This window comes from Brachypodium distachyon, chromosome 1 (genome assembly GCF_000005505.3).
Source record: "Brachypodium distachyon strain Bd21 chromosome 1, Brachypodium_distachyon_v3.0, whole genome shotgun sequence".
NCBI lineage: Eukaryota > Viridiplantae > Streptophyta > Magnoliopsida > Poales > Poaceae > Brachypodium > Brachypodium distachyon.
The window spans coordinates 42,594,855-42,665,774 of NC_016131.3; the positions used below are offsets into that span (position 1 = coordinate 42,594,855).

At 45.3% G+C, this 70,920-nt stretch overlaps 6 protein-coding genes across 6 annotated transcripts; 5 read left to right on the forward strand and 1 right to left on the reverse strand.

Moving 5' to 3' along the window:
- The first annotated feature begins 3,178 nt into the window (after nt 1-3,178).
- LOC100846468 (potassium channel KOR1) lies at nt 3,179-10,214 on the forward strand. The gene is made up of 13 exons (XM_003560804.4): nt 3,179-3,731; nt 6,146-6,370; nt 6,698-6,761; nt 6,873-7,212; nt 7,303-7,598; nt 7,738-7,818; nt 7,920-8,018; nt 8,296-8,517; nt 8,648-8,836; nt 8,927-9,002; nt 9,111-9,405; nt 9,515-9,636; nt 9,725-10,214. The coding sequence occupies exons 1-13, from the start codon at nt 3,499-3,501 to the stop codon at nt 9,982-9,984; spliced, it is 2,502 nt and encodes an 833-aa protein (XP_003560852.1). The 5' UTR covers nt 3,179-3,498; the 3' UTR covers nt 9,985-10,214.
- A 16,354-nt stretch (nt 10,215-26,568) lies between these two features.
- On the forward strand, nt 26,569-41,935 carry LOC100821262 (potassium channel KOR1). The gene is made up of 15 exons (XM_003560806.4): nt 26,569-27,019; nt 33,260-33,594; nt 33,791-34,451; nt 36,647-36,871; nt 37,522-37,585; nt 37,700-38,039; nt 38,149-38,444; nt 38,608-38,688; nt 38,787-38,885; nt 39,827-40,048; nt 40,299-40,487; nt 40,588-40,663; nt 40,776-41,070; nt 41,213-41,334; nt 41,413-41,935. The coding sequence occupies exons 3-15, from the start codon at nt 34,270-34,272 to the stop codon at nt 41,670-41,672; spliced, it is 2,451 nt and encodes an 816-aa protein (XP_003560854.1). The 5' UTR covers nt 26,569-27,019; nt 33,260-33,594; nt 33,791-34,269; the 3' UTR covers nt 41,673-41,935.
- Nucleotides 27,018-33,694, forward strand: LOC100820965 (pentatricopeptide repeat-containing protein At3g61520, mitochondrial). Its single transcript, XM_024457969.1, has one exon. The coding sequence runs from the start codon at nt 30,735-30,737 to the stop codon at nt 32,526-32,528; it is 1,794 nt and encodes a 597-aa protein (XP_024313737.1). The 5' UTR covers nt 27,018-30,734; the 3' UTR covers nt 32,529-33,694.
- On the reverse strand, nt 28,434-29,091 carry LOC104582208. The gene is made up of 2 exons (XM_014896255.1): nt 28,610-29,091; nt 28,434-28,446 (listed from the first exon to the last, which is right to left on the reverse strand). The coding sequence occupies exons 1-2, from the start codon at nt 29,089-29,091 to the stop codon at nt 28,434-28,436; spliced, it is 495 nt and encodes a 164-aa protein (XP_014751741.1).
- A 4,411-nt stretch (nt 41,936-46,346) lies between the features above and the next one.
- Nucleotides 46,347-49,285, forward strand: LOC100821562. Its single transcript, XM_010231582.1, has 3 exons — nt 46,347-47,008; nt 47,162-47,238; nt 47,340-49,285. The coding sequence occupies exons 1-3, from the start codon at nt 46,347-46,349 to the stop codon at nt 49,283-49,285; spliced, it is 2,685 nt and encodes an 894-aa protein (XP_010229884.1).
- Nucleotides 49,286-52,381: 3,096 nt separating this feature from the next.
- Nucleotides 52,382-53,221, forward strand: LOC100845166. The gene has a single exon (XM_010229486.3). The coding sequence runs from the start codon at nt 52,503-52,505 to the stop codon at nt 52,755-52,757; it is 255 nt and encodes an 84-aa protein (XP_010227788.1). The 5' UTR covers nt 52,382-52,502; the 3' UTR covers nt 52,758-53,221.
- Nucleotides 53,222-70,920: the final 17,699 nt, after the last annotated feature.

Below are 70,920 nucleotides of genomic sequence, written 5' to 3' on the forward strand. Positions count from 1 at the left end.
TGTTGCCGTTAGCTTTATTTTTCATAAAATTTGTCAAACTTTAAGTCAGTTAGGATAAGTTTGACTGGAGGTATTAGTAGGCACATTAACATTCCTAATCCAGAGTTATTTTTGGATGGTTTTTTTATCGCGTCAATCGTCTCATGTCACTGCATGGCTACATAAAGAAGTGTCCCGCCAACGCTAGATTGCATCTCGACTCCCAAGCCCTAGCCGTCACTACTCCAATTTGCGATGATTTCGACTTCTCCATCTTGACGACCGTACACATGGTTGGTCAGGAGAGTGGACCTTCGGAACCGCGTCCTTCGATATCTTGCACTAGAAGAGTGGCCCAATAAAATTTGTATGGTGTGTCCTTGCACACCTGCTCTTCTGGTCGATTGCTTACCTGTCGACATCTTCATCATGAGGGGCTCAACATCGAGGACATACGGTTCGGTTCGAGTTCCAATTTATGTTCTTGCAAACGATATAGATGTCTTAGCCTACTACTTACTCCCTCCGTCTGCAAATAAGTGTACGCTTGGGTTTAAAATTGTCCACAAAAGAGTGTACTTCGCTATAACTTTGTACTAAGTGTCTCGAAAGGAGTAGTAAGTAGTAATACCATGTAACATGTCTAGTTTGCTTATACCGATCCAAGTTGGTGTCTATTTTTAGGAACCTTCTAGCAGGGCAGTGCGTTCCTTGCAATTCATATATAGAAGAAAAGAGTTGACGGCGTTTATGAGAAAAACCAGGCCAAAAAACCGTACAAAGCAATGGCTTATGGATCAGAGGAAGATACCTGACCAAACTACTAGGTTAAAAGCAAACCTCCACCCACTCAAACGATGCCGGAGAGAAAAACAGCTTCATAGGCCATAGGTTTACATCCAATTAATTTAGCATGAAAATTTACCGTGGTTCTCAAAATGCCAATGAATTTAGCTGCGTAGGAAGACTGGCCGAGGCTTTGCATGCTCCAGTGTTGGGATTTCCAATGCCCTCGCAATATTTTCTTGAATAATCTAAAACACGTAAACTGTTTATATTCTGAAAAGGTCATCTATTTCCTCTTTGAAACAAAAAAGGTCATCTACTCCCAAGTTGCGTAGCGTAGGCAGAGACTAGTCCTGGATTTTCCAATGCCCACTTGTGTTAACCAACGGCGTATATGTTAAGGTTACAACTCCCAAGTTACGTAAATGGAGTGCGACGCGTGCGCAACTTGGCCCCGCTGGGCGTTGTCGCCTGGGTCAGCGTGGACATGTTGGTGCCTCGGTGTAAACTAAACCTCCGCTCGTCACGACGTCACCGCGCGTCCAAAGAAAGGAAGTCCTGGTCGCTAGTACTCCTAGGATGACTCCAGCGTGTCCAAAGAAAGAAATTCCTGGCAGGGGAGACCAGACTCTCGGTCCCCTGTTGCTTGGACCAATCAATCAGGACCGGCACAGCCGCACAGCGATGCAGCGTGTAGTAGGTGGACCAAGCCCGACGGAGCGAAAGACTCTCTCAGTGTCCAAACTAGGCAGATCGGTCCGGGAATCTCGATGCAGCGAGCTCTGCTTCATAGATTTCGTACTTGAAACGGCAGCGACAGTAGATTGACGTGGGGGGCCGAAGGCATGTGTGACGATCACAAGCAAAGGAGACCGAAAAAGCGAAAAGCGAAATGAACGGTCTCTGCTTGGCCGGGTCCAGAGATGACGCCGTCTCGTACATCCAGTGGATCTGAGCATTTTGTGATCATCAAAAGCCATTGGCACGTTTGTTGTAGCATTGGCAGATCTTTTTTCTCGAAGAAAGCAGCCGTTGGTAACTGGCCATCCCGAAGGCTCAAGCAAACCAAGAGGCCACCGGAATCTCGTGGGCTCGCGCCGTTGTATGTCTGACGTGGATCGAGACCGAATCCCCGACACATCGTACAGGAGCAGGAGCGTATCAACATGCAGACGCACCCGCACTGGCCACTGGCAAGATTGATCGATCGATGATCCATTAATTCTCTGAAAAGAGAGATCGCAATCACATGACCCCTGCGGAGCAAAACAAAGCTTTTGACAGGTCGAAATGTAAATCAGGACCATTTACTCTTGAAACGAATGTTACTCCATTTATTGCCGGAAAGAGGCGGATAAACAAAATCAGCACTCACTCCGTCCACAAATTAATAAGCCTGCTTTTAGGTTTGTCATAAGTCAAATTTTTTTATGTTTGACAAACATTGTCGAAAAGAGTATCAACATATGTATCAAATCGGTATATTATGAAACTGCATTTTAAAATGGATCTAATGACACTAATTTAGGGTCATAAATGTTGATACATTTTCAAAAAATTCAAAGTTTAATATATTTAATTTATGACAAATCTAAACGTGCACTTATTTGCGGACGGTGAATGTACGCAGGAACACTGCCATGTATTTTCGGTGCTTGCTTCCGGCATCTAGTATTTTGCTTCCTTGTTATTTAATCCCTCTCAGGCTGCCATTTGGTGTGTAGGAGTATCTCACTTGTCTAGCTACAAACCACCGATGGCACCTATGGGTATTGTCCTGTCCACCTCTAGTGACACGTCCCGCACCTCCTCATATCTCTTACTGCCATAATGGTCAGGGAAACGGTGCATCTGTCACCCGTCACATATCTGCAGAGGGAAAAGAACTGGGTAGTGGCGGTGGCGAACTGATTTCACCGTTGCTTTGGTGGTGGCGCTTGATCGCATCCCTAGAGATGGATTATCGCTGGACGTATGTCCTAATGTGAATAATCTCCCTAGATTCACTAAGAATGGGCCCGAGATGTAACATGTAGGATCTCACAATTTCAACAGCAAAAATTCTTGGTCCTGGAGTGTCAAAACCTTTTTCAGATTAAAACGGACTTAACATTTAAGATTTATACAAATACATATCAATAAAAAATAGTACTCACTCCGACCGGTATTACTTGTCTCAAATTGTCTCAGATTTAACTTGTCTCAAATTTGCCTAAAAAAATGTATTTCTAAAACAATCTAGAAACATGTAATATTTCGACAAAAATTATAATAGGAGGGAGCAGTAATGCTGTTTGTTCGAGATATTTGAGAAGCTGGTTCACAAACTACCGCAACGAACTTCTCAACGTCACAACAACGAACAATTAACCCACTCCCAAAAAAAGAAGAAGAAGAAGAGAATTTTGGTCTTTTGCCCCATCCAGGAGGTCTTCTCCCTCCTGTCCCGGCCTCCAGGAATGGCAGTCACCGGGCCGCGGCCGTCGGCCGTGGTAACCAGTGTCCAGTGAGACCCCACCCCTTCCCGCGCGGTCATAATGATTTGACCCCTCCACCTCCCGCTGCTCCCACTGTTCACTCACTCTCTATATAACCCCGTCGCCTTCCTTCCCGTCGTCTCGCATCGATCGCACACCACCCAAGTTCAGCTCCAGCTTGAGCAAACCCAAGCAGCTCCACCACCTTCCCAGCTAGCTGCCACAGCCCCGTTTTGCTTCCAGCTCGATCGTGGGGATGGGGAGAGGGCTGGGGTCGAAGAGCAGGGTGGAATCGGAGGTGGAGGAGGAGGAGTACGAGGTGGAGGTGGTGCCGGACCGGCTCAAGTCGTCCCGGAACAGCCGCCTCGCGCTCTTCGGCTCCGAGCTCCGCCTCGACCGCTTCCGGCCGCGCCGCCGGCGAAGAAGACGAGCCGCCGCCGATGGCGAGGACGGCTTCTTCCACGACCTCATCATCCACCCCGAGAACAAGTACGTAATCCACTGAAACCTCTGCTCCTGATGCTTCCGCGGCTCCGCGCGCACGCAGCTGGCTGCCTTCGTGTTCTGGAAGCTTGATCGCTTCCGATACAATGCCTTGCTGTTGCTGCAATCAAACAAGCCGCCCCCGAAATATTACATCATTTCTCTCATTTTTCTGCTTTTAGTTTTCTTCGATTTATCCAGTGGGTTGGTGTTCTACAGTGTGTGCGCATTCAGCGCATTCCGTGACCGCAAATTACTGAAACTAGTCGTTTGGTTGATCAGCTCGCCAGTTGTGCGAGCTTTTGCGTCGGCAGACAACAACACGCTGTGTTTCACGGGATTATGTACGAGGGCCGTAGAAACAGAGCTACTGTAATTAATAGCTTTGCTTTCGCTTTACTAACTCTTGCCGCATGAGGCATATCCCTTTTCTGCAACCAGATTTTTAGTCCGGTTAATTTCCCAAGTCTGCCGCACGGGGGAATTAGATACATAAGTGGTGCTTTCTGACCGGATAAAAACAAGATGACATACTATAATGGCTTCCAACATGTTCTTATACTGAACTTGGACACGTTTCATACAGCCTCGTCGAAGATCAGAAAATTTCGATAAATATGACCTGTAAGTAGCAAGGCAGATCAACAACAGTGACAGAATATTTGAAAATCCGACATGCATATGTACTCCTATTACTACCAACCATGTAGCAAGTGATAGAGTATAATGGACAGGGTCTCTGCTTATATGATATGACAAATAAGCTACAGATGAGCAAACCTCTCTTTCACGCCAACCAGGTGTACGGCTACTTGAGAGGTTTTTGGAACCGTCGTGGACTCCAAATCTGATTTTGTTACCTCCTGTTAATTGACTTAAATTGATGGTTTGAACGGCCTAAAGTATTAATTAGATGATGGCTGAAGTGGTTTTGGACTATTACGGGAGAGCCGCTAATCCTGGGGTGAAGTAGCTGGAGTCATTATCCTGACGAATATTTAAGTGGATCCATGCGTAGGCTCAATCTCTTCGGTCATGTCGGTATCTCTTGACAGCTATCCTATGTGTTTGATGTGGACCGTGGCTAAGTCCTGATTAGCAGTAATCGTCGCATGATCACATAGGGTTGGTGATGGTATGAATATTATTTGCAAATTTAGGTCCAGTTTGCAAGAAGATGAAACAAAGTGCCTATTTTTTTTAATCAGTTTTTGCTATTGAGTAGTCGTCTGTTTTTAGTTACAGATCAATGTTTGGCCACCGGATCTTAATCCACCGATTGCAAGTGAGAAATGAGAGAATGGTGATGACTCTCAGATCCAACGGTTCTGATACATAAACTGAGATTTAAGACTTTTTACCTAAAAATCAGGCGATTGAGAAATAGCGCACCTTTTATTGAAGGGTGTAACATCTTAGGAAAACAAAACAGATCAAATCGCATCCAGCCATTACTTCAAATTCAGCGGGTTATATATTATTACAAGTGTGTACTTCTATAAGATTGTGAAGAGGTATTAATCAGCATAGTGCTATATCTAAGTTGGATAAATGCAAATTAGTTAAAATTAAGGGGTAAAACTGTAAAGTAGATGAAAAAGTGAGATCTTCTGAGTACTTTGGTTGTTAGTTTAGCTCTTTGTTGGTGATTGCGACAGATCTTGTTGGAGATGAGGTGGCTCTGCGACATTCATATCATCATTTTTTATTTCATTCCATGTGGCTGCATCTCTATTACACAATACTATTGGATCGGTACACAAGAGGAACCCACTCATGGCCTCATCATCCCTGACATGTTCATGTGCATGATGGGTTATGCGCAGTCAGTGGTTATGCGTATGATCTCACCTGCACTCTGCAGTGTGCAGCAATTCCTAAACAGAGGGCCCATTTGACCTAACTAGTACCTTTTTTACCTAATTAGCAGAGTCCGCTTGTGGTTCTAGCTTGTCTCAAACAACTTTACTTTCCAAGGAACCAAAACTGTGTGACTGTACTGTCAATCAACAATTGTGGTAAGTAAACATTGAATATTTGCACCATGTACAAAAAAATATTTACTCTTAAAATAAACCCAATCTATGGCGGCGTTCGTCACCTCCTCATACTATAATTTTTTCCACCTTCTTCTAATACAAATAATAATTCTATTGCCAAAGATTGAGATGGCAATGATGTTTGTCATCGAAGTTGGAAGAAATTGTTAGCAGATAACACTAATATATAATAGTAGTTTTTAGTATAATTTATTTGTAATGAATATTTAATTTGTTTTATCCGAAGCAACGTACGGACATTTAGCTAGTACCAGAAAGAATGAAGAATTTCCACTGTTTTGATGTAACTATGTACGCTATGTTAATGGGACTGTTCTAATTATGGATTCTGATTATTTTTTCTTGATTGTGCCCCTGCAGGTGGTATCGGATATGGTCCAGGTTCATATTGGTATGGGCAGTGTATAGTTCCTTCTTTACGCCTTTTGAATTCGGGTTCTTCAGGGGACTACCCAAGAGACTATTCTTCTTGGACATAGCTGGGCAGATTGCATTCCTTATTGATATTGTTCTGAAGTTTTTTGTGGCCTACCGTGACCCTGACACGTACCGGATGGTGTACAATCCAACCTCTATTGCCCTCCGGTAATATTTCCTGATCATATACTTCAATAGTGCAACTAGAATAAATGAAATTTGCACTGCCTTGTTGATATTTGCCTCCTTCTCAGTTTGCCTATATTTCCGTTTCATTCTTTGCAAACAATCAGAATCATTAAAATGGCGGAACTTGAAAAGGATGCTCAAATCAAAATCCTTTTACTGTTTTACAGAAGGATATTTGGAAGTTGTACATTTCAACACTATCCTTGCAATGACATAGGGTCATAGACATTTGTACTTTATGAAATATATTCTGCGATAGCTCGAATGTGACGTTTAACCACTGATATACTTGCTCCTTGAATTCAGGTATTGCAAATCAAGCTTCATTTTCGATCTCCTTGGTTGCTTCCCATGGGATGTCATCTATAAGGTTACTCTTTTGCTAATGATTTCAGTTTCACCGGTTAACATACCATGCGGAGTGTTTCCTGTGGTTAACATTTCGATTGCCCGTTCTTGTTTTTGTCTGATGCCCTATCAGGCTTGTGGCAGTAGAGAGGAAGTAAGATCCCTATTGTGGATTCGCTTAACACGAGCTCTGAAGGTCACGGAATTTTTTAAGGATTTGGAAAAGGACATCCGTGTGAATTATCTGTTTACAAGGATAGTAAAACTCATTGTTGTGGAGCTCTACTGTACACACACAGCAGCCTGTATCTTCTATTACCTGGCCACAACACTACCTGAATCAATGGAAGGATATACGTGGATAGGGAGTTTGAAGTTAGGAGACTACAGCTATTCCAATTTTAGAGAGATTGATCTTGCTAAGCGTTATATGACATCGTTGTACTTCGCCATTGTCACCATGGCAACTGTTGGTAAGTCTGCTTGTCATGTTTCTATATCTTTTTTCCTCGGAAACTTGACTATGTATTTTGATGTGCTAAGATATTCTCTCTCCTCTACAGGTTATGGTGACATTCATGCTGTAAATGTCAGGGAAATGATATTTATCATGATCTATGTTTCCTTTGATATGATTCTTGGAGCCTACCTCATCGGTAACATGACTGCACTGATCGTGAAAGGCTCGAGAACAGAGCGATTTCGTGACAAAATGAAAGAAGTTATCAGGTATATGAACAGAAATAAACTTGGGAAGGAGATAAGAGAACAGATCAAGGGACATTTGAGATTGCAGTATGAGAGCAGCTACACTGAAGCTTCGGTACTTCAGGATATCCCAATTTCTATTCGGGCAAAGGTGTTGAGTTGTACCTTGCCATTCGTATATATGCTGTTCTGAGAATAGTATTTTCTGTAATTTCCTGACGTCTTTGCGTATTGACAGCTTCTTTTTTGTTGTCAATTATGACTGAGATGCATTGTATGTATTTTTACAGATTTCTCAAACACTGTACAAGCCATACATTGAAAGCACTCCACTGTTCAAAGGATGTTCAGCAGAGTTCATTCAACAGATTGTAAGTTCCATTTTATCTTGACCAAATTTTACATGTTCATCTATGAAATTACCAGTGTGAAAACCCCAGGATTTCTCTAACATGTTCCTTGTGCTTGGAAGGTTATCAGGCTGCAAGAAGAGTTCTTCCTACCAGGAGAGGTTATTTTGGAGCAAGGAAGTGCAGTTGATCAGATATACTTTGTCTGTCATGGTGAACTGGTGAGTACAAGCCTAGGAATGATTTCTTAGTTCTTTCATATCTTCGGTACTAGGATGAGTTTGGTAACTTGTTATATCTTTACTCCTATAAAAGAGCCAATCAATGGCGGCGGTCCGTCAGTTGCTTACCTTCTTGTAAAAAGAAATTCATCACCCCCTAATACAATGGTGATGTTGTTTGCCACCAGAGTTGAGATAGAATTACTAGCAAAGGACACGAGATAGCAGGTTTTTAATGTTAGTTACCTAAATTGTGATATGTTCCTACGCTGTTCAGGAAGGTGTCGGCATTGGTGAAGATGGTCAAGAGGAGACTCTTTTGATGTTGGAGCCTGAGAGTTCTTTCGGAGAAATTGCTATTCTTTGCAACATTCCACAGCCCTACAGTGTTCGTGTTTGTGAGCTTTGCAGGCTCTTACGGCTAGATAAACAGTCCTTCACAAACATATTGGAGATCTATTTCGTTGACGGAAGAAAAATTTTGAGCAACCTTACTGAGGTAAGCAGCAGGAGCAATCATCATGGCAGCTGTTCTTCAAATTTTTTCTCAATTTTAGCATCTCAAAAAAAAAATTCTCAATTTAAGGATACTCATTTTTTTTTCTTGATGTATTGCTTTGTGACTGTAGAACAATGAATACGGCGGGCGGGTCAAACAGCTAGAATCAGACATCACATTCCATATAGGGAAGCAAGAGGCTGAGCTGACCTTACGAGTAAATAGTGCCGCCTTTTACGGCGACCTTCATCAGCTGAAGGGTTTGATCCGAGCAGGAGCTGACCCGAAGAACACTGATTATGATGGGCGATCTCCTTTGGTACGAACTGCTAACAATTGGTTTTACAACTCGTACTACCTTTCATGATAAACAATTAATGCATGTCTGATGAAACCATCTTGTTCACAGCATCTTGCGGCTTCGAAAGGGTATGAAGATGTTGCGCAGTTCCTTATCCATGAAGGGGCTGATATCAACCTTATCGGTATGCTCCCTCAGTTTAACGCCATCTCTGCTGCCGCTTTCTTTTTTTTCCTTTCTTTCTTTCTGACCGATCACGCATTTTATGTGATTGGTTTTTGTTGCAAACCAGATAAATTTGGGAACACACCATTACTGGAAGCAGTGAAGCAGGGGCATGACCGGGTGGCCACATTGCTCTTCAAGAAAGGAGCCATCCTGAACCTTCAGAATGCCGGTAGCCATCTCTGCTCAGCAGTTTCAAAGGGGGACTCTGATTTCATTCGGAGGGCTCTAGCTTGCGGCGCCGATCCAGACTCGAAAGACTACGACCACCGCAGTCCTCTCCACATAGCAGCAGCAGAGGGCTTGTATATGATGGCCAAGTTGCTTGTAGAAGCAGGCGCAAGCGTGTTCGCAACAGACAGGTAGCATAAGGATCTCCCCTAATGTGTTTGTAACTTCTTTTTTTCTTGAAGTAGGATCAAGTTTGTAATTTTGTAGGCATGCTTGAGCTTGACATTGTCATTTATGCAGATGGGGCACGACGCCGCTGGACGAAGGGCGAAAGTCCGGCAGCAAGCCGCTTATGATGTTGCTGGAACAAGCGAAAGCCGAGGAGCTATCCAAGTTCCCCGCGCGCAGTGAAGAAGTGAGAGGCAAGTTGCAGAAGCTCAACGAACACCTCTTTGTCAAACTTACCTTGAGAAAGTCCATTTCTGACCCCAAAATGCTTCCGTTTGGCAGATAAAATGCACCCGCGACGATGCTCCGTGTTCCCGAACCATCCCTGGGACACTGACGGCAAGCGAAAAGAGGGGGTGACCCTGTGGATTCCTCACACGATAGATTGGCTCATCAGGTCGGCCCAGGAGAAGCTGGGCTTGTCCGGGTCATGCCTGCGCTTGCTCGGCGAGGATGGCGCCAGGGTCCAGGACGTCGACATGGTCAATGATGGCCAGAAGCTCTATCTGGTCGGAGACGAGGACGTGGGAAGGAGCGAGTAGAAGAAGGTGCTTCTTTTCGGGCGGCGAAAGAAGATCAGAATCGTATTGTCCTTGCAGTAATTTTTCTTTTTTTTTGGTACGAGTTCCCTAGCATTGCGTGCTTTTCGATCTCCCTGGCCTTTTTTGGCTGTATGCGAGGTGTTGTGCCGATGTGTAGATATAAAGCAACGAAGGCAATTTCCGATGATGTACAGATTGTAGTTGCAAAAGAAATAAGATGTTGTATGATCGAAACGAATCGTGAATGCCTGAATGAAGATGTCCTGAAATTGATTCCACTCTGAAGTTGAGCTAGTATTTTGTACCATGACAAAGTGTGAAAGCCATTTTCTTTCTAACTTGGACGTACTAAAAGGGAAGTGGGATGAATCTTAAGCTTCGTTTTGTACACAAGGACTATTTGACTTGAAGATTTGCAGGTTTGCTTATCCTCCTGCTTAATTGATTTGGTAGTTTAAATTTTTTTCTCGAAATTTTTACTTCAAGATTGACCTAAAAGTGGGACATATGTGGTATCGTGTTTTCATATCCCTGCCAAAGAGGGTGGAAGAACCGTATTACATCTGGGGTGAAAGATAAGCAACTGTAAGTTTTCTTGTATTTCCACTAAACGGGGAAATATCTTTGAAAACATGAAAACTCTGGCCGAGAGCCGTTGGATTGAAATTTCACGCCCCACATCGAAAGTGGGATTACACCAACAACTTCAACCTGATTTTACACAAACCCCCCGTTATTTCTTTAGATGCTTGGTAACGATTGAGCAACTGGAAGAGCCCCCCTAAGAAATTTCATTTTACTCTATAATTACTATTTAATTCATTAAAAATCACTCCAGAATAGATAAAGTCTCTAATTTTGCCCCATAATCCCAACTCGTCCCTCTCATGTCGAATTCCTGGCTCCCTCCTTGTTCCTGACCGATCGGGAGATGCGGCTTCATCAACCTCCAATCCCCGCCGCCGCACATCTTCCCTTCTTCTCCGACGGCCCACACGACGTTGTGTCAGGACGTGTCCTCCCCAGGCCATGTTGGGGCGCATTGGTGGGCCTACACCGTCCGGCCGTGATCCCGCGTCTTCCGCCAGCCTCGTACGTGACTCCCGTGTTGTCTTCCGCCAGCCTCGTCAACCTTTCCAAGAGCTATGTGTTGCATAATTTTTAGATGGTCTATGTGCCTACACTTTGTTGTCTAGCTGTTTGTTTTCTGAAACCATGGAAGTACTAGCTTTTCTCATGTTTTGATGTGTTGCATGAAACCGCTGAAGGGGAAACAGTTTCAGTTAAGGAACTTGTTTTATGCGGGATATGGGCATGGAATTTTTCTTTGAGAAGACGAGCATGGATTTATTTGACCTGCCCATTTATGTTAGTTGGTAGTTATAAAGTTAGTGGTTTTGGATTATCATGTACACTCTTAACCATGCACTGAACCTTCTGAAAAAAAGGACAGAGCTAAAAGAACCTATTTGTGTCTTCTCAAAGTTCTTATACAGCAAGTTAGTTTAGCAGCCTTTGAGGATTTTGGTGCAGCACTCATGTTCCAGGTCACTCTGCTTGTTACCATAGGTCTTGGAATGGGCAATATAAAGGTGAGATATCCGGTGAAAACCACCTCTATGGTGCAAACTGCGAAAATTCCATCGAAAAAAGTTTAAAAAATTCTCAAAAAAATCGCATGTGTTAGAAAAGTGATGTTTTTTATATGTGTAAAATTTCGAATCCAAACTCAATTTCGTTTGGTAGCAGAGAAAAAAACAAATTCTGCATGAATAGTGGTCTTTCAGTGTTTGACACTATTCATTGTAAATTTCTCTTTTTAATTCCTTCCAAGTGTTTTTGATTTTGAACTTGAAATTTTGCAGACTTGTAGAACATCACAGTCCCAACATATGGTATTTTTGTAGAATTTTTTTGAAACTTCTAAACATGGTTTTATGCAGTTTGCACCGAACGAGGATTTTCACCGGATACTTTGCCCAATATAAATATGGACAACAATAGAAAATCAACAAATATTTCCCGCATCATTCATTCTGTGTACAATCACATTGATTCCTGTACATGCACATTGGTTTAGCCGAATCAATGCGCAATTACAAATCTGTACATCCAGCAAATCATCTAACCATTGATTCAGCTACTAAGAATTGATCCAGATAACACAGCTTCAGCCAAACTTTCCTGTACAGCAAAACAACAGGTCTATCTTCAGAAAACACAGCTTCAGCCACGAAACAGCAGAGATTCGTTGTCATGGTGGTGTCACGGTAAATTCCATAGGATGGTTTATGTTGAGCCCGATGGACGAAGGAGGAACCAAAAGAGGAAGGGCGTGAAGAAAAACACGCACAAACACACAAGCACACACATGTTCGGAGCCCTCTTGTAGAGGTAAGACTCCTACTTCTGCTTTGTTGTATAAGCCAAGATAACAAGATCTACAATGGTGCTCCTTGAGCAGCTTTCTTGAGGAAGAAGAAGAAGAAGGGGAAACCCTAGATGTCTAAGTGTGGGGATCCCTCTTCAGAAAGGGGTAGTGCTCTATTTATGAACCTCCCATGTCACACTGGCATGTGGACCAAGGGCGAACGTTATCTTCTATGGGCCCCGTTGGGCACGCGACTTGGTTCCCTCCGGGTGGTACCGCAGGAGACAAGACAATTTTACTTTTCCTGGCGTCCTGCAACAAGTACAACAGCCTCTTGCCGGCTTCCGTCACGGATTCTCTTTCGGTGCTTCTCTGCGCAGTCGCCTGGCACCGCAACGTAAGCAACGACTGCTTTCCCGTGATAAAGAGAACGCTGCTTTACTTTGCGCCATGAGATAAGGATAAGACCGTTGAGCCGTCTCGGCGGTGGCTGAGATCAAAGTACTCGTCCTTATCCTGCAATCACATAAGACAAGATAGCCATGCCGGCATACACTTGGTATGCCGGCTTAGTATTAGCTTGGCTTAAGGATGCTGACGCACATGCCCGTGCCGGCTTTGCCTTCGTCATCTCGGCTAAAGTGTGTCGTCATGACCCTACTCAGGGTCATCCCCCCGACACTAGTCCCCAAAGCTGTTGCGGTCCGACAGGGAAGAATGTCGGGCCACGAGAACTTCCCACACACAAACCACTGAAGCTCACCAGGGCTTAGCTGAAAAGGATGCCGAGACAGCCTCGAGTTCTTCTTAGCCAAGATCAAGTTATTCCGACATACCGAGTTGGCGTGCTTATTCAGCGTCGAGCCGAGATTCTTTTGTCCTTCATGGCCGATAGTAGAAAACTCGTTTCTGCCGACATTAGTGCCACCTGTCGCTTGTACTCTGCACTCTGCTTAAATAACAGGAAGATAAGACCGGAAGTACTGCCGGCGCGCCTTTTGAGGAGAGCGCGTCATCCCATCGGACAGTAAAGTCGATAGGCCATTAAGAGAGGAATATCGGTTCCCACGCGGATCCTTATCCTCCCGGATTCGACGGGATTAACTTCGCCACGCCACGCGGTAACTGAGCGCGTGCGCGTTAATGGGTTTGATTGCCCCCATGATCGTGCGCGACCCTTCCATTGGCCACAAGGATCGTGGGCGCGGAAGATCCGCGCCCTACTAGTTGCGCTGCGGGTATAAATAGAGGGAGCGGGCGAGGGTGAAAACCCTTCGCATTCTCCTAGCACTCTTGCTCTCCTCTGCCCTTCTTTGCTCCTCGCGCGCTCCGCCATTGCCGCTAGCTCCGAGCTCTTCCGCCGCCGTGCTTTCTAGCTCTCAGCGACCGAGCTCGCCACCGCATCTTCGCGCTCGCTCGCTTGGCTCTCTGCCGCCATTCTTCTTAGCCGTTCAAGCCTTGCGCCACCACCTCTCCGCCGTAAAGCCTAACCCTAGATCTAGTTTCCAACAATGGCCTCTTCGTCCCGCGCCACCGCCGCTGTTGACCCCGCTGCTCTGCACACCGAGGAGGAGACGGGCTCGGAGCGAGCCGGCTGGGAAGGTTCTGACATCTCACCGGCAGACATCCAGTGGCTCCTCCGCTCCAGGCGGATCCCGAAGGAGGTGGAGTGCCGGATCCCCGGCGATGAAATCGTGCCGACACCTGAACCCGGTGAGCATGTCGTCTTCCTCGCTCATTTTGAACGCGGCTTTGCTCTGCCGGCTAGTGATTTCACTAGGAAATTTTTAGACTTCTTCGGCCTTCTGCCGCACCACCTTCCGGCAAACGCCATTCTTACACTCTCGGCGTTTGTCACTTGCTGTGAGGCCTATCTTGGCCTCTGGCCTTCCATCGACTTGTGGGCCAAATATTTCATGTTCCAGCCCCAAGTTCTTCCCGATAAAGATAATCCCGGCGCCGCTAAGCCGATGACCCAGTGCGACGCCACCATCGTCATACCCCGCCGAGGCTCAGCCTTCCCTCGGATCCAGGGTCTTGAGTCCTGCAAGAAATTGCTCAAGACCTTCTTCTATGTCAAAAACTCCTCCGACACCGACAAGGTCAACTTGCCGGGATTCGTAGTCAGCCCTCGTGAGGAGAAGAAGAACTGGAAGTATGATTCGAAGTACAACCTTCCCGAGATCAACGAGATCCACGCCGGCATCCTCGAACTCAATGCCGAAGGGATGACAGCTGATGATTTGCTGGCAACCTTCGTGTACCGGCGGTTGTGCCCGCTCCTAAGCCAGACACACAAGATGTGTTTTTACAGCGGGCAATTCGACTCGAACCGGGTGTCAACCGTCCGACTCGAGAAGGCTGAAGTCTGGCGCCGGGTTAAGGCAATCGCGAAGACGAGTTTGCTCGAGCGCTGGGAATGGGGTATGTCGGCATACAGCCGGAAGCACCGTCCGCCCCCGCTGAGTTTTTATTTATATATGTTTTCTGTTCTTATCCGACATATGGTTATGTCAGCTTTCATCTGACAAAGAGTTATCTCGGCACTACTTGATTTCTTTGTGCAAAGGTTCACCCTTCAGCGCAATGAAGACGGGAAATCCCCGGACAAGCACTTTGGGAGCCAACGCATGACCAACGATCATGAAGATCCGGACTCGGAGGATCACATGTCGATCGCTCATGCCGGCCCCCGTCGCACCAAAGGTAATAACTCCCGGCATCCTCTCATAGTTATTATAACACTTATCAATAAAATGCTTACGCCTTCATTAATCCGGAAACAACAGACTCGGATGATCCCGCCGCTGCTGAGGCGTCGGGTCCAGCTGCCGCTGCGGCGCCGGCCCGTGAAAAACGCACTGCCGAGAGGGATCTTCCATGAACGGTGAAGAGGAAGAAAGTCGCCTCTCATGGGCCAAAGCCGAAGCCCATGACCGTTGGGTAAGGCTTACAACATCTCAATCCTTGATGTCGGTTTTCTTCTTAATTATCATGAAAATAACCAAATCTCATTCCTGCAGGGCGACTCTGACGGCTACTCAGTCTCAGACGTGCATTGCGTCTGAGATCCCGGCAGCTCCATCTCCTCGTGCTGAGCCTGCAACCCAGGCCATGGGAGAGACCAAGACTGCTGCGGATCCGACATCCCCCGTATGGGATGTCGGCCCGAGCATCGATGCTTCGAGCGTCGCTCAAGCCGGGACGTCCGCAGCCGGGACTTCGGCTGCCGGGCTGCTCCTTCATCGGCGGCAACCGAGAAGCAAACGGAACCGCTGATCACGGAGACTCCTCAGCAGCCGGTTACAGAGCCCAAGAACCCCAAGGACCGCAGAGGACATCAGCACCGCCATCGCCGCCGCCGCAGCCTCAAGCCGCGCAACTGGCGGCGGGGCAAGCTAGGAGGACCAGAAGCTTTGCTATCCCGGCGGGACAAGTGCCTCTGAGCTCCTCCAACTCACAGTCTGCCCAGGGAGTTCCCCTCAGGACGACCAGCGGGCATAGCTGGGGATCGCTTGACCAGTTCGTGATGGACTTGAACAGCGCCGACAGTTACGAGGTGAACTCCAGCACCCTCTAGACAGCGTGGCAGAGCCCTCTGGTGGGGCCCACACCCGTGGCGACTCCGAGTTCGTGTTGGCTCGAATGTTTCAGGCCAGGATCACCTTGTTTGAATCCAGCTGCGCTGCCGAGGTATGAAAAATTCCCTTGAAGTTTTTACTCTATTTCTAGTATCTATACTCCTAGTCCCCGAGGTTTAGGGCGAGTAAGAATTAGTCGGCCTGAAGTTTATGTTAGAAAACTTCAAACATTTTGCAACATTTAGTAACTTCAAACGCCATTCCCCAAGATTCAGGCCGGGTTTAGAATAGTCGGCCTGAAGCTTAAAAACTTCAAACACTTATTCCCCGAGATTCAGGTCGGGTTTAGAATAGTCGGCCTGAAGCTTAAAAACTTCAAACACTTCGGGTTCAGAATAGTCGGCCTGAAGCTTAAAAACTTCAAACACTTATTCCCTGAGATTCAGGTCGGGTTCAGAATAGTCGGCCTGAAGCTTAAAAACTTCAAACACTTATTCCCCGAGATTCAGGTCGGGTTCAGAATAGTCGGCCTGAAGCTTAAAAACTTCAAACACTTATTCCCCGAGATTTTGGTCGGGTTTAGAATAGTCGGCCTGAAGCTTAAAAACTTCAAACACTTGTTCCCCGAGATTCAGGCCGGGTTTAGAATAATCGGCCTGAAGCTAATAACTATTGACTTCCCACTGCAATAGAATTAACTGTTGATTATTGTCTTGCAGACCTGCATGAACAAGCGCACCGCCACCTTTAAGGTCCTGCTGGCGAAGCACAAGAAGCTGGCGGCAGAGCACAAGGCCTTGGTAGCCGAGCGCCAGAGCCAGAGTAAGTACATTTTTCCCGACATAAAGACTTTGCCCGAGTATTAATGCACTGCAAAAACTGATACATGCTCTTGTTCACAGCCGGGGACAACGCTCAAGTGTCGGAGCTCTTGAAGCGCGTCGCTGAAGTTCAAGGTATAAGCTTGTCCTTATCCCGGGTTTCATCCATCTTAAACTCAAGCTTCGGTAACACACGTCTGCTAAACAGATGAGAAGACTCGGATAGAAGAGCAGCATCGGGACGAAGTGGCCCGGCTAAAGGCGCAGCTCGAAGCTCAGGCGGAGGCGCACAAGACCGAGGTAGGTCAACTTACCTCGGCTCTCTCCGCCCAAGCTGACGAGAAGATCCGCCTGGAAGGCGAGGTGCAAAAATGCAGGGATCTTGTCGCCGAGGTCAAGATCCGCGCCATTGCTGCCGAGAAGGATAAGGCCGAGAACGCCTGCCTGCTCAGCGTGTGCCGGCGTGACCTCATCAAAATCGACGCAATGTTGACTAGTAAGTTGCCCTTGTCCAAATCTCTTCCTCTGATCATTTGTCCGAAAGCAGCAATAGGGTGCCGAGACTCATTACTATCCTTTTGCCTTTGTCAGAATTTTTCCCACAATCCATTGAGACTGCCCAAGCTGCCGTGATCAAGGCCCGTAAAAGGAGCGATCCAGCCGGGGCAGTACCCTTTGAATATGACTTGGAGGATTTCCTGGTTAGCATTGCGAGCCGGGTTAAGCCTCTGAAGTCGTTCGGGGTAAATATGCTCAATGCCGGCATCCGGGCCTTCCGAGCGTTGTGGCTGGGAGAAGAAGCTCCGACCGGCATCCCGGAATTGGCGAAGCGCCTTCTGGAGGTGGAGGACCGGCTGAACGAGTGGCGGGAATCGGCCACTCGTGACGGCGCCGACGAGGCTTTGTCGTTCGTACTCTCTTGGTACGACGGCATCAACCTCGACGTGCTGCAGTCTATGCGAGTCGGCTCCCCCTTTCTCTCACACCCGGCACTCATCGCGAAGCGGCAGGAGTGGGCCTACTCCTTTATCCAATATGCCGATGTGCATAAATTTGTGGAGGGCCCGGTATCAGAGGCAGATGCGGAGATGGCCGAGGAAGATGAAGAAGAAGTCGACGAAGAGATTGTCATCGAGTCGGCTTCTACTGCAACGGACGCTCCGAGTTCCGACGCCGCCAATCCTTCTATTTCTTCTTAGTCATGTTGGAAAAAATACTTTAAGATTATCAGATCCCCGGGATGTTGGGTGCATATGTAACCGGGTTAAAACACTTTTGTTTGTGAAGCATGATATCTTTAATTTGCTCAAGTCTTTTAAATATTGAGTTCCCAACCGAGTCCCCGAGTCTATTTTTCTGTCGTTGAAATTTTATGACTTCGGTTCTTTTGTCTGCCTTGTCGACGTTCGACGTATGAATCATGAAGTCATAGAACAACCCTTTCAAAAAGTTAAACTCGACAAATTCGCTTGGCAATACTCGAGACAAGAATGAAATGCCGGGTTAAGTAAAACAACGCGCATCTCGGCTCGCTTCTTTGCTTGTTTCCACAATCGTTTTTCATGTGTCCAGTTATCTCATACCCAATCTCTAGATTGCCATGAAGCCGGGTAGCGGACAACAGCTTAGTCATAGAGGGGATTTTCAATACCGACACACTACTAAACCGACATAAGATTACACAACCAAGCCATGCCGACATACAAATAGATAATTGCAATTCAATACTTAAACAGCATGGGAGTCCCCAAGTCCCTTTTAAGAACCCGGCGGATAATTTCATTGTCTCAAAACATTCAACATAAGGGAAAAAACGATACAAATACTCACCTTTCAAGTATAGAACGGACGAAACAAAGCTACATTCCATGGCCTCTTGGTCTCCTTGCCTGACCTGTCTATCCTGTTTGCTTTGGGATCCTGCGCATCTATAAGATAGTAGGAATCGTTGTGTGCCGCTTTGCTCACAATGAAGGGTCCTTCCCATGGGGGTGACAGTTTATGCATGACGGCTGTGCGCTGCACAAGTCAGAGCACGAGGTCTCCTTCCCGGAATACTCGCGGGTTTACCCTCTGGCTGTGATAACGCCTTAGGTGTTGTTGATAGATGGCCGACCAAGACAGAGCCAATTCCCGTGTTTCTTCGAGCAGGTCGACATCATTTTCTCGGGCCTCTTTTACCTCGGCCTCCGTATACATGGTCACTCGTGGAGAGTCATGTTCAATGTCGGCCGGTAAGACAGCTTTCGCCCCGTATACGAGGAAAAATGGCGTGTAGCCTGTAGAGCGATTTGGAGTTGTCCTGAGACTCCATAGCACAGCTGGGAGTTCATCTAACCAGCATCCTAGAGTGCGTTCCAGTAGCTCAATCAACCGAGGTTTTATGCCGGCTAGAATCATGCCGTTTGCTCTCTCAACTTGTCCGTTGGACCGAGGATTTGCCATGGAGGCGACGTCTAGCCGGATTTTCTTTTCCGCATAAAATCGCGCAAAAGGTCCTTCCGCGAAGTTTGTTCCGTTATCCGTTATGACACTGTGGGGGTAACCATACCTCAAGATGATGTTCTTCAAGAATGATACCGCTGTCTTGCCGTCACACTTTCGTATTGGCTTCACTTTGATCCATTTGGTGAACTTGTCAACCAGGACCAAAATATGCGTCATGCCTCCTCCCGCCCGCTCGAAAGGTCCCACCATATCCAAACACTAAACAACAAATGGCCAAGTGATTGGAATAGTCTTGAGCTCAGATGCCGGCATGTGAATCTTGCTGGCATATCTCTGGCAACTGTTGCATTTCCGGACTATGTCTTCTGCTTCCTGTAGTGCACTCGGCCAGTAGAAACCGTGCCGGAATGCCTTGCCCACCAATGTTCTTCAAGATGCATGGTGACCGCACTCTCCCTAATGAATATCTCGGAGTATCTCTTGCCCTTCTGCCGGCTCGACGCATCGCTGCAAGACGTTTGTAACACTCCTCTTGTATAGTTCGCCATTGATGATAGTGTAGGCCTTTGCCCTTCTCTGAATTTTCCTTGCCGACACTTCCTCTTCCGGGAGACTCCCATCTTTGAGATAAGACAATATCGGTTGTGCCCAAGCCGACACGGGACGAGTAGCAAAAACCAGCTTATCAAGTACGTCTACCTCCATTGGCTCAACCGCCATTGCTTACGTTGAGTTAGGGCGCTCAGTCCCCGGGTTACCAGAACCGCTGCCACCGTCAATGTCCATTGGGGTGGCGTCAACTTCTGAGCTTGCCAGGATAAAAATTGATTTCGATTCTGGTGAGGGCTTGATGGATGGTTTGTGTAAATGTTCCAATGCCACTCCAGCTGGGATAGCCTGTCGCATTGAGCCGAGCTTCGACAGCGTGTCGGCTGCCTCATTCTCCGCCCGCAGTATATGATGGAATTCGCATCCTTCGAAGTGACCACTGATCTTCTGAACATGAAAGCGGTATAGCGCCATATTGGCATCCAATGCATCCCAATTGCCGGAAGCTTGCTGGACTACCAAGACAGAATCGCCAAAGCAGTGAATCCGGCGAACGCCAATCTCTCTTGCCATCTTCAGTCCGTGCACAAGTGCCTCATACTCGGCGACATTGTTGGATGCCGCAAAATGAATTTGCAGCACATATTTAAGTTGGTTGCACTTAGGCGAAGTTAAGACTGTGCCGGCACCAAGCCCACTTTTCATTTTAGAGCCATCAAAATGCATCTTCCAGTAGCTAGTTTCAGGCGGCGGTGGTTCATATTCTATCTCGGCCCAGTCTAACAGGAAATCCGCGAGAGCCTGAGATTTTATGGCATCCCGTCTGTCGTAGTGCAACGTGTAGGGTGCTAACTCAATAGCCCATTTTGCGATCCGGCCGCTTGCGTCTTTATTACTCATGATTTTCGAGATGGGCGCCTCGCATATAACCCGGATCTGATGCGCATCAAAATAATGCTTCAGCTTCTTTGCCGCCATATAAACGCCGTATGCCATCTTCTGGTAATGGGGATAATTCTTCTTAGATGACGATAACCTCGCTCAGGTAATATACCGGCCTCTGCATCGATTTGCCGTTTTCATCTCTTTCCACCACTATGACTGCACTAACGACTCGGTTTGTTGCTGCTACGTACAACAACATTGGCTCTTTTTCCAGCGGCGAGGCTAATATCGGGGCCGTAGCAATCATCTTCTTCAGCTCTTGAAAGGCTACTTCTGCCTGTTGCGTCCACACAAATTTGTCAGTTTTCTTCATCAGCTGGTATAAGGGCATTGCCTTTTCACCCAGCTGACTAACGAAACGACTTAGCGATGCTAGGCATCCAGTGAATTTCTACACATCTTTGAGACATTTCAACAATTTCATTCTCTCTGTGGCGGCGATTTTCACATGGTTCGTTTCTATACCTCGGCTTGATACCAGGAACCCAAGCAGCTTCCCTGCCGGCACACCGAATGTGCATTTGGCCGGGTTTAGCTTCATTCGGAATCTCCTCAGATTTGCGAATGTTTCCCGGATATCATCTAGCAGCGTGGGGCTTTCTTTGGTTTTTATGACGACATCATCGACATACACCTGCACATTTTTGCCGAGTTGATCGTGTAAGCATTTCTGCATGCATCTTTGGTAAGTAACCCCTGCATTTTTCAAACCAAATGGCATAGTGCGATAGCAATAAGCCCTGAACGGGGTGATAAATGATGTCTTTATTTGATCATTAGGGTTCAGCAGTATCTGGTGAAAACCAGAGTACGCGTCTACGAAAGACAGCAACTCACACCCGGCAGTGGAGTCGATCACTTGATCGATCCGAGGTAATGGAAAAGGATCTTTGGGACCTGCCTTGTTCAGGCCGGTGTAGTCGATACACATGCGCCATGCCTTGGCAGCAGTTGGGTCGTCTTTGTTCTTCTCGACCATGACCGGGTTTGCCAGCCAGTTGGGATGCAATACTTCCGTGATAAAGCCGGCAGCTAGAAGCCAGGATATCTCTTCCGATATGATTTTCCTTCCGTCGTCAGCGAAGCGTCGAAGGGGCTGCTTCACCGGTCTTGCGTCTGGTCTGACATGTAACGAGTGCTCAGCCAGCTCCCTCGGCACACCCGGCAGGTTCTGATTTGACCATGCGAAGATGTCCCGATGCTCATGGAGGAAGCTGGTGAGCTCGCCTTCCTATTTCGCACCCAGGCCGGCACCAGTGATGACGGTGCGGTCCGGGAACTCACTGTCGACCTGTATCTTCTTCGTCTCCTTGGCTGCCTGAAAAGCCACACTTCCATGGGGATTGGTCATAGCCGGCAGGCCAATTTGTGCCGTTTGGGCCAACGCAACAGATTCTTGTAACTTCTTCTTCTCGCCAGCGATGACTAATGACTCGGCCAAAGCAGACCCTGCCGCCGCACACTCCATCGAACGCTTGTAGTTGCCAGTAATGGTTATGGTACCATTTGGCCCTGGCATCTTCATCTTCAGATAGCCAATGTGGGTAGTCGCCATGAATTTGGCCAGTGCCGGTCTGCCCAGCAGCGCATGGTGCAGACTGCTAAGGTCCACCACTTCGAACACTAGGTTCTCGGTCCGACAGTTCTCCCTGGTGCCGAATAAGACGTCAACTCGGATCTTGCTTACTGGGGCACAAGACACTCTCGGCACGATACCGTGAAAGGTAGTCTGACTAGGCGCAAGCATGTTATCAGTAATACCGAGCTTGAGCATTGTGTCCCGGTACATGATGTTTATGATGCTCCCATTTTCAATGTGAACCCGAGTGAATTTGACGTTAATGTCGGGCCCGATGAGTGTCGGGTCAACCACCAGAGCATATCCACCTGGATTTGGCATGACCTTAGGATGATCTGTCCTGTTCCAGTTGAGCTCCTGTTCCGACCAGTACATAAACTTCAGAACTGCCGGCATCACATCATTGACTTCCATCTCTCGCCTGCGCTGACTCTGCTTGTCAGTCGGCTCCGTGATGAAAATCATGTAGCTCTGGTGATGCTCCTTATATTCATTTCTTCCGACGTATTGCGGGATACCCTGGTCTTCCACCTGATTGACAGCATTGTTACCGGAGGAGGTCCTAGATCTGGGCATTAGCGCCTGTGAGCGGTGGAGGAGGGGGCAGCCGACTTGCCTCACCCTTCTCGGCTCGCTGCATCCAGCTGCATTGCCGGGTTGTGTGATTTGCCGGTTTGCTGGGATTAGTCGTGTGAAAACGACAAGGCTGATCCAGCATCACCTCGAACGTATACTTCTGCTTATCTTGCCAGGGCTTCTTTTGCTCTCCCTTCTTGACCCACTACTGATTTCCAGTCTTCTGACGCTGGCTAGAGCCCGCATCAGGTTGATCCTGAATAGCGGCGACATGGGTTGGCCCATACCGGTAATCTGGCGTGTCGTCCCTTCTCTTGTTGCGGTGGTCTTGATGATCGTTCCTCCGGAATGCCCCGGCAGGATTGTATGTTGGCTGCTCCCTTTGCGGCTCTGCCGGCATCAGCGATGGCTGAGTCGGATCACCGAGCGCATACATGTCGGCGATCTTGATCATCTCAGACAGAGTGACCGGCATCTCTCTTTGCAGCTTTTGCCACAACATGCTCCCATGCCGGCATCCTTGATCAAACCATGCGATGGCCTGCAACTCCACTATCCCTTCATAAGAATTGCGGAGATTGTTCCATCTTGTTAGGTAATCTCGGTCAGTCTCGTTGTCTCTTTGCTTGCACATGGACAATTGCTGAGGGCGATTCGGCCTCTTGTAACTGCTAGTGAAATTGCTGACAAAAGCTTCTTCAAAGTCTATCCTGCAATTGATGCTGCCTTCCGGCAGATTGTTCAGCCATATCCTTGCCAGCCCTACCAGCATCTGAGGTACATAACGTACCGCCCATCTCCAGCCAATCTTCTGGCTTAGTACTGCCGTCATATGTTCTCGTACCCCTTGGCAGCTGGAAACCCTGGGCTGGTGTCTCCCTCATGATCCGGTGCGCGAAACAACGCGGTCCCGGAGGACCTTGTTCTTCCAGAAGCTCCGACAGATAGATCCTGTCAAGCCGATGTCGGGCATCCAGCGGCGACACTTGCCTGTTCCCAACTCAGGCTCCGAGCGGGCCGAGATTATCACGTTCTTGCCTGAGATAACCTTCATCACCCATGGCCGAGTACCCGTCGTCGTAACGGTCTTGCCGACGATCTTCACCTCAATACAGGGGGTTGCGCCCGACATGCTGTTGACCTGCAGCAGTATCGGGTGCCGGACCCCGAGGTTGGTGTCCATGACCAGCTGAGTGACGTTCTTGTTGATCTCGGCGATTGTTGCCGAGATGCAGACCACTCTGACTGTCATCAACTCTCCTGACCATTTGCTTCTCAGCCAGAGCCGGGTCATAATGCTCCAGGCGTTTATCTCGGCCTGAGTTGACACTCTTGTCCCGTTTGCCACCAGGCGAGGATGCTTGTTTGTCAACCCGGCCATCAGCGCCCGCTGCCGAGTGAATGACTTGAAACGCACCGGCTTGCCGTGCAATCTCATGTATGCCTCATTCTGCTCGTTAGCTGTGCGGAGCAACTCCTTCATGCGCAGCTGCTGCAGCCGGAGTGCCTCTCCCGTGAGATTCGGCAACTCTTTGGCCGCAGCCTCGGCAGCTCTGAGATTCTTGACAGGGGTATTGTATTTCGGCTTCAGTGCCGAGGCAAAACTTGCGGACACTGCAGGTACCCCCCTGCCATCTCTAGCTATCTCAGCGTTCAAGTTCCTGCCACGGTTACACACTTCCCCAACTCGGTTAGGGTTAGTCAATGCGGTAGAATTGAGACCATGGGCTTTATTATACTCACGGAGCGAAATATCAAGTTCTTGCTGAGCGCGAGCCACATCGACGGCCTCCTTCAGCAGCTTTTGGCGCTCCAACTCTAACTCCGCCTGCAACTGGGCCTAGTTAGCGTTTGACGCCACCGGCATGGTTAGCCGTTCGATGGCGGCTTGGAGCTGAGTCGGCTTTGGCGGCAAAGCCGACGTGCCGGCTTGAGCAGCGACATTATCCGGCTTCTCCAAGGGGAACTTTGCTATTCTGCCGGATTTTCTTGGGACCGCACCACTCTCTCCGGTACCCTTGCTAGCATCAACGTCGTGAGCCATCACCATGATCTCCACACGGTCAGCGGGGCAGTCGACATGCCGGCCGCGAATCGTGCAGACGGCGGGGGGATCTTCGGCCACTACCACCTGCTCTGGGTACTTGCAGTGACTGTCAGTAGCGACATAAACCTCATGCATGCCAAAGTTGATGAAGCGGCCCGCGCAAGGAAACGGTGCGTCGATGAAGCCCAGAGAGCCAAATCTCTGGACCAAACCGGAGACCACGCGCTCTCCGGTGATGAGGAAGCTTCCTGTCCGGATGAAAACTCCAGCCAGCGCCGCTGCTGGCCCCACGGTGGGCGCCAACTGTCATGGTGGTGTCACGGCAGATGCCATAAGATGGCTTATGTTGTGGCCGATGGACGAAGGAGGAACCGGAGAAGGGAGGACGTGAAGAGAAATACGCACAAACACACAAGTACACACAGATTTACCCAGGTTCGGAGCCCTCTTGTAGAGGGAAGACTCCTACTCCTACTTTGTTGTATAAGCCGAGATAACCAGATCTACAATGGTGCTCCTTGAGCAGCTTTCTTGAGGAAGAAGAAGGAGAAGGGGAAACCCTAAATGTCTAAGTGTGGGGATCTCTCTTCAGGAAGGGGTAGTGCTCTATTTATGGACCGCTCATGTCACACTGACATGTGGGTCAAGGGCTAACGTTATCTTCTATGGGCCCCGCCAGGCACGCGCCTTGGTTCCCTCCGGGTGGCACCGCAGGAGACAAGACAACTTTACTTTTTCTGGCGTCCTGCAACAAGTACAACAACCTCCTGCCGGCTTCCGTCACTGATTCTCTTTTGGTGCTTCTCTGCGCACTCTCCTGGCACCGCAACGTAAGCAACGTCTGCTTTCCCGTGAAAAAGAGAACGTTGTTTTAATTTGCGCCATGAGATAAGGATAAGACCGTTGAGCCATCTCGGCGGTGGCTGAGATTAAAGTACTCGTCCTTATCCTGCAACCATATAAGACAAGATAGTCATGCCGGTATACACTTGGTATGCCGACTTAGTATTAGATTGGCTTAAGGATGCCGACGCACATGCCCGTGCTGGCTTTGCCTTCATCATCTCGGTTAAAGTGTGTCGTCATGACCCTACTCGAGGTCATCCCCCCGACATTCGTCGTTGCCTGGGGTCAGCACCGCGCGGGGGGACATCGCCGTGGCCTGCCGGTCTCCTGGGGCCAGCGCCACCGCAGGGAAAGCAAGCCACCGTAGGTAGCCTCTGCCGCCGCCGCCGCCAGCATGTGGATTTAGGGCCGCCGCCGCCAGCCGTGCAGTCGCTTCGTGGTGCCCCAGTTGGTTGGTGTTGCGTGCTGAGGGAGCGGCCCGCCGGCGACGGTAACCCCCTCGTCGATAGGGATGGAATCAGGCAGGGCATTGGGGATTGGGTTGGGGCTTTTTTTTTTCTTGAGGCCGATTGGGTTGGGGATTTGGGGAGTCCTCTTTCACCCAGTTGCCCAATCGTTACCTGCCATCTGAGGAAATACATGGGGTTTTGTGTAAAATCAAGTTTAAGTCGTTGGTGTAATCCCATTTTCAAACTGGTGGCTCGCGAGGCAGGCAGGCAGCCCACTCAAGCAGGTAGACGGGCTCTTGGGGTCCGTTTGGTTCTATACCAATGCCGGCCTTACCAAATAATTGGCGTGCCCTCAACTTTTGGCCTCCGTTTGGATTGACACCAACAATTTGGCCAGCCCAGCTCAGCCCGAGCCTGTCCATTGTTTTTTCGCCAACTCGAGGGCGAGACGAGGGCGCTGAAATCCTCCGCCAACAATTTGGCAACCAAATTCTCTCCCGTGATTTCTCCTCTCTCGACCTTCTCTGTCTTCTGTCCTTCGCGTTTCCTTCTCGAAGTACGGCAGCGGCGCACTGGACTGGCGATGCAGATGCCGAAACTCAAAATAGATTGAGGGGGAACACAGATCAGGTGTCTATGAGTGTACAGTTCGAAGCAATTGGTCCATAGTTCACCGGAGATACATGAATCGACGAGGCGGACGTTGGTCAGAGTTGAAGAAGAAACTGAAAATTCCGGCGGTACAGTCAACAGAACTCTGTGTTTATTTAGGCATATTGCTCCCGATCGCGTGGAGATGGTCCCGTGCAAGGGAATCCTACAGGTTTGCCTCCGTTTACTCTAATTGGGTTGAGTTGTTCACAAGGTCAGCGGAGCAGTTTAATGCCGTTCTTCAAATTTGCTGGATCGAAACTTTTTTTTCTTGATTAGAAAACTTACACCATATATTCCTTGCTGCTATCACTTTCATCTATTTTGCAGAATCACCGATTACTACCTACAACATACTAAAACCCTAAACAACAGGTATTGCTAGAGCTTGCAGAATCACCGCCGTATCAGAATCGGCTTGATTCAATTAGATCAAACCAAAACAACTTGTTGAATGTTTGTCAAGCTAAATGGCTGCAAAACAAACACAGGCCTGAGCATTTTGCCAAATATTTGGTAGCAAAATTTGCTGCAAACCAAACAACTAGAGCTCACCAAAATTTTGGTCATGCCCATGCTTTGGTAGTGCCAAAATTTTGGCAGGGCTGGCTGGGGCTTAAACCAAATTTCGATGCATTAATTTTCAAGTTTCTGGGATCAAATTTATATGTCAAGTGAACTCTTTGTTTTGGTAAGAGTTTCAATAAACTGCTCAGTCAAGTTATATTGAAATGCTAAACATGGTAATCATTATGGAATGTATTGCTTGAACCACTGGTAGGAATAAATCTCTGAAGCGCCTCAGTGGATCTACAACCTAAACCATCATACACTTCTCACTTTGCACCGGCTTTTAGAAAGGAAATTTGAAACGAGCAATGTTGTCCATAGTGACACATGGGTTCGACGGAACCTGGTGGAAAGAGCTTGTAGGTATTGTGGCAGCATGCTTGCTAGGCCTAGAACTATTTTCCATCTCCTCGTCGAGCTCTACGTCATGGATGCTATAGCGTTGCATCCCTGATCTTTTGCTCTGTAGCCTCTTGAAGTACTTCTGTGCGTGGCTCGAAATCTGAACCGGAGTCCTGGATGTGACGAAGTACTTGGAAATGTCCTTCCACTTTCCACTGCCATAGCCCCTCAACCCTCGAAGAAAGAGCCTACAATAACGAGGTCAGGCTCTAATTTTTGATTAAAATAGTGACTGATAGTTGTTTCATTAGTTGAAGCAAATAGTACCACGGAGATATGGTTTTCTAGATATATGGATGCTAACCACACATATCCTTTCAAAGAAGTTGTGTGTAATTTACTAAATGAAATAATTCAAAAACAATATTTTAAGCATTTACATCTAGAAACATTTGTATACATATCTAATCATTCGCAACAAATGTTTATTTTTTATTCCCATTAATTTAGATATGATATCAAATGATTGGTGAGCAAACATTTCATAATTACTGTGGTCATATTAATAACCATGACATGACCATACTTGCACTAGCTAGCAATCTTAAATTTATTATAAACAAACGAGTAATGCTACCATGTTATCATTTTACTCCCATAATACAAAATGTACTCTATCCATATATTCTGCAGAAGAGTGAAAAAAAACTAAATTGCTCGTCCTATAACAATCAATACATATATCATACTTAATTAATATACTTGTGTTTAAAATGGACATGACATCAGCGAAACAATAATGAAGAGAAAAAACAATATCTTGACTAACAAAGGATGGCAAAGAAATAACCTGTGTTCCTCCGTGGTCCAAAACCTTTTGGTACAATGCTCAACTGGCTGATGGATGGACATCTTGTTCTCCAACACCTCTCCCTTGTTCTCCTTCGGCACCGGCACCTCCTTCATAGTCTCCACGACTCCCGCATGTTTCAATGGGAAACCATGCGAAAACTCCTTGTCGTCCATGGAGACCTCCTCCTCCAGTACCCCATAGTTCTTATTCACATGCCCATCAATGGTGCAGATGACACCATGCATTCTATCGGCACCACCGTACTCCTTTTCTTGACACTGCGTCATACTCATCTCCACGAAGATATCAACGTACAAGTCTCTTACCTGATGCATGGGCTTTGAAGGGAACTTTTCTTGAAGCTCACTGATGATGTTGAGCTTCTTGTTCTCTTCATGATATCCGCCAGTGATGATCGACCTTGCTTCCTCTACCTCGGAGGAGGTCCAATCCTGATCTATATTGGCTCCTAGATTCATAGTGAACTAGAGGGAGTTGGATACTACTGAACACAATGAACAATATGAACTCTGAAGAGAAAAGGTGTGGAGAGGGTGAGTACTGGGACATTGTATTTATAGATGGTCATGCAGCAACAATATTTTTTCCCATATCTTTTATTAGTTAAACAATAATGGATGCAATCCATGTTCGATATACAATATTAAATTTAGATATACCAGAACTAAAATATATATAAATTAACAACATACTACGTTTGTGTGCCACAGTTTACCGCACCAATGAATAAAAATATAGATGTTTGTCTACCTAGTCTTAATCGCGTGCAGGTGTGGTGAATTTGATGTCATCATTTATGTATCGATTAACCACTATATTCATGGTATGTCTGCACTATGTGGCTTAAAATTAAGCTAGTGCTTGCATAATAACACTTCTACAATATATACCTAGGGTCTTTTGAAAACATGTAAAAAAACTTAGGTTGCCTAAATAACTGTTCTAGAGTGGAACCCTTATACTGTGGTCGCCGCCATCCTGCCTAGAGCACACCGAATTCTATCATGAGTTAGCGGGTTTCGCTGGCACTTTGTAGTGACCAATTAATGAAACTTTGGTCAGCAATAAATGTACGCTTAATTGTATGATTACTATCTCTCTCTCTCTCTCAAATATATACATACGGACAATAAATGATTCATGAACTGTCATCAGATCGAAGCATATCTCAATTTTGTCACGCGATCATTCACAGTATTCTGACTTAATAGATGAGCATAGGAAATTTAATCCCTTGACGCCGTGTCCTGATTTTTTAATTTCTCTCTTCTCAACCCTTTAAGTAATCTACAAATGACAACATGCACATTGATTTTTTCACTCAACTTTTCCTTGATATGAACATAGTTACTTGGTGTGTTGGACCAATATTAGCATATACAAGCATATGCAGTTTATAGACGCATGGTTGCATGAGTGAATGATGCAAGATCAATATCCATGGTCTAGAAAGGATCAAGTGTTGCTTTTGAAATCAAATATGGGATATCTGAGTTAACATTGAAAGCACTGAGATGTTGTCTTGTCAGACCAAGATTTGGAAAATCCAAACACTCTCTGCGTGTGTATTGTGCATAGTCTAGGATCACTTTAGTGTATGAAAATAAATAAAATGAAGTTTACATCCTTGTATATGGTTGTACTAAACATATAACATATTTCACCAAAAAATTCAAATGATGCTGAAAAAATGAACATGAACATTATATGCTTCTAATAACATTGAACATTTGGAATGTTACAAGCCTTTAGTAAATCCTTGAAAAATCCAAATTGGAAATTTGGAATGTTACCAGCCTTTAGTAAATCCTTGAAACGAAAAATAGAATTTATTAAGTCCCTAAAATTTCAAATAACAACATAAAATTCCAATGGGTCCAAACAAAATGATTTGAACGTGCAAAATTCTCTCAACCATGTATAATTTGGATAGTCATTTTAAAGTACAGAGGACGAGGACGTGATACGAGTTGTTTCCCCCAAACAGCGAACCCATTTCGAACTCTGCCGCACGGCGCCGGGTCTCCGGCTCTCCGCCGGTTGACACCTTCTTTCCAGTTTCCGTTCGGTCCCTCCCGCATCGGCGCTTCCGCCTCCAACAATGTCCGCAGCCCGGCGTCTCGCGGCGGCGCTCCCTAAACTGCGAGCAAAGCGCCCCGTCTCCTCCTCCTCCGCCGCCTCCCCACCAACCCAAACGCCGACCGCCGCCTCCCTCCTCGCCGACCTTCTCTCCGCGCCCACTCCTTCCGCCTCCGCCCTCACCCTCCTCCGCGACGCGCCATCACTCGCAGCCGAGTTATACTCCCTCCTCGCCGCGCCCTACCACGGCTTCGACCCCGCGTCCCTTGCGCTCCTCTTCTCCCTCCCCTCATGCCACCGCCTCCCGCCCCCTTCCCCGCGCATCCTCTCCGCTCTCCTCTACAAGATCCTTTCGCGCTCTCCGTCCTCCTCCGCCGACGCCGCTCGTTTCCTCCGCGACTCGCTCGCCGCTGGCGCCCCGCCGCCGGACACCTCTGCGTTCAACACCCTCCTCGACGCGCTCGCTCAAGCAGGGGACCTTCCCGGAATGACCCAACTCTTCGCCTCCATGCGGGATGCTTCCGTCCGGCCCAACGTTGTCACCTACGGCATACTCGTGAAAGGCCTCTGCAAAGCTGGCCGCGTGGGGGATGCGCTCAGCGTGCTTGATGGAATGTCCGGCCCAGAGTCGGACGTTTGCCCGGATGTTGTCATGCTGAACAACATCGTGGATGGGTTGTGCAAGACTGGGAGGCTGCAGCAGGCCGTGAAATTTGTGGAAGAGAGGATGAGGAGTGTGCATGGGTGTGCGCCCAACACGGTTACTTATAACTGTTTGGCCCATGCATTTTGCCGTGCGGGGAATGTTGGCATGGCGTGTGAGTTGGTCGCGAAGATGGAGAAGGAGCGTGTGACACCGAATGCTGTTACTCTGAACACGATTGTTGGTGGCTTATGCTGGGTAGGGAGGGTTGGGGCTGCGCTGGAGTTCTTCAGGGAGAAAAGAACAGTTTGGCCTGAAGCCAGGGGCAATGCGGTGACCTACAGCACTCTGGTCGGGGCTTTCCTCCACACCAACAACGTGGGTGTGGCCATGGAGTTGTTCCATGAGATGGTGGATGAAGGAAACTCACCAGATGCAATCATGTATTTCACCATGATATCAGGATTGACACAAGCAGGGAGGTTGGATGATGCTTGGTCAATGGCGACGTCAATGAAGAAGGCAGGCTTTCAGCTGGATGCAAAAGCATACAATATTTTGATTGGTGGATTTTGTAGGAGGAAGAGGCTGAATGAGGCTTATGAGTTGCTTGGGGAGATGAAGGAAGCCGGTCTCCAACCAGATGTATACACCTACAATACCTTGTTGTCTGGCCTGTGCAAAGCAGGAGATTTCTTGGCTGTGGATGAATTATTGGGGAAGATGATTGATGGTGGTTGCCGGCCTTCTGTGGTCACCTTTGGTACACTTATACATGGATATTGCAAAGTTGGTCAAATTGATGAGGCGTTGAGGATTTTCCGGTCTATGGATGAATCTGGCATTCAGCCCAACACCGTGATATACAATACTTTGATTGACTTCCTCTGCAAGAGCAGAGATACTAGTTTAGCAATTGAACTGTTTGATGAGATGAGGGAGAAGCATGTGCCTGCAAATGTAACAACCTTCAATGCATTGTTGAAGGGTCTTCGTGATAAGAACATGCCAGAAAAGGCATTTGAACTGATGGACCTCATGAGGGAAGGGAGGTGTACTCCTGATTACGTGACCATTGATATTCTCATGGAATGGCTGCCTGTCATTGGTGAAACAGACAGATTAAAGCATTTTATGCAGCATGACACCACACCCAAAAGGATGACCACATAAGAGTATGCTTAGTTAGCACCATGAAATCTGTTTTGCTCAAAGGATGGAGCCATGAAGTTTGCTTCAGATTAACCATGAGTGACAATATCAAGGTTTAATTGTGATGGGAAAATCAAAGTTTGTTAAGCTTATGTGAGAATTAGAAAACCAGCTTATGAGCCCGACTAACCTAATTTAATGGATGCCCTTGTGATCATAATTGTCTGCACTCTGCAATCATAAGCTGCGTTATAGCAGTACATTTAAATATAGGTCATACTGAAGTCCCTGCAATCTCATTCATCGCATATTGTGGCAGCTGGTCAAAATTTGTTGCTAATAAGGGCACAACTGGTTGGGTAATCACCAGTTCCTTTGTCTGGTGTTTGCAGAGCTCATTATTGAAGAAGGCCGAAAGCAGATATATTTACACCTAATCACTTGCTTAACTGCTCGATATGCTGTAGTGGAATAGACAACAACACATGCTTGTACAACCATTTACATCAAATTAGGCTCTTAACATATGGTGTGCAGTTTATCCTGTGGATAACATGTCGATTTTCTGTTCTTGTTTCTATCTGATGAACTATAAAACAGGACATCGTTGTATGTTGCAATTGTCACCATGGCAACTGTTAGTAAGTCTACCTGTCACGTTTTCACACATAGTTTTTACCTTTCAATCTCCTTTTTTCCTCTGAAATTTAGACTGTATGTTGAGGTGCTAAGATATTCTTTCTCCTCTACAGGTTATGGTGACATTCATGCTGTAAATGTCAGGGAAATGGTATTTATCATGATTTATGTTTCCTTTGATATGATTATCAGAGCCTGCCTCATTGGTAACATGACTGCACTTATTGCCAAAGGCTTGAGAACCGAGCGATTTCGTGACAAAATGAAAGAAATTATCAGGTGTATGAACAGAAATAAACTTGGGAAGGACATAAGGGAACAGATCAAGGGACATTTGAGATTGCAGTATGAGAGCAGCTGCACTGAAGCTTTGGTTCTTCCTACCAGGAGGTGCTATTTTGGAGCAAGGAAGTGCAGTTGATCAGATATACTTTGTCACGGTGAACCGGTGGGTACAAGTGGAATAATTTCTTTGTTCTTTGACTCTTTGGGCATTTGGATGAGTTTTGTATTGCATACCTTAATAAAAGGAGTATACTCTCAATTCCTTTTGGTGGTTCCACGTTATAACTTACATTTAGAAAATGTTCATTGACAACGAGTTACTTCGATACTAAATTATGATATGTTCCTACGGTGTCCAGGAAGGTGTTGGCATTGGCGAAGATGGTCAAGAGGAGACTCTTTAGATGTTGGAGCCTGAGAGTTCTTCTGGTTATATGTTTATGTTCTTCTCGTTAAAGCGTGATTCTTTTGGGCTTGAAACTCTCGACTCTTGTAGTTGAAGTAAAATACTCTACTCTATTTTGGGGTTGACATTTTAGGGGCTTTTCGAGAGTGGGCGATGGATGTCCGTAGCCGCGCGGGTCGCTCGCCGATGAGCATCCCCTTGCACATTTTGCTGTGATGTCAACGGAGGGACCTTGGTGGCAGCGCGAGGAAGGCCCGCGTGACACCAACGCTGCCACGTTGCAGGCCTACAAGAACCGTCGCTTTCCCTCACTTGTCGCGTCATACATGATACATCCATCCAGTTCAAATTGAGTTGCGAACCCAAGCTCGTTACTGCTACTGGAGTACTACCTACGCGCGGGGCAGTGGTGCATGCGCTGCTAGCTCGATAATGCCAACGAGGCTGAAGAGGAGAGCGGAGGAGGAGAATGAGGACGTGGATTCCGACCGGTCGCCGTCGTGGCGGAACAACCGCCTCGAGCTCACCGGCCGCCTCCCTCCTCTCCACGGCAGCCGTCGCCACCACGGGGAGGCCGGGTTCTTCCACGGCCTCATCATCCACCCGGACAACAAGTAAGTACACGCACACGGCCACCTTAGCTCCCTCTCCCCATTCACCTCGTTCTATACAAGCTTGATCGAACTCAAATCCGGATGCCTTTGCTTTGGGCGGCCGACAGCCACCACACGGAAATTTAATACTACTTCCTCCGTTTTATAACACAGTTCCATAACACAAAGCACACATGCAATTCGAGACTCAACTTTGACTAACAATTACCAGACCAATAATATGTGGGTTATTAGGTGCTATACAATTATGCCATTAGATTCGCATTAAAGAAAACATTTTAAATGGTCTAAGTGAAAAAAATGTTTTCCAGTGTTCTGCAAACAAAAGTTTATTTGGTGTGGTATTTTTGTAAGCCCTGATGTGGTCGTATGATTCTTCTAATGATGTTTAATAGCGGAATTGAATGGATAGATTGAGTGAAGTTGAGGAAATCGTTTTTCTTTTCTTTTCTTTTTGCACTGATGCACCATTGTTTGAATCCACATCTAAACAAACGAGAAATGAATTTTAAAGCCACGGGTGCATGCACATCTGATCTGATGCAACAAATGAATAATTGCTATTTCCAATGAAAATGCAAGAAATAAAAATCGTAGTTGTACAAGTACAACATGCTATAACATGTGCTTTGGCAACAATAAAATATGTTTTGTTCTTAGGCTAGATAGAGAAGATGTGAGATGTGCCATCCTTTCCCAAAAAAAGAGGGGAAAAGAGATGTGTCGTACTAATGAGAAAGATGTTCCTTTTGGGGCTTGTTGGTCGGATACAAATGAAGCAGATAATGAGAGTGGGATGCTTTTTTAGGAAACAGAGGTGAAAAACCGCCTCCGATTTCTCTCAGAAAACTGAGAAGGAGAAAACAGTTTGACTGCAGTGCTGACCGGTAGCCTACGATCCTTACTCCCAGATCCTATGCATATTATACCGGACCACTTTCAGCTTCTGATTCTTTCTCTCTTTTTTTTCCGAAAAGGAGGTTGAAATGCCCAGCCTCTGCTTCTTTCTCTCCTGCATGAATACTCAAACAGTCCTGAGATTGCCATGTAACACCTGTAAATCTGGGATATGTTAATGTTGCGTAGAAGGACAAACCGCAATAACATATGATTTTAAGTTTTAGCAACATACATGCTGACATGCATATCTAGCTGTTAAGTACTAGTCAATACAATATATAATGGTCAAAGGCCTCTACCCTGCCACCAGGCTCTGCACTCAAAATTTGATTTGTTCACCTGATGATTTAAATTCACCTAAACTACTAATCAGGGTGACTGGAGTATTAATCATAATATTGAGGAATATTTAAGTTGATTCGTAGGCTAACATGACCGTGTCAAACTATAAGTCAGATGAGAACTTATCAGTATGACTTTTGTTCTTAGTTTCGCTATTTCATGATGAGGTGTGACAGATCACATTGGAGATGAGTTGTTCTGCGACATTCATATAACCATCTAAATTTATTTCATTCCATGTGGTTACATCTTAATTAATTTATTATCAATACCATATATTGGATCTGTGCACAAGAGGAACCCACTACCCACTCTGGCCCTCTTGGCCGTGTCAGCACAGGCCCAGTCATGTTCATGTGCATCATGAGGTATGTGTACAATCTCACCTGGTAAAATCGATCAACTCTGATGTGAGCAGCAGTGCTTAAACAGAGGGCTCACTTGCCCTAGCTACTTCTTTTGACCTAATTCACAAAGGATCTGTGTAGTTCTTGCTACTTTAACTTCTGAATTCGACTTCCCTACACAACAAAATTACATGGCTGAGTTGAATATTTTTCAAACTTGATTTTTTTTTGAGAAACGCCGATTACAAAGTCACGGAGCCTCGAGATTGACGTACGCACGGATGGTTACTCGCTATCGACGAGTATGTTGTGTACCACTGAAAGGATAAACAACTTTTTATGAGACATACGGGATGTCAAACTTGGGGTTTAATTGATCCCTGGTGGGCTAGGGGGGGGGGAACCATGAAACCACCGCACTAACCCTCCAACGTCCAAAGGCTGGTCCTCCAAGCTTGAAGCATTGGAGAATATTGTTGGCTTCTTGCTCAATCAAATGCTAGAAAGTATGAACAACTTATACTGTTACAATAAATCCTATGTTAATGGGAGTGTGCTAATTTACTGATTTGTTTTTGTTTTTGTTTTTTGACGGTGTTGCTGCAGGTCATATCGGTTATGGACCAGGTTCATAGTGGTTTGGGCAGTGTATAGTTCCTTCCTTACACCCTTCGAATTTGGATTCTTCAGGGGACTCCCTAGGAAGCTGTTCTTCTTGGACATAGCTGGCCAGATTGCCTTCCTTATAGATATTGTTCTGAAGTTTGTTGTGGCGTACCGTGACCCGGAAACGTACCGCATTGTATACAATCCAACCTCTATCGCCCTCCGGTAATATTTAGTTATTTACATCCCATCCTTAGCTAAATAGTTTAATTTACTCACAGAAATGGATGGACCTTAAATGTGATGTGATGTGACTTTCAATTATTCTGAAGTTTCTTAAATGAAATTTTTTGCAAGTGCCATTTGGGGGTTGTACATTCAAATTTGATTCTTGCAAGAATAAAAGAGACCCTCTATTTAGGAGTTTGTGTTATCTTTAGCTCAAGGATTTAACACACTGAGAACAAATTTCTTTCAATTTTGTGGAGCATAATCCTTGCGCCCTTTTCTCATTTTTATCTTAAGACAAACAAACGTGTGCACATCGCTCAAAGTACTAGCTTTTTAACCAACTCAGATATGGTATATGATTGGAGTCGATACAAGAATTTCTAGCCGCATTCCCACTCTAAAGCCCAACATGTTCAAGAACTACGAGTCAGATTATACACCACAAGCTACTGAGGCATAACACATGCAAGGAAAAACTCCGAAGACTTCTAACTAGACTCAACTGCAAGATTGCTTCTAACAGTTTGTATTTTATGAAATATTTTCTCGAATAGTATTTTATGAATATGTTCTCTAGTAACTCAAATGTGACATTTAAGTACTTCAGAGTTTTAACCACTGATATATTTGCTTTTTAAATTCAGGTATTGCAAATCAAGTTTCATATTTGATCTCCTTGGCTGCTTGCCATGGGATGCTATCTACAAGGTTACTCTTTCGCTAAGGATTTTAGTTTCACTGGTAACATGCAGTCTTGATTTTGTGCTGTGGTTAACATTTAGCTAACCTATTCTCCTTTCCATATGATGAACTCTAAAACAGGCTTGTGGACGTAAAGAAGAAGTAAGATACCTATTGTGGATTCGCTTAGCACGAGCTCTAAAGGTCACAGAATTCTTTAAGGATTTGGAAAAGGACATTCGTGTGAATTACCTGTTCACAAGGATAGTGAAACTCATAGTCGTGGAGTTATATTGTACACACACAGCAGCTTGTATCTTCTATTACCTGGCAACAACACTTCCTGAATCAATGGAAGGATATACATGGATAGGGAGTTTGCAGTTAGGAGACTACAGCTATTCTCATTTCAGGGAGATTGATCTTACCAAACGTTATATGACATCACTGTACTTTGCCATCGTCACCATGGCAACTGTCGGTATGCTTTGATCTCATGTTTCAACAAACAGTTTGCGCCTTTCCATAACTGTTTTTATGGAAACTTAGCCAGGTATTTTAAATGATAAGATACCATGTTCCCTATGCAGGTTATGGTGACATTCATGCTGTAAATATTAGGGAAATGATATTTGTCATGATTTATGTTTCCTTCGATATGGTTCTTGGAGCTTACCTCGCCGGTAACATAACTGCAATGATTGTCAAAGGCTCCAGAACCGAGCGATTTAGAGATAGAATGAATGAAGTTATCAGGTATATGAAGAGAAATAAACTTGGAAATGATATCCAAGAACAGATCAAAGGACATTTCAGGTTGCAGTATGAGAGCAGCTGCACTGAATCCTCTGTGCTTCAGGATATCCCAGTTTCTATTCGCGCAAAGGTGATGAGCTGTATTTTAGATATCTTGCCGTCCGTCTGGTGATACAGTTTGAAACTGTTTTTCTCTATAATTGTCAGCTTACAATTCAATATACTTGTCTGCTTATATGTCATATCAAGTATGTTTTTGTCAGTTGTGAGTGATGCCATACTTGTATTTGCAGATTTCGCAAACATTGTACGTGCCATATATTGAAAGGTCTCCGTTGTTCAGAGGATGTTCAGCAGAATTCATTCAACAAGTTGTGCGTATTATTTTCATTGGACAAATTATGCATGTTGATCTATTTTATAAATTATAAAATTTCCAAAGATATCTCTAGTGCATTTTTTATCCTTGCAGGTGATCAGGCTGCAAGAAGAATTTTTCTTACCAGAAGAAGTTATTTTGGAGCAAGGAAGGGCAGTAGATCAATTGTACTTTGTCTGTCAGGGTAAACTGGTGAGTTCAAGCCCAATGATTTAATTGCTTAATTATTCGAATCTTTAGATGTTCAGATGATTTTATTATTGAGTACCGCCTTTCCAAAATATTACTTGCTTAAATTGTTTGCAGTGTTTCCACATTTGTATGATTGTATCCATTCCAGGCCTCTAGGAGTTTGACTTCTAAAAGCATGGGTGCACTGCACCTATTAACGGTCTGGATGTACATGGTACTAAATTTCGGAAAAAAAATCCAGCATATTGTAGTACTAAATATATGAAGGAATACCCAGAAAAATTCATGGACAATTGGACACACACACAGATATATATATATTCTTCCATTTGGGAGAAAAACAAGGTGAAAAAGGACACCATCAATTTATATTCACATATATTTGGCACAACATGTTCTTTTTTGCATTTATAGTATACTGTCGATTTTGACTGAAGTTTTTGTGTAATATGATGTACTACAACTAAATATTTTTTCTTCAAGGTTCTTTGGTACATTCCTATTGCCACAAAATCGTGTCCAGAGTCAATTGGTGCAGATTCACCCATGCTTAGCTCAAACTTTACCTTATACTAAATGCACGTGTGTTGCTACGATATGAAAGATATATATTACATACATGTGTTGTTTTAAATATGTATGTGCTCATATTTTCCAATTTTATTCTAAATAAGAATTCTCTCAAAATATCTATTTGAGGAAACAATTACCTGAAAGGTATATGTCAAACCAACCAATTACAATCAAAAGATGACGATACATACAGGTACCACATTGAAAGAGTGGTAATCAAGTGATTGTTTATCAAGCAAGGGTAGTCTCAGTAGGGTGAACGGACAACCACCAACTCAAATCTTTACAAATGTAAAGATAAAGATAAAGAATAAGCAGTCATGTATCCATCTTAAGTACCGTATGTTCTTGTTCTGTTCACTATTCAGGAAGGTGTTGGGATTAACGAGCATGGTGAAGAAGAGAATATTATAATGTTGGAGCCTGGAAGTTCCTTCGGAGAGATTGCTATTCTTTGTAACATTCCACAGCCCTGCACTGTTCGTGTTTGTGAACTTTGCAGGCTCTTACGGCTGGATAAAGAGTCCTTCACAAAGATATTGGAGATTTACTTCGTTGACGGAAGAAAACTTTTGAGCAACCTTACTGAGGTAAACAGTAGAAAGAAATATGACAGATATTATCTTTACTAGTACCAATCTTAGAACCGTCCTACCTCTTATTTGATCTTGCATGAACAGTCAGAATGAGAGCTGGTATAGTTGGTTTAATTTGATCTAGTACACATCTTTACTTACTGCTGTAAAGATGTCACTGGATGCATTATAGTATTATGTTAATTCATAACAAAGTTACGGGTGTCTTCATGGGTACATCTGGTTTCATTGCTTCTGACTGCAGAGCGATGACTATGGTCAGCGGGTCAAACAAATAGAATCAGATATCACATTTCATATAGGGAAGCAAGAGCTGGAGCTGAACTTAAGAGTAAATACCGCCGCCTTTTACGGTGATCTTCATCAGCTGAATGGCTTAATCCGAGCTGGAGCTGATCCAAAGAACACTGATTATGATGGGCGATCTCCTTTGGTACGAATTACTAAGAACTGGTTATGTAATTCTGAATGATGTACCGTTCATTGCAAAGATTGTACGCCTGATGTAAGTGTGACCATCATGTTCCTCACAGCATCTCGCAGCTTCCAAAGGGCATGAAGATATTGTGCAGTTCCTTGTCCATGAAGGAGCTGATATCAATCTTACTGGTATGCTCACTCAATGAAATGCCATCCCTGCTGCCATTTCCAGCATTTTGCATATCCACTTGTACAATCCTGTGATCACACATTTTATACATTTTTATTTGTTCAACACCAGATAAATTTGGGAATACGCCCTTGCTGGAGGCAGTGAAGCAGGGGCATGACCGTGTGGCCAAATTGTTGTTTAGGAAAGGAGCCAAACTGAAGCTTGAAAATGCCGGCAGCCATCTGTGCATGGCAGTATCAAACGGAGACACCGATTTCATTCGGGGGGCTCTAGCTTATGGTGCCAATGCAGACTCAGAAGACTATGACCACCGCAGGCCTCTCCACATAGCCGCTGCAGAGGGCTTGTATATGATTTCCAAGTTTCTGGTAGATGCAGGCGCAAGTGTGCTCACAACAGACAGGTACCACCAAAGAAAATTTTGTCCTCCGTCTATGCAATTCAAGCTTGAAACCACTAAAAGTGTGTCATGTTCTTATTGAAGAAATACTAAGCTTGTACTAACTTTGAAGGCATGGCTGAGCTGTACATTGCCATATATGCAGATGGGGTATTACTCCGTTGGATGAAGGGCGTAAGTCTGGTAGTAAGCCGCTTATTATGTTGCTGGAACAAGCAAAAGCAGAAGAGCTCTCCAAGTTCCCCACACGCGGCGAAGAAGTGACAGGCAAGTTCAGAAGCTTGAACCTCTGCGAAATCACCTGCAAATTGGTCATTTCTGATAAAAATGAACTATTGTTTCCAGATAAAATGCATCCACGACGGTGCTCCGTGTTTCCTTACCATCCATGGGATGCTGATGTAAAGCGAAAAGAGGGGGTGATGCTGTGGATTCCTCACACGATCGATAAACTCATCAGGTCAGCCCAGGAGAAGCTGAGCTTGTCAGGTTCATGCTTGGGCTTGCTCTGTGAGGATGGCGCGAGGGTCCGGGATGTCGAAATGGTCAATGATGGGCAGAAGCTCTATCTGGTCAGAGGCGCGGGCACAGGTCAGAACGAGTAGAAGGTGACTCAGGCGCAAAAATGAGAAGAAGAATCATATTGTTTCAGTAAAATCTTGAGTTTTTTCTGTCAGGTATTTATGTAAGATTAATAGCGTCCCCAACATTTTTTTTTTGTATTCTGGGTGCTTACCAGTGTATACAAAAGTAAGAAAACAATCAAACCGTTTCTACGATGCTGTACAGAAAATAGAAATATGATGTAAAAATTGAATCTAATGTGAACCAGTGAATGAACACGTCAAAAAAATGGTTTCACTCTGAAGTGGAGCTACTGCTCTTTACCGCCAAAAAAGTGGCAGGATCTCTTCAGTTAATTAATACTCCGTACTATGCAAAGTGAAGTGCGATATGAATGAAGGTCCCTGCAGAAGATATGATTATTTTGTGCATTACCTGAAGTGAAGAGGCCATGGAGCCTAGAAGAACTTTTTTTTTACTGCAGCCTAGAAGAACTAGTATACCGGATGGAAGAAAATGCAGCTACAAGTTCCTTCCTGTGTGGTAGAGATATTGTCTCTGGCGTCTGGTACGCTGGTATACCAAAAAGAGAAAATTGTGTCCGGCGTACTGTACTTTCTGTTCTTTTTGAGAATCGTGTACTGTATTTTCGTGTGTACTGTACTTAATAACCGGCGTGTCAAGGCCCAGCAACGAACAAGCCCTTCCATGTCTGTCAGACTGCTGGGCCTGCTACCAACAAGACAAAGGGCCGAGGCGTATTGTTTGACGTCGCGTTGAAAAATTATTTACAAGGTTGAGTATTGTTTTTGACGTTGTGTCACTTGTGTGGAAGTTATAATCTTTTGAAAATTTGGTTTCGATATACAGAAACGCGTAAAACACAACAACTACATGACTGATTCGCCGATTGATTTATTTCAAGAAAAAATCGCAGATTTATCTGCGCTTGCGTTTGCGTTCGTGTTGTCCCGATACCGTAAGAAACAAAGGCAGCAGGCCAATTTCGTTGGCTGTGCATCGTAGACCTAGCTTGTGTATTTCTCGCTGAAGGAGGGGAACAGAAGCGGGAGATAGGAGCAGTCTGTGGAGATATTTTCTTTTGAGAACAACAACCTGCTTCTGTATTCAACGATCGAAATGTTTAAAGGGGTCCATGCAGCCTGCTTCAATAGGCCTTGGTATTTTTCGTGGAAAGATGACTGGCTTGATCACGCGCGAGATATTGGTTATGGAAGCCGCCGGAGGCTTTTGCAGTTTTGCAATGTCAAAATAGGCCTTGTTATTTTGAGTTTTCTTCATGAGAAAGTATTGAACTGTTTACATAATGGTACATACTTGAGATGCTGTCACGCTGCCAAACCTGATGTCAGTGATGTGCAACTGCTACCTCAAACTTCTGCAATTGTTTATGATTTAAGACCGTACTCATGTTAGGTCTACTTTCAAGACATTTGAAAGAGCAAATGGCGTGTAATCATGAAATCGAAGGAGGGCAATCAAAAGAAGTAATCCATTATTTAATCTCGAAGCAAGCCCTCCAATTGTCTAAGCATGGTTAGCATGCACTTATATATGGTACAATCAACACACTTTGTAAAAGCTGAAGAACCGAGGACAAAGACCAACGTGGTGCATTAATGTGAATACATCTGCCGATAACGCCAGCTTTATGCTTATATAGTTCGTCGTATGTGATTTGGTGTTTCCATCTTTTGTTTAAATGCAGCAAATGCAAGCGGTAGATCTCATTTTCTGTTGCATAAAAAGGACAAGTAACTCTGCTGCAAGCAGCAGCTAGCAAGGATTCAGACTGCAGGGACAGAGTTCCAAGTGTAGTCGTGTAGATTGAACAAGAAACAGAGGCTGCCGGTGGTACACTTTTTGTCAGTTGATGACAGCCATGTATGCTGACTTCTTGCTCGTGCACATCATTATTTATACTGCCAAAAGTCATTGTGAAGTCAGCAAAAAGAAACCATGCATTTTGAATCTAACAGCACAACCAAGTTGGCAAGTCCAGGGCTACTCTAGTTTTTGGTAGATTTGTTGTTGTTGTTGTTGTTGTCATCGTCGTCGGTGATAAACATAAGTCATTTCATTCCTTCAGTAATACTTCCTGGGTTGTGGGTTCTCTTTTATAAAACGTTTTGACAGGTTAATTTGGTTTTGCAAACTTTTTTTCGATATTGAAAAAAAAAAGATTGCAAAATCAAATTAATCCGTCAAAACGGTTTTGCAATCTTATAAGAAGAAACAGAGAAATTAGTACGTAGTAATGTTGGCAAGTTTTACCAGCAACTGTTGTTCATCCTCTGGAACAGAGAAGCGATCCGCTGCCTGAGCACATTGTGTTTTTTCTTTTGCATACCTCCTTACATGTAATATGTCTTGGGAAACCGTGTTAGGCGGGCGATCAAGAGTATTCAACAACTGAGGTACAGAAGTAAACTGCTGATTAAGACTCTAAACATTTCTCTTACTTGTCGTGCAGGGAGGTGACAAAGAATTGACAACCGGAGCCCGGAGGTGCCTTCAATTCCTCAGAAACTGGAACTTGGTCCGGTCGACCGTAGCAACGAGCCAACGACGAAGTCATATCTCATCAAGGACAATTAACTCCAAATTCCTTGATTGATTGCGACTACAGCACAGTGTCTCCAAAGGAAGAAAATTAATCCTGCTAGTTGCAGGAGTAGAATTCTGACGCCCCATGTTGAGACCAACTTTTCATGTTCCTACGCGCCTAGCTACGACCCTAGCTACTCCATCGCGAAGTCAAGATATGCCCAGCCGTGCAGCACTTGGGGTGTGGCATTAAAACCCCTGCATGCCATACTATGACGCGCGTCGGATTTAGAGTTTTACAAGTCACAATCTCCTCCTATGAAGTGGTCGTAGTTTGCTCTTGTGTCGCCAACATGCAGGCATGACAGTTCTTTATAGACAATATTATAATTACAAAGCTCAACACAATCCCAAGTGAATTGGAGAAGAATACTACTCCGTAATATAAAAAGTGTGATGATGATGCGTAGGGCCTGGAGTTATACGTCAGTGACACATTGATATACTTGAACTAGGAGATCTTTTGCGATGGCAATATGCATAGTGCTTTTGTTTGTGTATACGTAAAAAAATATTGCTCCAACAAATTCTCAAAGTCTAATTAAGTTTGGTCACTCAGCTTTGTTACCAGGTATTCTTGGTCACTCGTGTAGATTTGTTCCTTTTCAATTTGAAACGTCTTTAACAATTGCAACGGTGTTGCACACGTGGTACCATTTCCAACATAATCAAAGTTCAACAAAAAAATAATATGAAAAACAGGTGAAACCAAGGGAAAATGAAAAATGATTTTTTTTCTCTTCAAAACCTGAAGCGATACGAAGAAAAGTAAAAAGCAGCATTTAATGTTTGAAAATTTCAGAAACAAATTTGAAAAATGTTTTTTTGAAAATTAAATAAATAACTACAAAATGAATATTTGCTAGAAAATCAGGGGATGGGAAAATCGAGGGAAATTGAATATTTTTTCTCTGAATTTTATTTTAAATTTAATCCCTCATATCTTATTTTCATGGTTTTGACAAATGTTTTGTGGTGATTGTGTGACCTTCAGGTCTATGAAACCACCGCCACAACACCGTCTAAACCACTTTTGGTGGTGCAAGGGACCAAATCTAGATGGTTTTGAGAATTGTGAGGTCAAAACTATTTGTTTTAGAGAAAAACATATTTTTGGTCGTAAAGTCTAGAAACGTACGGTCCCTCAACTCGAAATCGTACCCATTTGGTACATCGATTGGTAAAATCGGATACTCTTAGTCTCTCTTCCAGATTCGAATGGTTTTAAATCCACGTGGAACTGTTTTTCCTTAAAGTTTTCCATGTGAGATAGCCACAATGCACAGTTGGGAGACCAAATGTATATGATTTTGAGTTCAGTGATCATTTCTGGGCAAAACCTAACAACATCGTGGCGTCCGATGTGGAAAATTTTGAGAAATAACCGTGCTACGTGGAGTCAAAACAATTCAAAACTGTGGAGAGGGGCCAAAAGTATCCCGTTTTGCCAATTGAGAGACCAAATACTTTATACATTTTGATTTCAGTAACCATTTTTGGGCAAAACCTAACACCATCGTGGCATCCCACGTGGAAAATTCTGAGAAACAACAGCGCTACGTGGAGTCAAAACAAGTCAAAATTGTTCAGATTCGGGAGAGAGACCAAAAGTATCCGGTATTACCAATTGACAAACCAAGTACTGTATACAATTTCGAGTTCAGTTACCAGTTGTAAACTTAGCTGCCAATTGTGAGACCAAAAATTATACTTCTCTTTATTTTATATACATAAATAAATCTATAAGATTAATAGGTCGTATTTTTAGTTAGGCGATTTGCAAGAGATGGTGTGGCTCTTTTTTTTCCCAAAAGGAGAACGTCCCGACCACTGCATCAAGTGATGCACACAACCAATTTTATTGCGAAGTTGTAAAAAGTCATACAGTTCAGCGATCGGAGATCGTGGATACAAAGATAAGCCAGTGAAATAAATCAAACATAGCGAGTCTATGCATTAAGTCGTCTAGTAGTTGGACACCAGCACAGGTCTTGTTTGATCCCCGGTTCTGCTTCTTCTGCGGCATAGTTGGACACCAACACAGGTCTTGTTTGATCCCCGAAGAGCTCAAGACGGTGAGATTCTGTATGGAGCAGCGGGCCTCCCCGTATAAGAGCTTTGAACATAGAAGCTTCTATGTCCCCAGTGCACTGGTGCCAACGAAGAAATCCCTGCGTTTTGGGCCACCATCGCCGGACAAGTGGCGACTAGGTCTGACTTCCGCTGCCGAGGACACGGCAAGGGATCTTATTCCTCTTGCTGCTGCTGACGATGCTGAAGAAAGGACTGAAACAGACCCAAACATCGCCGACGCTGTCCTGGGCATGTCGAAGGCGGTCGATAATCTCTCGGTCCGGGAGGAGGAAGCACTGAAGGACACCGGGGTTGATGACAACGACATTGCTCGTCTGACTCTGGGACGGACTGGAGAAGAAGAGAAGACTGCAAGTGTACAGGAGAAGAACCCGACCGTGGAGAAACCTGTGGATGGGCTGCTTCTGGAGAGGCAGCTAAGGGAGAAGCTGCTGAGGAAGAGAAAAGAACGTGCAGCTACACGTGCAGCTGGTGCCTTTCTGCAAGCGAAGGTATCAATCCTGGGAAAGAAGAGGGAGGGGGCTGAAATTGGGATGCAATCACCGCAGCAGGAGGACGCTAAAGGGACGGAGAGCCAGGCTCTGGACATTCCGCCTCCACAGGAGAACTCACGTGCTGTGAAAAAGACCAAGATCACTGGAGAAGAAGAGGGAGGGTGTGTTGTGGCGGATGGTGTGGCAACCAGCCCTGGAGCCATGAATGCCTTGGCCTGGAACTGTCGAGGAGTAGGGAATGCCTCGACAGTTCGCGAGTTAGTGTGTTTTTCCCAGAGATTACAGCTTAAGTTGATTTTCCTGTGTGAGACGAGGCAGGATAAAGAGAAAGTCCGCGGCTGCCTCCGTAATCGTTTAGGTCTGTCGGGTTTTGCTGGTGTTGACAGTGTAGGTACAAGCGGTGGGCTTGCACTGTTTTGACATGAGCAGTTTGATGTCGCTGTAATGTCCTTGAATATTTTTTTATTTATGTTTATGTCCGTGTGTCCCCAGAGGCAACTCAGTGGAGATTGTCATGCATCTATGGCGAGCCATGTACTGAGAACAGAGCGCAGGTCTGGGCAGAACTCTGCAATATGCACGGGCAATCCAATGTACCTTGGCTTGTCATCGGTGATTTCAATGAGGCTCTTTCGCAGTGTGAACATTTGTCAGTGAGCCTGCGACCTGAGGCTCAAATGCGGGCGTTCAGAGAAACCCTCTATAACTGTGGTTTGTTGGATCTGGGCTACTCAGGTGTCCCCTACACCTATAATAACGGGAGATCTGGCTCTAGAAATGTTCAAGTTGGATTGGACTGGGCTGTGGTTGACGATGAATGGAGTTGTATGTTTGGCCAGGCAAAGATTGAACACTTGACTTCTCCTTGTTCGGATCATAACCCGGTCCTTCTCTGTCTTCTGGAAGATATTCCTGGTGGGCCTAGGATGATAAATCGACAGTATGAACTATTTTGGGAGAGAGCTGTGGAACTACTTGAGCTTGTCGCTGAAGCCTGGAATGCTGCGCAAACGCAGGGTGACCTTGGGGCGATCATCACTGCCCTGGAAGGTGTCATGCGTAAGCTGCAGGGGTGGAGCAAGGGGAAGTTCGGCAACATTCTAAAAGTGCTGGAGACGGAAAGGAGTAAACTCAACCAACTGTGTGTGGACAATGCAGACGCGAGGGAGATTAGGAGGGTCAACGATCGTATTAATGAACTGTTGTATCAGGAAGAACTTCTTTGGATGCAGCGTTCTCGTATCGATTGGATTAAGGCCGGAGACCGCAATACCAAGTTCTTCCATCAGAAGGCGGTCTGGAGGGTGAAGAAAAATAAAATTGTGAGATTATGTGATGCTAATGATAGTTGGGTCAAGGATGCGCCCGCGCTTGAGAAGATAACCATTGAATATTTCCAGAACATATTTTCCAAGGATGTGAATCTGAGCCCGCACCCCATCGTTGACATTTTGGAGGAAAAAATTTCAGATGAGATGAACAATCAGCTTTGCCGGGAGTTTACGAGAGAGGAGATTTTGGATGCGTTGTTTCAAATTGGACTGCTTAAAGCACCGGGCCTGGACGGCTTTCCAGCCCGTTTCTATCAAAGGAATTGGGTAGTGCTTAGGGAGGATGTGATCCAAGCTGTACTGGGTTTTTTCCGTTCGGGCCATATGACGGCGGGAGTGAACAACACTTCCATAGTGTTAATCCCAAAGGTGGCCCAGGCCAAAACGCTTAAGGATTTCTGGCCCATTTCGCTATGCTCCGTGCTCTGTAAAATAGTTGCAAAATGTCTGGTGAACAGGATGCGCCCCCTTCTGGATGAGATTGTTTCTGAAAACCAGAGCGCCTTTGTGCCTGGGAGACTTATAACGGACAACGCCCTGGTCGCTTTTGCGTGCTTTCACTATATTGGGCATAATAATAGTCCGACAAATCAGTTCTGTGCGTATAAGTTGGATCTCTCAAAAGCTTATGACAGGGTTGACTGGGATTTTCTTCGTCTTACTCTTGAAAAGCTAGGCTTCGCTAAGCAGTGGGTGGAGTGGATTATGGTGTGCGTCACAACAGTGAATTATTCAGTTAAGTTTAATGGTAAATTGCTGGAATCTTTCGCGCCTACTCGTGGTCTCAGACAAGGGGACCCGCTGTCGCCATTCTTGTTCTTGTTCGTGGTCGATGGCCTGTCAGCCTTGTTAAAGAGGGAGTCGGCGCTGAACAACATTAGTCCCCTGAAAGTCTGTAGGCGCGCTCCTGGAGTTTCACACCTGCTTTTCACCGATGATACCCTTCTCTTCTTCAAGGCAGAGGAAGGCCAAGCGAGGAGAGTACAGCAAGTCCTGAACAGCTATGCTTGCGGTACTGGGCAACTTAATAATGTTTCGAAGTGCTCCTTGTTGTTCGGCAAAGGGTGTGATGAGGGCACAATCCAGGAGATTAAAACCATTCTTTAGGTGGAGCAGGATGGCTTTGAGGCAAAATACTTGGGTTTGCCAACACCAGAGGGGAAATGAATAAAGGAAAATTCCAAACCCTGCAGGAGAAACTGAGCAAGCGAGTGTTGCAGTGGGGCGAAAATAGGTTATCGCAAGGCGGGAAAGAGATCATGATTAAGGCGGTTGCACAGGCCATTCCCACGTATGTGATGGGGGTGTTTAAGTTGCTTGCCGGGCTCTGTGAGGACCTTACAAAGATCATCAGGGACTTTTGGTGGGGAGCGGAGCAGGGGAAGAGGAAAACCCATTGGGTTGCGTGGGACGCCATGCTCCGGCCGAAGAACATGGGTGGATTGAGCTTTAGGGACATGCAAACTTTTAATCAAGCCCTCCTCGCCCGACAAGCATGGCGTCTGCTTGATAAACCAAACTCCCTGTGCGCGCGGGTGCTAAAAGCAAAATACTACCCCAATGGTATGCTGGTTGATACTGTCTTTACGGGGAATGCCTCTTCCTCGTGGCAAGCGATTGAGTTTGGGCATGAGCTGCTCAAGAATGGTATCATCTGGAGAATTGGGAATGGACAGGAGGTCCGTATTTGGAGGGACCCTTGGATCCCAAGGAACTATAGTCGAAGACCGATATCGCAAAGAAGAAATTGCCGTCTAAAGTGGGTTTCTAAACTCCTAACCCCCGACGGCAATTGGAACATGGAGCTGCTAAGGAAATTTTTTCTCCCGGTCGATATTGATTACATTGTTACGATCAATCCGTCACACATGAATGAGAAGAACTGTCTGGCGTGGCACCTTGACAAGAGAGGCCCGTTCTCTGTGAGGTCGGCATACCACCTTGGGCGCTGCCTCTCGCCCAATGCCCAGGATTTGGGGGCGACGAGTAGCAGACCAGACGGAGACAGTGCTAAGTGGAAAACAGTCTGGAATGACATTGTGCCAAGGAAAGTCAACATCTTTGCATGGAAAGCTAGCAGGGATGCTTTGGCCACGCAGGTTAATCTCCATCATCGGAAGACGAAAAAGGTGAGAACTTGCCCAATCTGCGGTGTCGAGGATGAAGACTTATTCCATGCCCTGGTCCGATGTCCTAATGCCCGGGCCATTTGGCATGCTATGAGCTCTTGTTGGGACATCCCGGATCCTGGACTCATGCAGAACACAGGGTTGGGCTGGCTGTTGCATGTTCTGTCCCCCTTGGACAAGACGAAGGCTGCGATGCTGCTCATGATGTTTTGGCGGATCTGGCATGTGCACAACGATATCTGTGGTGGCTTCTAGGCGCTTCCTGTGCAGCTATATGGACTCGCTCCTTTTTGTCAAGCAGAATCCGGTGGTTGATGTCGAGAAGGGCAAACAGGTTTGCTCCTACTGTGCTAGAGCGAAGACAGGCCATCAGAGAGTGGGGCAACTCTGTTCCAGTGATTCAAGATGGAAGCCGCCGGACCCTGATTCTGTCAAGTTAAATGTGGATGGATCCTTCTCTCCGGCTGATGGTTCCATGGGAGTTGGCCTGGTGCTTCGCAATGATAAAGGCGCGGTTATCTTCTCGGCCTGCCGGAGTCTGACACATTGCACGGGTGTCCTTGAAGCTGAACTGGCGGCGTGTGAGGAAGGCTTGCGAGCGGCAGTGGGCTGGACGGACAAGTTCGTCGTTCTGGAATCAGATTGCGCTGAAGCTTTGTCGCTGATCTGCGCCAAGAATGCTGATAGATCACCTTATGCCATGTGTGTCAGGGAGATCCGTCGCTTGCTCGATGAACAGCCTACTGCTGTGCGTAAAGTGGGTCGATCCCAAAACTGTGTTAGTCATTTGCTTGCCAACTATGCTAGAGTCAATAACTGTACGAATAGCTGGATCCGGCATGGTCCCGATGTGATTTCGGAAAGTGTAATGTTTGACTGTCCCGATGATTAATGGAATTCTCCTTTCACAAAAAAAAAGTCGTCTAGTAGACCGCCAGTGAGTCCGGTTGAAGATATCCCGTGAGACCGTCTCCAGCCGGATGCATCCAAAGATGGTGTGGCTCTTGGCAGGTTTGAAATATCAAATACGAGTTTTGTTCGGAGCCAGCACCCTAAAGCTGGCTTCAGTACGTGAGCAGTTTACTACCGACACGTAAGATGCTGCGAAAATGATGAACCTGTTAGCGAACTTCTGGCTACATTTTGAGCAATTTCTTGGAAATTAGCAGGGTTTTGACTTCATATGGATCAACCCCGCCGGATATGATCGTGAAAAATTCTGACCAAGTTGAGCACGACGGACCTGAGCGCGCTTGCATTGCTTGCTTGAATTCCATGCAATGCAAGCGCGAGAGAATATTCCGAGGTTTTGACCAAATCGGTAGACAGGTACGTAGCCGAGACCAGAGTACACATGATCAATGACAAAACAGAGCTTCTGCTTAATTAAGGCCCACATTTGAACGCCGAGTCAAACTAATTAAGCCCCACAACTGCCTTGTCTGCCAAGGCGCTTTCCCGGTCAAAGCCCATTAATTTCCTCTCTCTTCCTAGCTCCTAGCGCACGTCCTCCTGACGAACATTACCAATATTTTACAAATTAAAACATAAAAAAGAAGTACAAAATGGAGCTTACAGAATAGTAGTACACTGTGTTTCGCAATTCAAAAACTGATCGATCGATGGATCACAATGATGTGTTGGCGATCGACAGAGCTAGTTTGGTCCAATTAATCGGTCCGCTTTGACTTAAACTGCTGCCGTCGATCTCACCGGCAACTTGCCATGCATGCTCTGGTCAACACGGAGCGCTTCCGCCTTTGACGTTTTTCCCGTGCGCGCGCCCGGAGTTTGTTACCGATCGAGCCCCTCATGAAACGCACGCACCGGCTGCCTGCTAGCTAGTACCAGTACTAGGAATAAGAATGCATGAATCGTTTTCCCGATGGAATTGATCGATGGCGCGCGCCTACGTGCCGCGCGCATTGACTTTTCAAATCGAACGCGCGCAGAAACCCAGTCTTCTCACGTAATCGTCATGCAACTTCCTCATCGATGCCACTCGCGCGGGGTCGATCGCCTCTCCCCTGCGTGCGTTATATATAGGCGCCGCGAGCCCGGACTCATTCCATTCCATAGCTTCTCAAATCTCGTATAGCATATACAAAGTCACACACATTGCCAAAACCCCCACGCTCGCTCGCTCCAGCCGTGTAAGGAGAAAAGACAAGGAAGAAAGCCAATTAAGAGCAGCCATGGCCGTGGTGATCAGGAAGATGAGGCTCGTTCTGCCGGTGCTCGTGGCGGCGCTCGTGCTTCTTGCCGTGCTCGGCGAGGCGGCGCGGCCGTTGGGCGGCGAAGACTGGGCGGCGGCCGGAGGGACCCCGCTGCCGGGCGCTGCCGCGGCGGCGTCCATGGTCCAGGCGCTCCGGCGGATGTACCTGCAGCAGCTGGGCGGGCCGGGCGCCTCCTGCGGCACCAACAGCCCCAACAACGGATGCCCGCCGTAGGATCCACGAAGCAATCAAGACGTACGGCGCATCTGGGCCGTCCATCCGTCCAGGCGCTTCCTCTCGCCCTCTCGGGTGGCAGGAGCAACTTTGTCTTAACGACCCTGCGAGGTAGAATCGGTCGCAGAATATATATCTTCGTTTTTTTTCCCTAGGCCGGACTAACGTTTCGGCGATGGATGGTTCATGGTTGGTATTGAATTCGTTGGTTAGTTCCTTGGTGATTTTTACCCTCGTAGTACATACGCTCGCTGGGTATCAAATTTGTACAGAAAAAAGATCACACATATACTGAGATATACACCGTAGTACGTATGGTATGTTTGAATAAAGCGTAAAGCACAAGCAAGCATCAGCATGGATGTATGCGTACTCCCTTTCTATCTAGATTGTTGTTCAGGTTCCTGATGATTTGTAATGGGCGATTATCAAATATCAGTCAAACACAGTTCTGTTCTTTGATTCGTGAATCCACGCATGCCAGTTGTTAGTAGTACGTACGCGTGGATGCTTGCAGGATGACAACGTCACTCGTGGCCTCATGGGCCGAGAAAGGAAGAATTTCTCATAGCGTGTCAGGCTGCCGTAGGTTCCACCGTTTCTAGGTGGGGTTAGTTGGGCTTCCCTTTTTCCTTCTTCGGCTGGGCGGCAAATAAGTCAGAGGCGGTGGTCACCTGGCCCAAATCGATCTAATATAGCTGTACTTGTACATGCCGGCCTCGCCGTAGTAATTACCGGCGTCTTTATGTCACCGTCTTGTACGCTGCCCCTTTGTTTCTCCCTTACCTATGCTCTTTTTTTTTTGGATTCTCAAACAAAAAAAGCTTATGCTCTTTAAAAAAAAAATGATCTCCCTTACCTATCCAACGTGAAAGGGATGGCAGTCGATTAGTTTAGTCACACATTAAGAGTGTATAAATTTAAATTGTTACTGTGGAAAAAACATATCAACTTATATAAATTTAGTCGCACAATAAAAGTGTATAAAGTTAAATTGCATGTTTATGTGAAACAACATGTCAACTAATAAAAAAATTGGACACAAATTTATAGAACTGTGTTCGATCATGAGCATGGTTTTAAATAGCGCGCTATGGCATTTAGCGCCGGTCTCATCTAGATGCTATAGACGTTATAGCATGCTATAGCACGCGCTATTTCAAATAACGTTTTGCAAAAAAATGAATCAAATTTAGCCCAAATTAAATGTTTCAGCATAACAACGTACTAAAAAGTTCTCCAATCATTTCGAAGACCAAATCCATGACATAAACAGAAGATACGAGGCATAATTGAAGCACTGGAGGTGACGCTGCTGGTTGCAAGCTGGAGGAAAGGCGGTCTGTTGTGAGTTGGAGGAAGGAGCCGTCGCCACCGCTGCCGGTCACGAGCTATGCGGATTTGCCGCCTCCGCCCTCATGGTGGAACCTGTTAGGTCTGAGAGACCGAGACTGGGAGATTTTGAGCATGGTCTTTAAGCCGACGTGGTACTATTTGAATTTCGGATGCTATAATATTTAGCGACGCTATAGCATATAGCGTTTAGCGTCATTTAGCGTGCTAATAGTGAGAATAGCGGCATAGCGAGAAAAATTGTTTAAACGTAACGTCGGGTCTTCAGATATGCTATAGCGACGCTATAGCGAGGAAATAGCGCGCTATTTAAAACCATGATCATGAGTCAAAGTTGGTAAAGTTTGACTACATACATCATGGGACGACATGAATGAAGAAAGATCGATATCGTTGACATGAGGGGTCGAGGGTTAATAGCCAACTACAAATTTCACTTTCTTTTCTACAAGTTAGGCACATCGAAAATTAAGGTTATAAAGGTGCAACTAGGTGAGACAAGCCTATATGATGATACCAAGAGAAGTACAAGGAAAACACAAGATAAACAATACAAGTAAAGTGCTCGGGTATAAAGATAACCGAGGCACACAAAGACTATGTTTTATCCCAATGCTCACTTTCTTAGAAGGAAGCTAATCATCATTGGAGAGGTGGAGGAACCACCATAGGTTTTTCGAACAACCTTAAAGGCATGGCTCGCCTTCTTCTCGTTGTGCCTCTCCAAATAAACTAAAGACCCAATCGCTCATTTTAGATTTTGAGTTGATTTCTGAACCATTACAAATCTTTCCAGAGAAAATCCATACCTCTGGATGCTCTCGGAAGGACTCCAACCGTCTAGGAGTTCCTGCAACTCCAAGTGTAAGTCAAAGGGAAACAAATCCCTTTGGTGGAAGTGTAAATCTGAGGCTCCTCTCACTTTTCCCTCAAAGGATTGGTGAAATCTGAGCAAGCAAGGACAAGCTATATATTTTGATCTTGAAGTTGAGTTTAATATATGGAGTTGTATGGAGAGTGTAGCACAACTTAAGTCGGGGCCAAAGAGATAACCCTTGGGGAAGAAGGTTGGAGCCTTTCATATGCATGCACAAATATGCCTTGGGAATTTCCCTAAAAAAATATGTCTTGGGAAAGACCCGCCACCGGGAAATTGCCCAGGATCCTCTAATTAAACACCCTTTAATTAATCAAAGTAAACAAGATGATTAACTTCACAATTTTTTATGGGCAAACTTCAGTTTAAAAGGAATACCATATGTTTTTCCCAGGCTCGATTAATCAGCTAGCTCTATCAAAGTTGGGAAATTTTCAGCAGCCTGGAGGCTCACCTGGACCCTCCATATCAGCATTCGGGAAGCACCTGGCGAGTTACCCGATCTCTGGAACCACCTGAGTCTAGAAGCCTCTTAATTCACCCAAATCTCAGCCTGGGGGGTAGTAGAAACTAGAACCCGGAGCAGCCTCTGGCCAAATATCTGGACGAGTCCAGAGACTTGTGAAACTCATCCTGAGTGTAGACCGGTAGCATACTCGGATTCCGAGTAGCCTCCACACTACCACAGACGCGAATATCCTTGTCAGTCCAGAACCGACCGGAAAATACGTTTTCCCAACAGGAATATGACTCCTGTGTGCTAGCCGACAGGAATAGACACTCAGGAAAAAAATATGTCTTGGGAAAGACCCGCCACCGGGAAATTGCCCAAGATCCTCTAATTAAACACCCTTTAATTAATCAAAGTAAACAAGATGATTAACTTCACAATTTTTTATGGGCAAACTTCAGTTTAAAAGGAATACCATATGTTTTTCCCAGGCTCGATTAATCAGCTAGCTCTATCAAAGTTGGGAAATTTTCAGCAGCCTGGAGGCTCACCTGGACCCTCCATATCAGCATTCGGGAAGCACCTGGCGAGTTACCCGATCTCTGGAACCACCTGAGTCTAGAAGCCTCTTAATTCACCCAAATCTCAGCCTGGGGGGTAGTAGAAACTAGAACCCGGAGCAGCCTCTGGCCAAATATCTGGACGAGTCCAGAGACTTGTGAAACTCATCCTGAGTGTAGACCGGTAGCATACTCGGATTCCGAGTAGCCTCCACACTACCACAGACGCGAATATCCTTGTCAGTCCAGAACCGACCGGAAAATACGTTTTCCCAACAGGAATATGACTCCTGTGTGCTAGCCGACAGGAATAGACGGCAGGGATAGCTTGACAGGGATATTCCAATATGCCTGTGTGTCCACCGACATGAGCTATATTCCTGTCGGCCACTCCCGTCAGCCACCGATAGGAATATAATCCGTCGTCAGGTGGAGGCTCATCAGCTCAAGGATTTTCCTGTCGGTTAATGCTGTCAGTGGACGCACAGGAAAATAAATTTATAGAAAAAGGAATTTTCCATCGTCAGGCCTACACTTTTGCCTGTGCGGCCACCCCGACAGGAAAATGACAAGAATATACCTAGAATGGCATCACGGCCGACAGGGACAATTGCAAAAACTGACAGGAAAATTGGACATGGCACGACAGGAAAATAGGAAAAACAGACAGGAAATATGTAGATGATCAATAGTGAATACAATTCATATTTGTATAGCACAATTACAATTGAATCTAATCTCAACAGTACATATAACCCACAAGAAAGTCACAAATAAGTTTATACTGTCCAGAATATGCAAACAAGTTCCAAGCATCACAACACATAGTCTAATACATGCCAGTCCTACATGAATTGGAGCTTGACAAACCACATGTCAGGACTCACAACCATGAACATACCACAAAACACACAAGTTCAGCAAACGTTCCAAGTGACCAAAAGTTAGAACTACCCCACAACCACCTTCACTTGTCAAGTCAGAACTACCCAACAACCACCTTCTCTTGTCAGGGCTCGGGACCGGGTTGTTAGAGCCATTAGTTCTCCCACACGATCTAATGTTGTTGTTGTTGCCATCGGTGTGCTCATCTACCAAGTCATGATTGCCTTCCTCACCATACATGTTGGCCAAGCCACCCTTATGAGCTATCACTTCCAAGCCTGCGTCCAAGCCTTCCAAGCCACCACCAATGTTGTTGTGGTCACCTTGGGATACAACACGAGATGACACAGGAGTTCCCTGCATAAGGAGATGTAGTCAATAATTTATATGAGCACAAAACAACTTCGGTTGCATCACCTTACCAACAATATAGCATCTAATACTCATGCTATGTTGGACAACATTAACATGAGGCAACATCCTCATTGCAGCAAGAATAGTTTCCATTTTGACATATATAACAATTTTGGTCATGTACAATAAAGCAGAAGGATTTTGTTTTTGTACATGATAAACTTACTTGTGGTGTTGGAAACAAATTGGTTCCAAGCCAAGCTGGTGGGTCTTTTTTCATGTCCTTGAAAAGTTCCTACAAAAGTAAAGTGCAACATCAAGATAATTATTCCTAGAAGAACCACTGAGTTGAATTTTTTTATAGAGATACACGTACCAATATGAGTCGCTCATACATTTCGTGTTTCTGATCATGCAACTCTTGTTTATTCTCTAGATTTTCATTGGCAACCTTCAGCTTCTCATTTTCATGAATTACATGCTGGAGTTGAAGGCTTTGTCGAGACGACAAAGGACGACCCAACGTTTTGGATTTTTTGGCTTGCCTTCCAGCACATATGATTTCATCCTTAGAAATATCCCCATCTCCCTTTGGCAATCGGCCATGTGGTATGCCACCACCTGATTTATATAGCACCTCTCCATCAATCTCTTCAGGATGCCAATCATCGGGAAGATCCGGGTTCATTTCTTTAGTTGTTTGAACATACTCATCCTACAAAGATAGAATAATCAAGTGTTGCAACGATGTATTTTAGACAAGTATTGCAAGGAGGAAATTTAGAAAAGTTTATACATACAATCTGCTTTTGAGCAATACGAGGTATTGCTCCACGTGGCTTGCCATGTTCATCCAGATTCTTAAACCCATATTTCATTGCAGCATATGTATCTATCACCGAAGCATTATCAGAACCATAAGAATCTGCTTGCAAGTCAATACGAATAATATAAGACATTATTGTGACCAACATTCAGAAAATAGAGAAGAAATCAACACAAGACATACCATACGTTCTTGTGCCATACCAATTGGCATTGAACCTCCACGAATCTGAGCAACTTCTTGTCCTTTCGATCGACACACCTTTCCCCTCTTCCTTTTTGCCTCAAACTCTTCCGAACTCCAATAACGACACATTGCACCCCATGCATGTTCAGGGAACCATGGTATCCTGCTTTCTAGGTATTCATGTAGATGAGTTCTTCTCCACGTGCCAAAGAATCATCAAGCATATCTCCTTTCTTCTCAAAGTGCATCTTCACTACATTTGTGCGGAGCTGGTACATCATGTCCACCACCTTTTTCCTTTCATAGTTCTCAAGGTTGATGATGGGTATTACCAATGTCAGCTACCATATCATCCATATGGTCAATGTCATCACATGAATGATGTATTGGCACTGCTCCACTACTGTTAGCAACAATCCTCTCCCCATGTTGAGACCATCTTTCATACCTTTCCTTAAATCCATTTTTGAACAAGTGGGTCTCTACACTGTCCCTAGTTCCTCTGACATAATTTCTACAGATGCGGCATGGACATTTAATTTTACCATCTTGAACTACACTAGGCAAAGAGAAAGCGTGATTCAAGAATCAACCAGTTTTTGCAATCCATTCATTATCGGGAATTTTATCATGATGCCAATCATTATACATCTAAACCCGATTCACCATTTACCAATTGTTGTGTTTAAAACATAATTCAAACAATTCAATGCTACTGTCAACCATTGCACATCATACATAACAAAATCAAAATTAACCGCAGACAAGTCAAAAGTGAAAAATCACACCTGTTGCCTGTCGTCTCCCTTCCCAAACTGCTTGACCAGAGAAAAACCTAGTCCAGTTGCCTTGCTACTGTTCGGATGTCGGAATTGAACTTAATTTTCAGTACAAGTACCATCCGTGGTGTGTATAACACAAGATTTAGAAGAGAAGGAGGAGTACTTACAGCCAAATTTTACGAGTGGGGGAGGAGGTGGGCTGCACCATGCAGCTGCTCCATTCCGGGATGTAGATCTGGGGAGACAGGGGAGTGGAGAGCGCCGGAGGTGTGAGCACCGGCCGAGGTAGGAGAGGGAGGCAGGGGCGCGATGGGGAGGCGAGGCCGGCGGAGGAGAGGTAGGGAGGCACGATGGGGAGGCGGGGGGGGGGGGGCGTGACGGCGGAGGAGAGCGGAGGCGGGGCTGATGTGGGGAGCGGCGGTGGCTCGGAAGGGAGTGGGGAGTGAGAGTGTGAGGGAGGGAGTCGGGAGGGAATCTAGGGTAAGGGAGAGAGCGTCTGGTTAAAAAAAATTGGATTTGAGACTACTCGGTAAGGGATTGTTACGCCTGGGCTCAGACATGTCTGAGGCCACGCGTGGGATCTTGCCTCGAGACTAAATATCCCTGTCGGTCCCGCAACTGCCTGATAGTGGGGAGCGGCGGCGGCTCGGAAGGGAGTGGGGAGTGAGAGTGTGAGGGAGGGAGTCGGGAGGGAATCTAGGGTAAGGGAGAGAGCACTTGGTTAAAAAAAATGGATTTGAGACAGTTCGGTAAGGGATTTTTATGCCTGGGCTCAGACATGTCTGAGGCCGCGCGTGGGATCTTGCCTCGAGACTAAATATCCATGTCGGTCCTGCAACTACCAGATAGGAACACAGTTTCCTGTGGGTTTGGGAAGGAAGCCGACAGGAAAACGCATATTCCTGTGCGCGTTGCCTACAGGAAAATATATATTCCTGTGCGTGTCATCTATACTCACAGGAATAGAAAATTAAAATGAAAGATTACACTTGTTTTATAAAGACCGTGTAGTATATTATTTCATATATGTGACTAAATCAAACCAATTCTTGCTAGTACATTGATTTATAAATTTTGGAATAATATTTTTGGTAATTCTTTTATACAATACTTCCATTAAATAGTTTTAGAAAATCAAAAACACATTATTTTGTACAAATGGTATCAAATAAAAATTACATTTAGTACATTTACAACCTTCTATGCGATTCTTACGTTACACTATAGGGCCAAATCATACTATATCCAACGATGAAAAATGTGCCGAAAGTTATTGGATAGAAGAGATGAACTCTAAGTTCGACTTACCTTGAACCATTCAAGGCAAGGTATGATCATATCGCACATTTAGGGTTCATATTTTGATTCCAAGCTTGTTAGGGTGTAACATGAGTCCTCGCTCGGTCTCGCCCAATTTGGAGCTCATTTGGTAAGTCAAAAGTTTCAAAAACATTTTCAATTCTTCTTGTCGGTATTCAACCCACAGGAAAATACATATTCCCGTTGGCCAGAAAACCCTCCCGACAGGAATAGAAGATTTCCCTGTCGGTGTACAGTTGCCCGACAGGAATCTATGTTTATCCCCATGTGTGGGCTTCAAAGCCGACATGAATATATATTTTCATGTGTGTTTAGAGCCGACCGACAGGAAAATGTTTTGTTGACCTGTGTGCCATGTAATACCTGACAGGGAATACTTCTATTCCTGTCCGTTGGCTGTGGGCCCGACAGGAATAGAAGTCACCCGACAGGAATATATCGGTTTGTGGTAGTGCCACCCTTAAAAAAAAACCAACAAAATGTTCTACATAAAGCTTTCTCTCTTGGGTTTCTCAAAGCTTTTTTGTGGAACTTGGTTTCTGGATAGGTTGTGTATATAGTAAAATGCTGTCCATTCCAAGTTCATCAATTGACCCCTCTGAATAGTATGATCAATTTTTCTATGACTTGATCAAAGCAAAAGATACAACAATTTGGATGTGTGTCGTCCTATTCTCTCTTTTAAATCAGGAGGTTGCCATGAATGCTTTTAAACCTTTAAGCTTATAACCTATACATATGCGTAGCAAACATTGTAGATCTCTAATCATGATGTCACATACACCGAAACCTGCTTCAAGACAAGATGCCATTCTAATGAATTTACGAACTGATGTAATATCATGTACAAACAATGTAGTGGTTTAGTAACATGGTCTCATTTGTCGGCTCGTGGTCCAAATAACAGATATGCACATTGATCTAATATCACATAAAAATATTCACCGCATCACATAAAAACCAACCTTCAGCTAAACAATCTAGACTTTTATTCCATATCTGTAGTTACCTACCATCACATAGAAGCAAACTTGCTAGATCACAGTTAGGACATTAATTCCATATTATGGTCGAATATGACGTAAAAGTACCCGATGACGCAAACAGTGGTCAGCTGGCTTGTGATTTGAAAGATAGTTCTGTTTATCAATATAACATGGTATGCGGTCTCAAGTAATAAAAACCATTTGTAGCTCGTTAGTTTATGTACTTTTATGCATAGTGGTGGGCATGCTTATCTCGATTTATTATGTGGTACATAATGAAGCAATACGTAGGCTGTTTAAAAGGCATGTTAACAACCCAAGAGGCAATCCGGCATATCGATATAGTTATATGTATGGAATTTCATACAAACCATTGCATCGATGTATTACGGTGGCCCCATTTTATTGTGCATACATGTATCTCTGCTCATTCCGCATAAATATCTAAAATCATAAACCATATTACAGGTCATTTACAGAGTGTTCCAAAGAGACGACTAAAAACATTCCTCGTGCAATTGCGTAGGATGTCGTATTTCTAAAAACAAAAAAATAATATCCACGAAGTGATGAGCTTGTAATAAATTGGTTGTGTGCATCGCTTCGATGCAGAGGCCGGGGAGCTCCCCTTTTCTGGAAAAAAACAAAGCAATGAGCTGTATTATCTGAAATTTTCAAAGGATGCCCTTGCATTTGGGAAGGCCACCATGCATAATAGTTGATGCTGAAACTATAACACAAGTATAAGTGATACAAACTCATGGCTTAGTTCAAAAGAGCAAGATAAGAGCAAGATATTCTGGGGTTTTAGTGTGCACGCAGCATGTTATCAGTTTCCTATCTGTACTGCCATGTGGGTAAGAGGACAGTTCCATGACTAATTTGGTTCATTTGATAGTTTAGGGGGAAAATGAGCCGTGTGTGATAGACTGATAGCTCAAAATTACCCCTTAACTCATTAGAAGGTTGGACAAGTGCGCAAAACAAAAGAGTTTTCCATGTATACATCCCACATAAAACAAGTAAACAACACACTTCACCACTACATATATGATCGCCTTGCACATGATATATTCATGCCTGAGCCTTTGCGGACCAAAGCCATCCATCCTACCGCGCACTGACGCGCGCCGCAAGTTTGTGACGCGAACCCGGTCCAATCCAAACGGGTCGCAGCAGCCAGCCGGTAGACTCGATCGAGTCCTACAATCAAATCCGTGGTTGGTCTCCTGGACTCAGGTGACGCCAACCCGGCTGCCCTATAACTAATATCGATCGTGCCGGCCGGTCAGCGCCGGTCTCCGGGTTTTCGCCGCATTAATTCTCTAGAAACATTGTACTCCTACTTTGCACCATCACATCGAAAAGAAACAGTTAAAAAGTCGCTAATGTACACCAACGAAGAGACAGACACTGCACGGCCCTGACAAAATTAATTAGTTTAGTCCTAATCTCAATCTCAGTGAGTTAGCAGTTAGTGCTGCCGTATTCAAATTAATTAGCATGTGAAGTTAGTGCGCCAGGAACGATTCCTCTCTCTCGAATCCCCTGTAACATCCTCGCAGCTGCTGCATCGATCAACCGTGATGTATTAATTCTGCATGCTTTCTCTCGTCATGACAAACGTTACCATGCATGCAACATATGATCACCAAGTAGTACTACTCTATGGAGTAGCCTATTAGAGCCAGGCTAGCTACCGCGACGCAAAACCTATATATACTCATGGGCAACCCATGGAACGTCTCACCGATTTCATACCCAAGTTAATCTGTTCTTCGTCCTGTTGCACTCGCCAGCCAATCAAGCTTACCAATTCGACACAAGCATCAACCGTTAATAGTCTAATTAAGCGAGAAGAGGGGCACGTACGCCAGCTAGATTCATGGTGATGAGAGGATTTTCTGTGCGGCCATTGATGTTCCTGGTGATCCTGGCCTTCTTCGCCGTCTCCGGCGCAGCGACGCGGAGGCTCGGCGGCGACGTGTGGGCGCCGGCCGTCTCCGGCAACGGTGTGACGGCGCAGCTTATCCGGCAAATGTACCTGCAGCGGCTGGGGGCGGGGCCCTCCTGCGGCACCCACAGCTCAAACGGTGGCTGCCCAGGTCCGTGATTGATCTAGTAGTAGATTCGAGGGCCCATGGAGAAAAGGAATGTTCGTGCACTTTGGAGGTACACGTCTCGATGTGTCACTCTAACGGTTTCACATGTAAGAGTGACGATTGACGAGCTACATGAGGGTGGCGGCAATTCTTTTTGTTGTTTATAAGTTCTGATTCAATCTGTTGAGTTTCTTCTTTTTTACCTTCTTTTACGTAACGGAGATTAAACTCGACTGAATTCTCAGTTTTCTGAGTGTAACTATTATAGTTCGATTTTGAATAAAGGTGATGCAATATGTTGTCGCTTTGCTTATTAAATTGACGATGGAATGGTGGCAAGGAAATGGTTCTAGTAGTATTCGTGGAATGTGTATGCATATAATTTGTTAACCACAAAGAGTTTTCTTTTTCGAAAATAGAGGTTTCCGGCCTCTGCATCCAAATCAAACGATCCACGCAAACATATTACAATCCAGTTCGCGGGTCACACAACATGAACATAAATAATCAATAATCAATCAGACGAATCTAAAATCTCGCATAACGTGACTATAAGTTTTGAATTCTAGCAACGGGTCGCCTGCCAGTTGTTGAAGATATCCCATGCACGACCAGCTCTGTCTCCACATAGAGTTTCTTGGATGTGACTACTCGGCAATCGTTCGTTCAGAAAGTTCAGCATCCTTAGGCGCATTTTCTCTCTCCCGCACGTATGCGTGTCCCATGCATACACATTAGAAGTGAAAATAATTTACCATTTCTTGCGGAGAAAATTGCCAATCCTTTTGCAGTAGTGATCTTTAGGATTCTATTTTCAAAAGCGCTATTCTGTCCGATCAATAGTATCTGTTTTGGTGAAATCAATAATTAATAATATGTTATATTCATACGGGAAAAAATGTGGATAGATCAAGTTCGAAATATGTTTTTTTTAAGGGAAGAAATATGATTGATTTGGGATTCGTGGAAGTGTGAGGAAAACATAGTGGTAGGGGGAGGATACAAAAAAAAACGCATTCGATCCCAAGATGGGGTTCCACTGTGAAAGAGATAACGGAACAAAACAAAACACCCCACTTAAAGGTTCCACAGATGGCAGGCAAGAGATGCACCCAGGTTAAAGTATTTCAGAGAGCGGATCCCAAAGATATTAGATGTGTTTGGATGGCGACCAAAACCAATCATGCCACAAGAATAATCATGGCCAAATTTTTTGGCTCTTGTTTGGATAGTAGCAAATATTTTAGCATGCCCATTCTAGTCAATTCAAGTTCCATTTTCTAACATTGGCGAAAACAAGAACGACTGAAACCCACTTGTATTGTTGTTTTAATTGTTCTGGTATGGACATCAACCTTACTTATTGCCAGATCAAAATGTTCCGGAAAACATCAGAGTGGTGCATGCTTAATGAAGTTAAGAGCTCCAAAAGGAGAATGCGGATATAGAACTTCTATAAGATTAAACCTGTTCTCTGCCTATACTCTCAGCAAATGTTGGCTGTGTGCATCATTTTGATGGAGAGACCGGAGGTTTCAACCTTTTTTGAAAAAAAACATTGGCTGCAAATTCACGAGGAACATTTATTTGTCTTCCTTTTTCAGGTTTCAGGCTCACATCTTGAATACTCTGACTTTGGTCTCCAGAGAATTTCTATGGAGATTGGTGGAGTTGGGATTAGTTTTTTTTTAAGTGGATTTTGTAAGTGGAGGATTACTTAACGTACTGCAGGAACTTTGATTTATCTTAATTAGTGGACCAAAAATGGGAGTGCCTATAACTAGCTCGCGCCGGCCTTAGCTGACTTAGAAACAGTCATCTCCGGGTTAACGCTAGCTGATACCTATTTGATCAAGATTTTCTCATCCCTTTTGTATTTTGCACATATATCATATTTAGATTGGATAATTCTTAGCATGACTTAAAAAATAGTTAATACTCATAGTGCCAAGAGATAGCAAAACCAAACAAGAATAGTACATAGGTGATAAATTCATTCACTTATATGGAATACAATTTCTAGATTGTCATGTGTTGGACCTCGTAACGCCAAGCTCGCGAGTCATGTGTTTATGTGTCCAACCAAGAAATTTGAGGCCTCTTTGATTTACAGGATTTCAGAAACACAAGGATAACAAAAATGCAAGGGTTGAATGTCATGACAATATTGAATCCTGCATGAATTCAAAACATATTGAATGTGCAGCAAAAACTGTTTGATTGAGGAAAAATAAAATAACTTGCTTGAATAATTTTGTTCTAGTCATAGTTGTTGTAAAAAAATTAATACGAGATTGAACCTTGTGGAAACTTTCGTTTAAAATTGCATGCCATCGAAAGCGAATAAGCTCCTTGGGAGGATTGAGGGGCCTAACAGAGCACACCATCCGAACCATCGACCAGACAATTGACAAAGCCAGCCGCAGCCGGCACGACCATCCTAGTCCTAGCTACCATCCTCTCATACACCGTTCACCCGTTGGTCCTATAACTAAATGTGATGCGCCGGTCTCCGGCTTTTCTTCGCCGCATTTGCCATACATATGCTATTTTGAGACATCACGTAAAAGGAAACAACTTAAAGAAAGCACATGTGTATACCAGACAAGGGGACACGAACAGGTCCTGCAAGTTTAACAAATACAGCTAACAGCTATTAAGGATTAAATATACATAGTTCTCCTTACCTTTTAGTGGCTGATTAAATAATCTACCTAGCCAGGGCTGCCAATTAGCATGTGAAGCTAGTGCGTCTTAGAATCATTCCTCGCAGGTACGTGCATCGACCGAGCGTGGTGTATTCTCTCGTCACGACACACGTGAACAGGCAACATTGATCACTTCGGAAAGCCTATTGCATCGGCACTAACTACAGCAGGTGCGTCTTTATATACGGCATCGGTACCCAATGGAACGTCTCATTGATCTATCGCGCCAACGGCCCAAGTTAAGTTGTGAATCAAGGCTAGGCATGTGATCGTGTAGTAAGTACGTGCACCAGAAGCAAGAAGAGAGAAATACTTGCTCTAATCAGTGCTCCATCAATAATGGCAAGGTTTGCTTCTGTGCCATTAATGTTCCTGGTGATCTTGGCGTTCTTTGCCGTCTCCGGCGAAGCGGCGCGAATGCTTGGCGGCGGCGACGTGTGGGCGCCTTCCGGAGAGGCGGTCGTCTCCGGCGGCGGTGTGATGGCGCAGCTTATCCGGCAAATGTACCTGCAGCGGCTGGGGGCGGGGCCCTCCTGCGGCACCCACAGCTCAAACGGTGGCTGCCCACACCCGTGATCTAGTGAAAGATTTCAGGGGTGATTAAAAATGAGTCGATCATAAGTGCGTGTGTCATTCCGTTGCACTCAGGATTGAGTGGCCTCCGTGGTGCTCGTATTCTTTGTCGTTAATTTGATTCTTTCTGTTCAGATTTGGAATACAACTATAGTCTTTTCTCTCTCTGAGGTGGTAATGCAAGAATAGTTGTGTTTGAATATATACCGTGCGGCGACCATGGTTACCAGTTTCAAATGTTTGTCAATCAACCACAACATTTTGTGATCTGATGCCAGATGGTTTCCCTTCTTTCCAAAAAAGGAAAAGTGTTGTCATTGAATACATAGAAATCCATCTGCAAATATTCGATTTGTGATTTTTAACTTATATATAACATCGATCGTTGCGGAACCCCTTCCCAAGTCCCCGCCTCATGTGTGTGAAAAAACTAATAAACTTACGAGAACTTTGCAGCACTCGAACATATGCCATATGCGACAAATTTGGGGATGAATTGATATGGAACGGTCATAATGGAGCTTTTAGTTTTATGAAGAAATCTTCGATCTTTATGTTCGTTTTAATTGTATCGATCTCTTTTACTTTCTTTTATGAATTAATAACCCGAGATTGTCGTTCTTAAAGAAAAATAAAATCTAGCCTTTTTAGGAAGTTATCGTATGATCATCTACTTTGGATGTCATGACATATTTCAGGAACTCTGCCATACATATGCAGTGTATTCAAAGTTCAAATACGCGACGCACGTCATGAATTTGACATACGTATATACTCAATTCAACTACGCATTATACAAACAAAGACCACGGAAAATCTTCACAAGCTTGGTGATGAATGCGTGCGTGCATGCATGCCGCGGCATATCTGCCGTATCACGTATGCATGTGTGTAGTGTATCTGACTAGGAATTTGCTACATATGCATCCGGTCGAGTAGGAAGTCAAAAAGGATCCTGAAACACGTGTGTCAATTCTATTATAAGCTTACGCACCATGGACTTAATATTATCCGGTTGATGAATTGAAGTAGTCTATTTTTCCGAGATCGCTTGGTCGTCGTATCATAATCCAAGCATCCAACGATAGCACACGGAACAGGGGATAGCATCATAATCCAAGCATCCAACGATAGCACACGGAACAGGGGATAGCAGGGATAACCCTCAGATTTTTTTATTTAGAAACACGATACAAACGCACACGCTCACAAACATGCGGGTACACTCACCCCTGTAAACATTCACTACCCCTATGAATACCTCCGAGAGACTGAGCCGACAGATCTTGAGAGATTGACGAAAGAGAGGAAATTGCACAAACCACTCAACTTTGATCACCTTTGTTGCGAGCCTAGTTTTAGAAACCGGACCGGACCGGCGGTTCGACCGGAAAAAGCCGGAACCGACACCTCTGCCCGTCGGTTAAGCGGACTGGACCGGGCAGCCAACTGAACCGGAAGAAATACGGTCGAACCGGCGGTTTTGCCTCGATACAACGAAAAACCGGGTTACCTGTCCGGCAGCTGCAGGCACAATAATTTGCGAACTCGGTAAAATATATTGCACCATGCAGGAATCGAGAACCCTGGACCGGCTGAGTTAGCCCCGGAAGCACCAACCATCAGCTGAACCTACTTAATCATTACTTTCGTAGTAAAATAATGACAATTTATTAAATTCCGGTCCATCTATTGAACCAAATAAACCGGCGGTTGGACCGGTGAACCGGGAACCGGCAACCTCACCGGTCCGGTTTTCAAAACTAGGGTTGCGAGAACACCCACTCGATGTCTTTTTTGCGCAAAACACCAACTATTCGTTTAATCCATTGCAAATAAGTCCTAATCTGAGTTTTAGCTCGTTAACAAGGTTTCTGACCAATGGGACACACCCGTCGGTGCCAAGCTGGCAGCTCGGTCTTGCCAGCGCGGAGCAGATCGGGTTTGAGCTGAGTTCTAAATGATTTTTTTTTTGACATTGTTGATTCAAACTAGCTGGCCTCAATCTATTTGCTTTCATGGACACCAAGTTTGAATCAACAATGTCAAATAAATTTCAGTTAGAACTCTCAGCTCAAACCCGACCCGCTCCATGCTGGCAAGCCTGAGCTGTCAGCTTGGCACAGATGGGTGGGCTTCACCGGTCAGAAACCTCGTTAACGAGCTAAAACTCGAGTTAGGACTTATCTACAACGGATTAGACGAATAGCAGGTGTTTTGCGCAAAAAAAAACGTCGAGTGGGTGTTCTCCGCAACAAGGTGATCAAAGTTGAGTGATTTGTGCAATTTCCTCTGACGAAGGATGACCCTCAAATTTTAATCAACGGCCAGGCGACTGAAAAATAGCCATACCTATAGTCAAGCGACTAATAAGCCCCAGCGAAAAAACTATTTCTCTTTTGACAATGAAGTACTCCTACGTACGAGGACATCTAGTTTGTATTCCGAGACCTGATACTCAGATACTGCGCATTCCATTTTGCGGTCTTCCTGTCCGACCGTCGTGGATACCGAAAGTGCCGTTGGATGGAGCGATTCAGGAAGAGAAGTGTACGGCTCGAGCAACATCCGCGTAGGTCCTTGCTCGCGGGATTCTCCCAGCCGCACACGTAACATGCATGCATAGGTACGTGCAAGAGTGCGCTGCGGCTAGCATTCAAACAAACGCGGCAGCCGATCTCTTCCTTTTTATACATCCGCCAGGCCAGGCACGGCTATACACTCCATTGATCCAGCAGCTCCATCTGCTGTGCATGCAGCAGTTTGTAGTAGCAGTGTACATTAATAGTCCCTTAGACCCTTTCTAATCCCGTGAGAAGAGCGTTAGATTATGAGCTCGAAGCTTGGTGCGCCGGTGCTCTTGATGGTGGTCATGGCGTTCCTTGTGGCGCCAAGCTCGGCCAGGGCGTTGGCCGGCGGCGAGAGATGGGCCGGAGGGGCCGTCTCCGGTGAGCCCGTCATGCTGCTTCTCCAGCATTTCTATCTGCAGCGGCTGCCTGGAGCATCGTGCGGGACGAACAGCCCACACGGTGGATGCCCACCTGCAACTGCCGGTTGATGGGCCGAGAGCTGCGGCCTGGGCTGAATGTATACCAATGCTCATACCGAGTTGTCCTTAATTAGTCCTTACTTCGCATGGCAGTTTTTTTTTTCTTTTTTTTTTAATAAAACATGTAGCCGTATGGCTTTGCTTTGGAATTGTATCACCTTTCTGCACGTGAATTTCTCTCTGGTGTTTTTGTAAAGACCAAACATGTTGTATAACACGCTGCCATTCTATTTTCTTCTTCGTTTATTTGGAGTTTTGCTACGGATGAATCGGATGATGCGGACGAAGGAACCATCGAACACTAGCTTGCCCCCTAATCCGCGTGTTTCCAGACACGTTGGCCAAAAAATTATGGAACCCTAATGCGCGCACGCGCGCCACATTCTCATCTAGCGCTTTGTGCAGCCTAACTTTTGCCCACATTTGCTTTTCTTTCCTCCAAGTGCACTGCTCCTCCATCCGACGTCCGGCCGCCGCCGTCTCGTGGAGTCTTGGTCAATTATCAGCGTCGGTATCATGTCATGCTCCGGATTCATCCTTGTCTGGTCCGGATCCGCCGCCGGCGAACACTGAGGTAAGACCATCTACACGTTAGAAGCTTGCTTCCTCTGAATCCATGCACTTTCAGAAGCTTTCTCTCTGAACAAACTTAACTTGAGGTATAGCTGTAAACCTAGTACAATACGTGTTAATGTAGATCAAGTGCCATCACTGTTGCTGAACCTGATCAACCACACCAAAACACATCTGCCGATCGCATGATCAATAAAACAATAACTCAACCTAACAGAGAAAGATGAGTAACACGTACCACACATGCCGTCGCAAGATGGTGATGAGCCCGAATTCGACTTATGAAACGCGACGCACGCTCGTGACAAGTGAGTGAGTATGCTAGACCTAGGCATACCTCTGGCCGGACTCCATAAAGTTCAGCAAAAAAAAAAAAAACGTCAAGCCTGAGGCCCGGAAACATCCTTTTTGGCATGAAAAGAAATTTAATTATATTAATCATTTTCTGAGGGAGAGGGTATGAAATGATTTATGTATACCTCTTTTCTAACAATTTATAAATTTTAATCATCTCGGCGTTTCTTCAAGCTTTTGGGTCATGCTGCAGGATGAAAATAGGATCTCAAGCCTGACCCAGG

Coding starts and splice junctions, on each gene's coding strand:
- LOC100846468 (XM_003560804.4), top strand. CDS start 3,499: ATGGGGAGAGGGCTGGGGTCGAAGAGCAGGGTGGAATCGGAGGTGGAG. Junction 6,371..6,697: donor CCAACCTCTATTGCCCTCCG/GTAATATTTCCT, acceptor CCTTGAATTCAG/GTATTGCAAATCAAGCTTCA. Junction 7,599..7,737: donor CAATTTCTATTCGGGCAAAG/GTGTTGAGTTGT, acceptor GTATTTTTACAG/ATTTCTCAAACACTGTACAA.
- LOC104582208 (XM_014896255.1), bottom strand. CDS start 29,091: ATGAATCTAGGAGCCAATATAGATCAGGATTGGACCTCCTCCGAGGTA.
- LOC100820965 (XM_024457969.1), top strand. CDS start 30,735: ATGTCCGCAGCCCGGCGTCTCGCGGCGGCGCTCCCTAAACTGCGAGCA.
- LOC100821262 (XM_003560806.4), top strand. CDS start 34,270: ATGCCAACGAGGCTGAAGAGGAGAGCGGAGGAGGAGAATGAGGACGTG. Junction 38,040..38,148: donor CGTCACCATGGCAACTGTCG/GTATGCTTTGAT, acceptor TTCCCTATGCAG/GTTATGGTGACATTCATGCT. Junction 41,335..41,412: donor ACGCGGCGAAGAAGTGACAG/GCAAGTTCAGAA, acceptor TATTGTTTCCAG/ATAAAATGCATCCACGACGG.
- LOC100821562 (XM_010231582.1), top strand. CDS start 46,347: ATGGAGCAGCGGGCCTCCCCGTATAAGAGCTTTGAACATAGAAGCTTC. Junction 47,009..47,161: donor ACTGGAGAAGAAGAGGGAGG/GTGTGTTGTGGC, acceptor GTGTGAGACGAG/GCAGGATAAAGAGAAAGTCC. Junction 47,239..47,339: donor TGCTGGTGTTGACAGTGTAG/GTACAAGCGGTG, acceptor GTGTGTCCCCAG/AGGCAACTCAGTGGAGATTG.
- LOC100845166 (XM_010229486.3), top strand. CDS start 52,503: ATGGCCGTGGTGATCAGGAAGATGAGGCTCGTTCTGCCGGTGCTCGTG.